At 39.0% G+C, this 72,089-nt stretch overlaps 2 protein-coding genes across 6 annotated transcripts; one reads left to right on the top strand and one right to left on the bottom strand.

Annotated features, from left to right (window-relative positions):
* Positions 1-23,362: 23,362 nt before the first annotated feature.
* On the bottom strand, positions 23,363-56,219 carry GALC (galactosylceramidase). 2 transcript variants are annotated; one of them, XM_048306350.1, is made up of 17 exons: positions 55,979-56,219; positions 55,025-55,093; positions 53,138-53,201; positions 50,989-51,102; positions 49,402-49,541; positions 47,224-47,262; positions 43,935-44,062; positions 37,761-37,916; positions 35,575-35,699; positions 34,271-34,398; positions 33,740-33,829; positions 32,363-32,452; positions 31,875-32,019; positions 31,208-31,388; positions 28,753-28,916; positions 27,028-27,104; positions 23,363-26,001 (listed from the first exon to the last, which is right to left on the bottom strand). In XM_048306350.1, the coding sequence occupies exons 1-17, from the start codon at positions 56,144-56,146 to the stop codon at positions 25,858-25,860; spliced, it is 2,022 nt and encodes a 673-aa protein (XP_048162307.1). In that variant the 5' UTR covers positions 56,147-56,219; the 3' UTR covers positions 23,363-25,857. The 2 variants fall into 2 exon arrangements, with proteins under 2 accessions (XP_048162307.1, XP_048162306.1); XM_048306349.1 differs by lacking the exon at positions 43,935-44,062 and adding an exon at positions 40,150-40,280.
* A 3,493-nt stretch (positions 56,220-59,712) lies between these two features.
* Positions 59,713-67,058, top strand: GPR65 (G protein-coupled receptor 65). Of its 4 annotated transcripts, none has more exons than XM_048306351.1 (3): positions 59,713-59,792; positions 61,494-61,589; positions 64,444-67,058. In XM_048306351.1, the coding sequence occupies exon 3, from the start codon at positions 64,564-64,566 to the stop codon at positions 65,599-65,601; it is 1,038 nt and encodes a 345-aa protein (XP_048162308.1). In that variant the 5' UTR covers positions 59,713-59,792; positions 61,494-61,589; positions 64,444-64,563; the 3' UTR covers positions 65,602-67,058. The 4 variants fall into 4 exon arrangements, with proteins under 4 accessions (XP_048162308.1, XP_048162309.1, XP_048162310.1 ...); XM_048306353.1 differs by having other exon boundaries at positions 59,738-59,792; positions 61,524-61,589; XM_048306352.1 differs by lacking the exon at positions 61,494-61,589 and having other exon boundaries at positions 59,715-59,792.
* The last annotated feature ends 5,031 nt before the right edge of the window (positions 67,059-72,089 follow it).

Raw genomic sequence — 72,089 nt, 5'->3', positions numbered from 1 at the left:
AATCTGTATCCATGCCTTTATTTCTTCCTGCTGTTGCTGCTAGAGAAAAATGATCTCAAGAGCTGTATTTCTTCAAAGCAGGATGAAATTATCGTCTTAAAAACAACAAAACAGAATAACTTTTAAGGGAAATAAATCCTGAACATAACCTCTGTGTCACCTCCTTTAGCATCTTCTGATTTCTTCCTTTGAGCTTCCCAAGGTTTGCCCTCTCTTTCCTACTCCTGCCCGAAAAATTGCTGTGTTTTTCCCACCCTTATGCATTTAGCCTCACAAGAAGGCTATGTTTATCTCTGTTTTAAAAATGGCTAGCAGGCTGGCACAAAAAAAAACACAAACAAAACAAACAAAAAACCCACCAGCATAAAGCTAGAATTTCTGAAATATCCAAGCAACACATCTTTCATAGCTAGGTTGGTCAGCAACCTCCCTCCTCAGCAAACCCATGTCCACAGGCACAAGCTCACACATGCTGCATGGCCGCTCCACTGGCTTTCTCTGAAGATCAAAAAGCTTCTGAGCCCACAGACCTGACTATCACCCCTACGTTCCTTCAGGCAGGAAGCAGAAAAGGAGGAAGGACATTATGGGTCTGTGCAGGGATGCAAAGAGCTGGGAAAAATACAGTGAGCCTGGATCCAACAGACTGCAGGAATGGCAGGACTCCTCTAAGCACAGCTACATTTGTCACACCTGCCTGCCTGCCATTGCCAGGGTACTGACACCGTCACTTCAAATCTATCCACAATACATTTCAGATCTATAAAAAAGTTATTCTGCAGCAACGCTGGCTCTTGGCTTAAGGAACAGGCTCTTGGGTGGGTTAGTCAGGTGAGAGGCATCAACACACTGTAACAGAAGATCTAGGACTCTGCTTGCAAACTACTCATCCAGCCAAGAATGTGTTTCACATTTTTTTCTATCACTCAGAAAATAAAATAACTTGCTACGAGTGAGAAACTAGAGTTGCTCCACTAGCTCAAAGTGGTAGGAATCAAGCTGTGTGTACGGTCTATGAGACAGTTACATAGCTTTTATATAAATAAGACAATATCAAACATTAACTGCTCAACAAAGGTAGTGAAAAATGAATACAATTCTTTCACACTGTTTCAGGAACCTTTCATCAGAAATTCATCTGATAAGGTTCACATTCCTGTTGGCAGGTTACCACATGACAGATGTTAAATATTCAAATCAATGTCCAGGGAAAAAAATTCTTAATTTCCAAATTTGTTTAATTGCAAAACTGAATGTGTTTCATGTTCAAGCTTCACAGTAGTGTCTTCTGTGAGGCGTGTAGCATTAGCTGCTAAAAGGCTAGGCTTTGAGAATACCTGTAGTTGACATAAATAAGGGTGACAGAAAGTTTTCTGATGAAAGAAAAAGGTCGTCAAATTGAAAGAAAAAAAAATAGTATCATAGTGTAATGACCAACTGTCCAATTCTAAGATTCAGTTCCAGAATGGGAATAAAAATTACCGGTGAAGAGTCACAAGATATTCATATGTAGGTATCTGTTTTCACATATGATTTAACAAATCTTTAAAGCAGCAGTCCCCTAGAAAAAAAAAATGCAAGTGGAAAAAGGTCTTCACTTGTAAAATAAATTTTTCACTGTGGATTGTTTCTTCAGATGAAATTTCCATTCTGAATAACTGATTTAATTCTTTCTCATTTTCTCACATTCTTTTCTTCTCCTCCTGCAAAACAAGAAAAAAGTTTTCTTCCTTTCACAAAAGAAAATATATAAAGTCAAGATTGTTTACTATCTGAGGTACCAATTTGAAAATGAAACAAAGGAATGTATTTTTAAAACAATAAATTTCCAGTATGTTTACCCCTTGCATAAACAAACAGAACTGGAGTTTGCAAGAAATATTAATGTAATTTAAATTGCAAATCTGACCTTATTAAAATGGCTTTGCAGAGAGCTATAAACAAACTGTATGTGAGCTGGTAATGTAGCCAAAATAACACATTCTCAGCTAGCATTATAATTAAAGCAAAAAATATATTGTTTTCACAGTTCTGAAAATCTCAGAAGGGGAGGAGGAGTTAGAAAAATGTTATAAGGAAATTTTAAGTTTGGGGGGGAAAAGTGTTCCAGTTGGATTTCTTTTTAAAGAATTCTTGCAGCATTTACTCTTTCAAACTCAAATTCTGATAACAGCTTGAAAATGAAATGTTATTAAGCACTTACTAATTTAATGTATTTTGAATGCTTTTCTTCTACAACTACTACATTGCTTCTTAATGTTTGAAGCACAACCATTCAGATTTACTGCATCTTCTGTGAGAATAAAAATGGAGCAATTAAGACTGTGCTTGTATCTGAAATGGATGTGGAGAGCTAATAAATTTCAGAATTAGAAGCCAACAGATAGGCTGGGCTGCTTTCTAGGTTTATGGGAAATCTATACTTGAAAGTCTATTTAAACCAGCATAATGTTAGCAAGCAAATTGTTTCCTCCTACTTACAAAAATAATACAGGTTGCAGAAGACCAGGGAAATTAGATGGAGAAGAGGTGAAACTCAACAGGGTGCTTCTACCACCCCAAAAGTCTTACATGATTATGGCTCTTTGGTACAGCTGGCATGGCTCTAGTAAGTGCAAAGGAGCACCAGCTCTCTGTGTGCAGGTGTCTTCTGATCACAAAGGTGTCTTTACTCCTGTTCATGTCAGAAGGGTTTTTTGTGCATTTATTTCACTGAAGCTGGTCTGAAGTAAATATATGAAATGCAATTAAGTTAGTTACTTATCAGTATTGCCAAGAGTACATTCTCATTTGGACTTGGTGCATCCAAACACAAAATAGCCAAGGACAATTTTACTGATAGAAAAGGAGCAAACCAAATACTAAAATGGACAGTGAACCTCTAAGGCTACTTTAGGCAGGGATGCAAGGCAGAGGTTCTCTTTATTTCAGTATCTATGGGGGAATTGTCAAGATTTTGTAAGTCTAGGTTTGATTGTCAGTTGCTTTCCAGTTTAAATGGAGGATACGGGGAGGGAAGAGCAGTGTACAGAGTCCAGGTGCTGTTTCTCATGGCTTCACAAACACCAAACCTCCTAAAGTTCTACAACAAGCAGAAACACATTTCTTCAATATCTAGAGCTGTCCCCGAAAAGCACCACTAAGTCTCTGATGAAAACCTTTCAGTCCTTCTTACTGTGGCAAAAGGATCATGGTAATTCTTTGCAGGGCTTTCTTTCCCATCAAGGTGGTGCCTAGTTGAGTATGTATGGCTACTCATGTCTGTCTCTGGGCCTTGAGGCATTTTCCACATCTTCAGGAAAGAGTTACATGAGACTTTCTCCTCTCACTGCCTTTGCTCAGTATGAAAATATCAGGATCCATTTGCAGCATGTCAATAATTTCTGCACCAGCACAGACTAATTCCAAATGCAAAACAGGAAAAGATGAATCAGAAAAAGATAACCAAACTGTTGTAAATCTTGAAAAAAGCCAGCAAAACTGGTGCAGATTTTGGATTAGGTTTGCAGCAGGTCTGTTTGGTTGCAAAGGAGTTCCCGAAATTAATATCTTTAGGTGCTGCAGGACTCTGGATGGCAGTAAACAAAGTTGTTTTTGTGGATCATTCTTTTTACAGTGTTGTTATTTTGTCTAAAAACATCCTGGCTTCAGTCATCAGGTCTATTTACCACCAAACAGAAAAATGAGCCATTTCCCTCCAAAAAAAAAAGAGGCAGGATACAGCAGGGAAGAAGTTGTGCTAGAAGCTATAGGGTTGAAAAGATATTATTGTATGTAAGTAAGGGGTTTTTTTCCACATGATCCTTCTGCATTTAAGTTTCAAATTCCCCATCAGCTATATGCAAATCCTGGAAACCTGGGTTTGTAAGTTTCTATGGATATGATGAATGCCCATCTGCTTTCTCTAGTCCCTGTATGCAGAACTCGGATCTACTCCAGCTGAGCCTGGAGCCTGATCTCTCAGTGAGAGGCTCCAGCTGAATCACAAGCTACAGAGCACTGGCCTGTAGTCAATCCCAGCCTGCAATTCCACTGGACTATTTTTCAGGACCCTTTAGCAATGCTCTCTTCTACCTCACTGATAACTGCACTATGACAAGTTGCCTAAAGGCTATGGGCAATTGGGCTGCATCAAGCTTTTGGTTACTTTCAGCATAAAACCAGCAGGAATCACAGTTTGGTGAGCTGCATAATCTATATAACAGTATAGCAAGATCAAACAAAGTTTCTGAGTGCTAACAGTGAGTTCAAAAATTTGACTGCCCACTGTGTGACAAAGGAGTTGAGATTCCTGCCTAGTTCCTTATACTTTAAAGTCTTTCTGGATATTCTTCTCCATCTCAAAAAGAGCCTTTGGTTCCTGCTGGATTCTAAACAAATACAGCCTCCTTTTTAGATCAAGAATAAAGCAAAAAGAATTAGAACAGACACCCCTCTATCCCCAATCCTTTGACTGAGAAAGGAGAAAGCATCAGACATACACCAGTGCCAGATATGCAGGAATGTGATCCATATGTGGATAGATATAGGGACTGGAATGGAGAGGAAATGTAATGTGAGCCAAACCCTCAGCCAAGGAAGTGCTACCTACATCTGTATCATTCTTATGAGGGAAATGCATCCTAAGAGAGTATTTTCCATATAGCAGATGGAATGATTGTTATGGAAGATACTGTGTTTTGGGGGAAGACATTACTAAAAGAAGCCATCACATATATTTAGTTCCCTTTCCATCATAGCTTTTGTTGCTAAAGGTTACCAGATTAATTTGAAGTAGCCCCAAGCAGGACCACTAAATACACAACCAAAATTAATTCCACCTTTTTGAGTGGAAGAAAAAGATTCAAAATTAGGATTGCAGGTATGGCAGATGTGACTACATGAATCAACAGGTAGTCTGTCACACCAAGAAGGTTCTCAAAGACTTAAACTGATATCAATATTATCCAGACAGCTCTGATTACAAATCCTGTAAACAGGATGAAGTAGACCACCATATCAGTGCAAATATCTGAATTCTAGTTCAGTTTCCCAATAAAGTTGATTTCATTCTAGACTGGGTATTTTCACATGGGAAAAAGGGAAGATAGATGTTCCTGGGCTGGTAACTTCCATTGATTGTTTCCACTTGTCAGTGTGAAAATCAGTCAAACAGCAACAAAAGATTTCCTTTTCATGGTTTTCCTGCAGCTGAAAAATTACTCCTCTTTCCAAGCAGGATGTCCAACAGATTAAAAAACAGTATAAAGTTTCCCTCAGTCAGTGATAACATTTATATTGCTAACTATCAGAGCAGAGAGCCAGGCTGCTTTCTGACCCATTGCGGACCACTGAACGGGTGTACGCACGTCATGATTTGGGTTAGGCCATATGATGGTTATCAGTGAGGTCATGAAGAGGGAAAGAGAAAGATGCTGAAGTCAGGCTCTCAGAGGTGAGAGAATCCTGAATGGTGATTTCATTTGCAGGCTCACATTTGTCCCTCTCCTGTATCAGTCTCATAACTGAGTACCAGATCCGAAGTCCTTCCTCTGCTCTGCTGTTGGGCTCCTTGCTCAACCTACACCAGATTTCTGCCCCACCTGCACTTAGATCAGAGAGATGCCCCACAGCAGCCTGTCTGAGAGTCACAGAGAGTTCATAGGTGGAATCACACTGCATAGCTGTGACTGGAGTACATTTTATGAGAACAGCAAGTACGTGAGTAATCGGTCACTTGAAAGAAATACAAGCCAATGGAGAATGCTCAGAGAGATTCAGAATTGCAGTTTAAAGCCATAATCACTTGTGCCCTGGGCATGGAAAATGAATTATTGCCTTCCTCTTGCAGCAGTCTTTTATACATATTAGAAGATCAAACAGCCACACTTTTTTTTTTCTCACAACCCATGTTTCTCTAGGCTTTTGATTATTCTCGTTGCTTTTCAATTACATTCACATATTTATTTGCAAACATAGAATTTACACTAACAATAAGCACAAGATGGGATGACCAAACATTCCAAACTGAAGAAAGAGGACAGCTCTCAAAAAAGACTAAATTTGCTACTTAGACTACAGATTTTAAGAGTGGAACTGTTTCTACATCAATAGATATAACAATACATAACAAACCTCTCTGGACTCTTTTCTTGAACTATTCCATAAAATAATTCATCTGAAGGAGAGAGAGCTGCATGAGAACTCTCTAAACAAGAAAAAACTTTGAGGTATTTTACTTAGAGCCATAAAGAGATAATAGAATAGAATAGAATAGAATAGAATAGAATATTTCATTTGGAACCTACCTACAATAATCATCTAGTCCAACTCTCTAACCAATTCAGAGCTGATGAAAAGTAAAAGTAAATTATTAAAGGTGTTGTCCAAATGCTTCTTAAATACTGTCAGGCTTAAGGCTCCAAACTCCTGAATTATGGAACCAATGGTGCCCACACTTTAGACACATGATATAAGATCTGTCTGCAAGAAGATACAACCCCCTAAAGCACTTGATGTCTTCACAGCCCTATGTGTGGGCTCACCACTCTGGAAATGAGTCCTTTGCCTGAATCCAAAGTGGCACGTGCCTGGCATACAGATGCCCCTGAAGATACATTTAAATCCTGTTTCTAACTTATAAAAGCTTACACCATCTCCACTATTCTAAACCTTTCTCCACAAGGCATTCATTGGCTCTCAGGCAAGATGAGTGAAACCAGATGTATGGTTTGCCCTGCATATTAACACTGCTTCTGAGACAAAAACACTGCAAGCACTATCAAAACAAACACCTCTGAGCACCTGTCCTGCCATGTGCTGTCTGTTCTACAAGTTTCTTTGTATTTGCAAGGATCTGGAGAAGTCAGGGAAACACAGTGTTTCCTCCCTAGTGCTTCCCTCCTCTCTTTATATTTAATAATAATAGTAATTCACTGTGAGCATGTACAAGCACATAGGTTAAAAAACTTCTGAACATTAATCTCTGCAGAGAAGTAAATTTTTTGGATGATATTATAAAGTGGACTATATTCTTTATTCCTTTACATTACAAATCTTCTACATACTCCTTTCCTACTCTCCGACTTCCTTCGTACTGCCCCTACACCAGAACGACACCAGAAGGGAAGGGGAAGAACAAAATCAAATTTCTAAAATGAATTCAGAAAGTACATTGCATTGCTGCAAAGCACATTTTGCAGAGAGTACTGAAAGCAATTTGAAGCACAGGCAAAAAAAACGCCTCCTAAATCATGGCAATGAAATGAAAATATTCCTCACTGGGAGATTATATACATGACGTGCCAAAAATGAGCTGAAAAATTACGTTCAGAGCAGCCGCACAGTAACTCTGACCTTTTCTCTATTACTGCATTAGATAATTATCAGACCAGGAAAACCATCAAGTAACACACAAAGGAGGCAATGCAATGCTCACAGCTCTTTGCTTCTTACTTCATTGGGTTGTCTGAATTCAGTCAGTTATTATTCAGCAAACAGAAGTCACCAGTTAAAGGCTAAAGGATAATTTTCTGCTAGTCTATACCCCACAACAAGCGAAAATATCAGCATAAAGGAAATATATCTTTACTTTGAAACTGATTACCAGTTCTTAATAGAACTGGGAATATATTGAAGACACAGTAGACATATCCTGTGTTGCAGTTAGCATGTCATGCAGATTGTTGTGGAAACACACTGTCATTTGTGTGGAAACTCTTAGAAAATCCAAGGGATCGCTTGCAAAATGCAACTACAGTTAAATCCTTACATCTCAATAGCTGAATTAAGTATGAATCCCCCAGGACAACCCTTTGACATCAAAGAAAGGATGCCCACCTGTAAAAGGGAGAGAGACAAAGCCCAGTAAGGAGATTTACTTTGTTTGAGGCCCCCAAGTACCAGGACAAGAAGTTCTGATACCTTGTGACTAGCAAAGCAAAATGTGACAGTTTGAGGATGCTTTGGGGTAAGAAAGGCTGGTGGAAGGCTGATGGTGATTGACTTAGACAAGTACTAAATATAAGGCAAATAGTTACTGTTTGATTAATACCACAACAGCTCAGGCCCTGAAATAAAACTGAGCTGTCACATGCTCATTTTGTGGAGAAAAACTGAGTCAATAATAGCTTCAGGGGGCTGGAGAGTTCAGTAAGGAGTAAGACACCAGGACAGACTGACCCGGAGGGCTGTCTGGCAATGAACCCACAGAGTCAGCTCAGATTTGATGGTCAGCAGGAGGGTGAGTAGGACATGATGTTTCTCTTCACAAGGAGTATGTAAAAAAAGGTTAGTACTGAGCACTGCTTTAATAGAGGGAGAGCTAACAGGTGTGGATTTGACATTTCTGAGTATAAAGCCAGGAAGAGAAGATTTCTTTGAGAGAGACAGTGGGAATTTCAGGCAGTGAGAGCTAAACATTTCACAAGCCCATCGGGCAAATATTTGAAAGAAAAATGACACAATAAATGTGGAATTTTATAGCCTCAGCTAATGAGTAGGCTTCAGTACCTACAGCTCTAACATAATTGAAAAGCAGAGCATTATTTAACCTATTTCTCACCAATGTAGGTGTTTCATCCTCAAGTTTAATCTCCTTCCCTCACTTTTTCCACTTGTGATCTGCCAAGAGTATTTCCTGCTTTGCAGGCTGCTGAATTCTGCCTTCTGTAAAAAGCAGGACTATTAAATGGAATAAATCTCTCTGGGATTTACTTCTGTTCTTTGTTTTGATGGGTAAACACCAAGTCCCACTGACTTTTCCCCCTCTCTTCTGTGGTGATATTAAACACATGTACTGCTTTTTCAGGATCTATCAAAAATAAAAAAAAAATCATACAGGTTTTGCAATAGTCCTATTTAGAATAAAAATAGATAGGTAGAAGAGACAAGCTAAAGAAGACAAAAGTGCAAGGCATCAGTCTGATGAAATATAGTTACTACAGCTTGACGAGGACTGAGGTGCTGCTTATCCCAAATCTCTTCCTCAAATCCACAAGTTGTGGATGCTCAACCTGTACATTTAATTAATCCCACAAATAGCTCCTGAATCAAATTTACCCAAGTTTTTCAAAGCTCTCAAGATTTCCCTATCACTCTGATAATACAGACCAGAACAGCAACTGCTGCTCGTTTCCTGTAAAAGAGAGGTCAAAAACACTCAGAAAACAGGAAAAGTGTCTTGATGTAGAAATCCTGAAAATGAAGAATTCTTCATTAGAGAACCAGATGTTACCTCTTCAGTTATGACTGTTCTAGAACCACTAGAGCCCTGCTCATCCCTTCCTTAGCCCTTTTCTTGAAGGAAATCTCCAGCCAAACCAGAAAACCTAATCTTAACATTCCCATCATGGACAGGGATGGAAAAAAATTTAGGGAAAACATTACTTTTTTTTTTCTTGATAAAAACCTTTCGTTTCTGCCCTCAGATAAAGGTATGAAAAAAAGGAGAAACCTGATTCTGTAGGTCACCCTTACATTCCTGACTAAATTATAGACTCAAAGGTTCTAGAGCAAGAGGATAAGAAGGATAGAGCAGGTGGACATTATTTTTCTCCCTCTGTGCTGAATCACCTGCTCTGCCAAGGAGAGCAAGTGAGATTGTTTCACTCTGAAGTGAGTAGGTTGTTTTTGTAGTTTGGAATGAAGCATCACAAAGAATTTAGTGCCTATCAAACTTGTAATCTCAGTACTCCATATGAAAGAGGCCCTGCTCACCACTGCTGGTACCCAGCCACAGCACAGAGATAACGACAAAGAAGATTCTGTACCCACCATCAAGAATCAGAGCAGGTAAACAGAGCACAGTGAACATTATTATAGGTTACAGGGCTCAGAGCCTTAGTGTTGTGAAGTTTGGCAGTGCCTAATCAAGTCCTACAATTAATGAGGACTTCTCTAATGCCAAACCTGACAGACAGTTACTGAGGGTACCTTGCATGCTAACATCTCTGTGTACCTTTGGCAGGCACATAGGCCATTGAGAGAAATCTCCCACTCAGTGGCCTGCAGCATCCTGGGCTTCCCTCAGAGGCTTCCTGTCCAAGTTCTGGCCAGCTTATGAACACTGGCGACCTGAGGGTGCCCAAGAGATTGTGCTCTAGGCATGTTCTGAGATAGTCAAAGGCACCTGCTTTCATCCTCAGATGACTCAACCAGTCACAGGAGGAACTGTGGTTGTGCTGCACTATACAAGGAAAGCCGTTCTATCACCGTCTGAGGAAAAATGGCCCTCCTGTAAATATACATTGTTATTTTGGGAGGGTGTTTTTGGTGATTAGTGTCTGAAGAACGCAGCCATTTCACTGAGCAAAGCACACTCCAGAAAGCATACTGCCCCTAAGAACCCATTCCTACAAAGGCCAAGACTAGGAGCAGGAAATACAGTCACATCTGCAGAAGTGAAGCAAAAGGAATTTACTTAAGTGTTGTGCAGAAAGTCTGGGGCCAAGAGCAGCTGCTTTGAGACCTGTCATTCCAACATCTAAGACACAAGATGCTGCTTCCTTTGCAAGCCCAGTCCTGCCAAACCTTTAGCTTGATTTTGAGCCTTTCATTTCACTTCACTTTCACTGCTGAAAGTAGTATTGATTCTCTCAGGAGGAGGAAAATATTTCTTTGCTTCTCTGAGGTGCCATGGCAATTAATATGGGTATAACTTTTTAGGAAGCTACAGAAATGGAAGGCACTTAAAAGTTCAAAGCAATATTATTATATAGCTCAGAAAATGATACAATATGCTGACAGAAATTATGCAGTATACTGCTTAATAAACTTACAGCCAGCATAGTAAAAATTCTGTCAGTAATAAAGTCCTTTCCCAGTTGACTGCAGACTTGTGTTGCCAAAAATTATCACCTCCTTGCAGGTTCTATAGCACTCCACCTTCATGCTCAGTAAAATGGTACCCCAATGACATTGGCAGCCATATTATTTATTATCTACAGTAATGAAAAATACAAATAATTGACCTTGGATTTCTTGGGCTTACTCCTAAATTGACCCATTAAAAAAGTAATAATATTTTATGCACACTTAGGTGAATGTGTTTCCATCTAAGTGAGTATGCCATCAAGATGTGGATCTGCCTGTATTTAATATCTTGGAGGTAACCTTTATTCTCCTTTACTTTTCTCTTCCTTGCTGCCCCAGATGTAACTTACACTTTGTCTTATTGCAGAATCACCTGGGGAATCTGTTCTCATGTCCCTGCCTGGCCTAAAAATAACCAACACACACCCATAAGGCTTAAAAAAAATACCAAACAGCAATAAAGCATTAGCTGATATTTGTTCTACTTTTAGCACGATGTCAGCTTTTCCTATTATTTTTAAAAGTAGCCATGAATGATGTATTTGTGTACATGGGGGATTTGGGAGAAAAAACATGCCACCACACATGCCAATGGCTAGTAATTTCCATGGGACCATTTTGAAAGGGCTTTGATTTACTTCCTGTTAGTCATAAATGATCTGGACATCGATTATCTGATCAAAAACATCATCTTGTCCACTCGACAGTCAGCACTTTCTAAATGGGGAACAACACAATCTGAGAGTAATTTGTAAATAACAGAGCAAAAGCTGTTCACATAAACAGATCGATGGACAAATGCACAAAGAGAATGGGGCCTCCTGACAGATTACTCATAAAAACAAGCTATTAGAATTCATTAAATAAGCATTACCAGTTTACCAGCTTTAACTATCACACCGCAGCAAATGACAGATTTCAGAAGACATGGCTCAGTAGTCTGAGCACAATGTATTTGAAGTACTCAAATTCCCATGAACTACTGGTTTGAATCCAGGCATAAGGCATAGCATTTTGTCCTTTTATGGATGATAGGCTGCATATTGGGTGTTTACTGAATGCAGGTAAGACTTAGAATCCACTGCTGGGATAATAACAATCACATATTAGCTTTTCATTAAAGGAAAGTAATTAGTCAACAGTGTCCATGGCCGATCTTCTCAAGCCCAGCACGAGCGTGCTATGTATGACTCGCATCTTTCTATTCTGTTCATTGCAAAGCTTTGGACAGTGGGTTTTTATTTTACACAAATCACACATTTCTGTTTCTGTGTAGTCCCTTACCTTGTCACGCTTCTCTGAAAGCTTAGTGCAGACCACAGAAGCTACAGGTTCTGATTGTCCACTACTAACATCACTAATGGAGACAGTTTGTTTGCTATTGCCATCTAAATCAAAAGATGAGCTGTAAGCCAAATTCAGCTGAATTCTAAAATATATCCCACAGTCAAAACAAGGGACACACAGAAATGATGGGGTGGAGTGGAGTGGGAAGGGGAGAGAGGAGCCCCTAGGATCCTCTGCCACCTTGGTTGGATTCTCTAGTCTTTACAAATAACTTCTAGTTCAAAGGCTGTTGATGCTATGTGATTTTCAGAGAGACTACAGCAGGGTATGACAACAGAGTGCTTATCACATCCATGGGTGGGACATCCACATTTAAGAGAAAGCTGCTGTCTGCACCATCTGATTTAAACTCAGTGGGGCAGGCAGTGCTGACCCTATCTGTAACTAGCCAAATCTGAGTGCCAGAGTATGCCTGGTCAAATTGTGTAAGTGGGGACTGCAAGTCATCACAGGCTATCAACCGTGCAGCCAGAAAGAGGCTATCACCAATGCTAGAGCCATAAATCTTTACCTGAATCCTACCAAAAGGTTTAAGCACCATCCTGATAAGATTCTTCTTTTTGCCTTTGCTATGAGAGAGCACTCATGACTTGGAACTGATTCAGAGAAAAATTATTGTGTGCAATGCACAAATTCTAAGACCAGCCTGCTTCCTTCTTGCACTAAAATTTGCTTATGAATCTTTCAAAAAAACACACCAAAAAATAAATAGAGCTGAGTAAGTAATTTGGCAACAGATATGATGAAGAGGGAAGTGCTTTTCCAAAACAGTAGTGTCTCAAGAAGAACACAGATTCATCATAGTGTGGGAAACATCTAAACTCTTTTGATATCTGTACAGTGCTGTTACCCTATGATATGTCTTCTAAGAATGTGATGACCAAATGCCACAAGACCTTCCCAGAAATGTAGCATAGACGTAATAAATACATAAATAATCCAACAGTTCTTTGACATTTATTGGCTTCCCTGGGCTCATGGAATATGAAAGACCGGAATTTTAAGCAGTGTTGCCTTGTGTAGGTGAAAGGCAAAAGATGGAACGACTTCATTTACCTATAGTCTGAGATGCAAAGAAAATATGAGAAGCTGAAAGTGGAGAAGTAGCTACTGAGCTTGTTCTGAAGCCAGAGATAACACAGGTTTATATCTCCGACACAGAGAGCAGAGAGCCCATAAGTTAAATCTCATCTGTCAGAGTAAGCTAGGGTTGGTGTTTAATATTCATAATCTGTAAAGGAAGAATTTAAGGATGAGCACAGTTCAAGATTCCTTCTCATGTCAGAGTGCCTTAGATTTCTCCCTTGTCCAGTCTATTAAGATATGGATACTGCTACAATCATTCAGTGCAGGACCAGGAAAGAGTTTTACCCTTTACTACCCCACGTTCCTCCCTGCCCCAGCCATGTCAGACAGTGGTAAAAGAGAAACATATTTTGCCATTATTCAGGTATTTAGTCTTTCTATAAGATGCTTCTCTCAATTTTGGCTTATGAAGATAGTTTAGAATGAATGAAAGGATGCACTGAGGAGGATTTTATGAAGCAAGACTAGCTTTATTGGTGATAGCTGATCCAATATTGTGCTGTTTGCTTAAAATGTATTGTTGCTGTAAGCAACACACTGAATTGCAAAACTATAACTGCAAATAGTTTATATGTCTGTGTGTGTACATATCCGCAACAGAGCAGAATGCAAAGACGTTGGAATAGCTCAAACTCTAATTCAGCTATCATGCTTGCAGAGCTTGATTTACTGTTTTTAATAGGGTGTCTTCTCTGTGCTGGAGCTGTCTTAAGCATCATTAAAATACTAAAATTTGTTGCCAGCTAAGAACATACATATGTTTTTACAACAACTCATCTCAAATACCGTAACTCATCTGACAACAATTGTAAACCAGCATAAGATGAGGCTGAGTCGTGAATAAAGCCTCATGTATCCCCCCAAAATAGCAATCAACCACTACATTAAGGAAAAACAGACTGTCAGTTTAATTGTCAGGACTAAAGCACAGAGAAGAAGGGTCCAGATCCAGACCCACCGACTCAACTGCCAGGCTGTGTGTTGCTCTGGTGTGAGCTCTTCTTTCCTCTATCTGAAAAATCCTGCTCTGCTCTGGAATGGTAATATATCCTTCTAAAATTAGCATTATGAGGGGCTGCCCATGTATACCATGAAATACACATAGGAAGTCAAGCTTGAAGTCACTTGTTTTGGTGCTTTTGGTTGAACCTAAGACAGGGAGATGTGCCAGATGCACCTAGTGTATTCAAGAAAGAATCGCACTGAAAAAGTTTCCTCTTTTTAAGTTCTTGTGCTCCTCAAGCACAAGAAAATCCAGGAAAATTATTAGACCTTTCATCTCACTTTTGCACATTTTTTTGTGAACATAATGAATCTAGTGTGGCTTCTCAATCTGAATTCTTCACCAAGTGAGTTGTAAGGACAGATTACATACATGAAGACTAAGCAGAAATCATGGAACTGATCTGCAGAAGGGCTCACTACCCTCAGCTCCTGATGAAGGTCATCCCTGTATTCTCTCTCTCTGGGAGTTAGCTCCATTCCCTCACTTCAAACATCCTACAGCCAGCTATTCCCAGGAACCCTGCCTCACTGCCTTGGCCCAGGGGCTGACACGAGCCCTATCCTTGGTGTGGTATTTTTCACATTACAGCCTCTGCTCTGCCAAGCATTGCGTACAGATCTCTGAGGCATCAGATTATAGCTCTGTTCTCTTACTAGAACTCCTCCCCCTCAACTTCACTGCTCTGTGCTCTGTATTACAGCACAGGGCAGCCCAAGCGCCCACCAGCGCCGCAGCACTGAGCCCAAACAGCTGGCTTGTCATTACTGATGGGGAAACCAGCAGCAGGAGCTCTCACTGGCAACTGGCAGGAACAGATTTACAACAGCATCTCTCCAGGCTCTTCCTCCTCTCTCAGGAGCTAAAGGCTCTGTCTTAAAAAATTCACTCACTAAATAATGCAGAAGGAGGTTTTCAAAATTACTCAAAACATTGCTAACAGGCTGCCAAGCTGCATGCCTGCACTGGTTATACAAAGCACAGTCATCCTGGTGTTATCCTGCTGGCTGAGACGGGGCCATATTACTCACCTGCTCCAAAGATACTTGCAAATAACCACTGTCCTCTACAGGCCACATGATATCTTGGGATCTCTCTTCTCATTTCCTGTATATTCTTTACTTATCCAAGCACGTTTTTGGTAAGCAATTTGCCTTCAAAGCACTGTGGATGAAAGAGAAAACTGTCAAAATTCAGTAACCACATTTCTTTCTCACTGTTGCACAACAGACTGAAGTTATAGCAAGGAAAGGCAAAACAAAACCCTGAGATGTTCCTGAAGATCACTTTCTGTCAGAGCAAACAAGGAAGACCCATGACCCAGAAGCACAGAGCACCTAAAGGCCTGTAAAAATAACCAGCAATCGGAGGAATTTCATAAAGAAAACAGACAAAAAAAATACACAGACAGTATTAAGATTATAAACCAATAATAAAATTTCTATAGTTTTTCAAAAAAGACATCACCTCTCATTAGACAAAGGGCATGACACCCCCACAGAAAACATCTTCTTCTCCCACAGAAATTCACGTGAAATACTGGTCTTAAGAGCCACATAAGACAAATAAGCACTAAGTTCCTCTCCTTGTGCATTCTCCCCACCACACAAATGATACATCCACCCTTTAAAGAAGCAAACCTCATGGATGCCTTACATAAAAGCAGGACTAAAGAGCAGCCCCCACTTCAGTTTCACACACCCTCTAGGTATTGCAATAATCTCTGTCAAAATCAGAAACATTTCTTGCTTTGCTTTCCAGAAGACAAGACGTAGTGATACTTTTTCATGTTAGGATCTTGTATCTTTGTTTTAATTTACACAAAGACCTGCTTCCCAGTCCCTACATGCATCCAGGCAGGCCCTTTTAGGATAATGCAAAAGGTACAGAAAGAAAACCAGGGAACCCATAACCAATTTCCTTGAGTAAGGCGTAGAGGCTGAGCTGAGATAGCCCGTACTGATGTGCAGAGTTGAGCTGCCTGACCGTGGGGGTCTGTCAGGGACAGGGAAAGACATCACCTCAGGAAGCCTGGGGCTTAATCCAGAGTGAAAGCAAATAGCTGGCTCTTAACCTACAGCACATAAAGCTTTTGAAAACCTGGCATGAGGGAGTGAATTGCTTTCCCGGTAATCACTGCTCATTTACCTCTCCCATATTTCTGATTATGCTGTTCTGAGACACTTGATAATGGCCAAACCCATCCTCCCTTTCTGCTTTCACACAGTTGACCTCTTTCTTTTCATAAGTTTCTCAATCACCTCAAAGTCAGCCAGTTCATTTCAGATGTGTTGTTTGTGTTCCCCCTTCACACGTTTACAGGGCTGCTGCCCTTCCTTGTCTCCAGACCCTTTTGAGCAAAGAACTGCCTTGCTCAAGCGTAAGCTGGATGACAATTCCTCTGTCAGTGCAAATATGCTGCTGCTTTCTCACAGTGTCTCCGTCCCTTGCAGCTGCCCAAACTATCAATTTCATATTTTAAAACTTAAGGAGAACACATGAGCCCCACACCTCAGAAAACCTCAAACTGCTGGGAAATAACCATCTTGCAGCTGTACACTGTAAAAAGCTCCTGCACAGCATTCTCATTTGCTCGAGTCCGGGTTTTCTCCCTGTGATCCCACCTGTGCACGGGCACAGCTCTCCCAGACAGAGTCTCAGAGCACACACAGCTGCACACAGCTCGCAGGGAGACCTTCCGATAGTGGGGCTGTGGCATGTCAAAAGCTTTTAGGATATAGGCTGTAGCACTGAAGAGCAAATTCATTGTACTCTAAAAATAATCACTGCAGATCCTTTCTTAGCTTGAACACACGAGTTAAAAATTACCAAGACTCACACAAAAGCTGTGCCACTGGCAGCAATTGGAAATTGGTTTTTTCTTCGTTTAATGGCTTTGTTCCAGACAAACCACTGTAGGTAATAGATGTTTTACAAAGAATTTGGGGGTTTATAGGTTAATCTGCTTTAAGGACATGCAAAATTATTAAAGGAGGAATTAGTATTCCTTGCAAGGGAAGCCTTGAGTTTTGCGCACAGAAGGCCGCCCGTAGTCTCATCTTATCTTTCCTCTCAAGTAAAGCTGTCTTCATTTCTTGTTTTTCATGGCACAGAGAAGCTGGCCCCAAAGCCAGCAAGACAGCTATTTTCTTAGCCATGCTTCCACTGCCATCTAGTGCCTCCGGCACAGACTGCAAGGGCCTCTTTTGCTTTACGAACGTGTCACAAAAGATAAAAAGTCCTAAGGTATTCATGTCAAACCTCAATTTTTCATTCGGAAACCAATCTTTGTGATACCACTATAGATTTTCTTTTTTTTTCTGAGAACAGATCAGACTTGCTGTAATGAGGTGGGGGTTTTTTGCAGCCTGAAGTATGAGCTACCCCTCCTGACTGTCTGGACTGAGTGGTGATTTCAAGTACCATGTCAGTCACACTCAGTGAACTGGAACAGCATTGCTGTTTTTCTGGTTTTGGTTAGGACTGAGAGACTTTTCACAGGGAATTGGGTCTACAGAGGAAAAGAAGCAGCTATAGTCACGCAATAATGTGAGCAGTGTTCATTAGCTCCAGGAAAACAACACTGAGGAAAAGTGACTGCAGATAGAAAAGTGGACTTGGCCTTGTTTTCCTCCCATACCATTCTGCTCTTTTGCTAGGTACAAATTACATCATTTTTTTCAGTGAAAAAAAAAGAGAGAGCCTGGACATGAGAGCATATTATAGACTCAGGCTTTTACAGATGCATTAACACTCCTCCTACTTTGTAAAGTCATGTTAAATACACAGGGACAAATCCAACTCTGAGAAGACACTAGGTAAGATTTACATCATTCCACTATGTGTTTCTATACCAAATAAAGCCATTTCCAACCTATCCTACTCATCTCCATTCTACTGGCTCCACTAGAAAGGCAACTCTGTGAAGCACAGATTTCCAGAAGATTTCCTTGTGGGTAGTAGGTAGCTGTTAGTGATGTTTCAGCTCACTGACCACTACTTTTGTCTTGTTTTTCTCTACTGTGAGACTATTGGACTGTGAAACCACAGGATTCCAATATACACAAATCAATGGAGTCCTTTCCAAAACTTTGTGAGTCATAGTGTGACTATCATTAGAGGTAGAGCATTATCACCGTTCTATGCAGACACGAAGAATAAAAAAGGCAGCATGTTCAGTGGCAGATTCAAGTGAAAATAAAGTCATCCCTTCCACCACCTCTAACACAGAGCTGAGGCACACCCGCAGTGGCTTGTTCTCAGGACAGTTATTTTCTCACCATTTCAACAGAAGGTGACACTGAGCTTTTAATCAGTGTTGTCCCCACTATTGCTTTTAGTCCTTGTAGGAAGGAAGTTGAAGCAGCAGCTCTGTTTCAGGTCTACTAAGCAAGAATGTTCAGAGCCATGATATCCCTGTGTTGTGTGTTTCTTCATGAGGAAACTGAGGCATGAAGTGAACCCAGGAACGTTAGGATGCACTCCTGACCTCTATCCACCACTCATTTAAAGCTCTGGTAAGTGTAGTGGATTTAAAAGTTAATAAAAAATCCAGGACTCTACACAGTGTCCCATAATCACTTAAAACCAGAAGAGTACATTTTGAAAACTCAGTACAGGTTCATATGCAAATTCATTCTATTCTGATTTCAGAGCACTGTCCCAACAGAGAGAAACCTAAACAGGGAATCTCTAGAGCATCAGAAAAATGCAGCATGCAACACACATTTCTCTCATTTGCATGGTGCTGAGATCCTTGCAGATTAAAGCAGGATGTGGCCCACTATCTTTTGAAGTGGTAGAAACAGGGAGAAAAAGACATTTCAGTTAGACAATGCAAGGCTAAAAGATCACAGGGCAGAAAATACCACCACACTTAGAATCAGCATATTACTGTAGAGGAAACTAGCTACTTTTTCAGAGAAACTGCCTTCTGAAATGACTTAATATGGATAAGTACCCCCAGCAAAAGTCTTCAAAGGCATCTGAGGATGCAGTATGTGCTCATCAGGGAGGTTGCTAACCACAGAATTACTGTAATCAGGTTTTGATGTAATAAAAGCAACCAAGAATCCTTCCTGCATCAGGCTTCTTGAGGAAAAATAAAAAATAAACCAAAGAAATATGGTTCAAAGGAAAAGAAAGAAAATCCTCCAGGCTATTATATTCCAGTTCCTGATTGTATAATAAAAGTGATCAAAAAACTTGCCTGACATCTAGGAGGTTGAGTTCTACAAAGAATGTTCACAAGAAAAACACCCACCTTCAATCCTTAATACTACCATTAATGCTACATACTGAGGATGCTACCCAAGTAGCCACCCTATATGGCACTGGAGAATGTGTGGGGGAAAGGAAAAATACAGCTGAGTTGTGGCTTGGGGGCTAAAACACCCCAAGAAATTTTAGATGACTACACCACCTCTCTGATGCCTCCTTCCAGAGCCTGGTATAGATTAATTTTATTTATTATAAAAATCAATTGAAATGACAATATTCAGATTCAGCACAAGAAAAATATAATTAGCTGCAATACAGAGCTAAAAAGATTCATCTCTTCAAAAGATGAAGATTATTGCATTTTTGTGTGGCTAAGTATTTGATTGAGAAGGGTGACAGATGTCTCTAAGTATGCACCATTTTAAAAGTGCAAACAGGAAAGGAGAGTGAAACCAAGGTATGTACCAAATGTATTTGGGGAGGCTGGAATTTTTGTTGTGGAGATCTACTACAACTAATATTTAGAAAAAAATATTTATATCTTCCTCTCTATTGTATTTGAAATGAGTCTCCCACATGGAGTAAGACCGTAAGAGAAACTCCCACTGTCTTGGGAAGTGGGTGTTCACAGTTGATGTATCTGTATGAAAGCATTCATCTAATCAAAGTCTTTTATCTCTCAAGGTAGAATCACAGGTGTTTCATGAAGGACTCATTGCATTCCACAACTAATTACCAGAGCTCAATAAATATAAGATACATTCTGCAGTATCAACCTTGCTTTTATCATGAATTGGGAAGAAAAGTTGAATGATCTCCCTACACCCCTTACACAGATCATAAATAGAAGCAATGTTGTTGTTTGTTTCAAAATCCATTGCAAAATAGCCACCTACAAATAAGAAGTGGAAGCTCTCCCCCACTTTTGTCTCAGCACTCAACTAAGGCAGGCCCTAAAAATGTACAATCTATCTAGCAAGGAGATGGGCTGAATGATCAACAGGGTATCCTCAGCCTCCTCCTTTTGGTATAGGCTTGCCCTGCTGCAATGAGCATGTTTCATAAAATGCTGGCAGAACAATTTATTTAGGATAAAGTAGCAGCTGAGCAGCAATAAAAAAACTAAGTTGAACCATTAAACAGCCATCTTAGACCAAACAGGAAATAGGCATCTTTTGCCAGAGACATTGTGCATCCCAGTGAAGCTTTATAGATCTCTGCACCAAGACGTTTGTGTGCACCTCTGTTCAGCACAGAGCCTGCCTGATCTCCTGCCAGTGAACACTACCATTTATTGCTACCACTACAAGAGCAATCACATCAGAAGGGAATATGGACATCCTTAACAGGATTTGCTGTTAGCCATTGCCAGCTGCTCCTTCAAATGACTCTGTTAACACTATATAATAAAGCTAAGAGGCTACAGTCACTCCTGCATGATCTCAGATTGGCCAGTGTACATGAAGCTTCCCAAAACCTTGGAAGGGGGGTGGCAGTAGCAGAGAAATATTTGCCCTTTTCATACAGCTCTGCTGCTATGCCCACAGGGAAGGAATCTTCTGCAACCAGGAGCAGGACTGATTCACACATCACAGACATACCTTTCACCTGCATAACCTGTTCTCGTGGTTTCTTACCTTTTCTGATTCTCGTGTTCTTGGGAAATACCAGTGTCTGTAATTAGCTAAACATTTGCTTTTCAGCAACAACAAAGTCTTGTACTCTCTGTAGGCATTGTAACTGAATCACTGTTTATGGAGCACATTAAAGAGGACAGCTGTATTTTCCAGGAGAAACTGAACAAAGGAAGCCAAGCTAAACCCAGACTGTTCTTTGCTTTTCCCAGTACTATTTGGTAATATGTGTGCAGTTTGGAGGTTTTTTGTTGGTGTTGTTTTTTTGGTTTTTTAATAGCCATTTTGGTGTTACCTTCTCTGTCTTAGACCATGAAGGATCCCCAGACAATGGCTGCATAACATTTTACTAATACTACACACTAGGTTCAGTTTCCTCTTACATAGCCTCAAGTTAATTCTGTACTGAGCCACACACTACGACAGTACTGTCTTTGAAATGCATCTGTGAGCACGGTAAAACCAAAAATTACTGTTTTCCTGCCCTAAGTGAAGTTTAAACTCAGTCAGGTACACTTGATACCAACAGAAAAGGCACTAAAAAAAATTTAAGTCAACACACCAGCAAATACTTTCAGGATACCTCTGGAAAGCAGATGAAAGTATGTCTAGGTTTAGCCTGGGGTATACAAAAGTAGGAGTCAGCTTTAATGCACTCATTGCAAAGTTGCTGGGAGCCCCTGACAAAACTGGTGTTGGATTCTCTGTCTGTTTCTAACCTTATCCAAACATAATTCCATGAGAGGAAAAACACCGTTTCACAGTTGTTTGTCTTAGCCACTATGAAAACCGCAGAGAAGTATCTTGGCACACAGTAAAAGCTTGGCAACACTGCTGCAGCACACATTTTCCTCTGCTCTATTACTAGTGGGTGTTTTGGGGTTTTTTTAGAACACAAGTTCTAGAAACACAACCCTTATTGTTTCAGCGACACTTGGGCATAAATGGAAGGAACACAGCAAGAGGAACTTGCTCATGCTGACTTTTCCATGCACACTACTCTCAGAATTCTAAAAAAGCTACTTGATGATTCCACTACCAGACTAGGGAGTGTTCAAAATTAGAGGGTTTTTACAACCTGCCTGTCTGCCACTCCCAGCATGTGCTAGACACGTATGAATGTAGTACTTACGAAGGGTTTAAAAACAAACCCAAAATACAAACAAAAACCTCCCCCACAAACAAAAAAAAAAAAATCAAAAAGACCAAAACATCAAAGAGAGGATAATAAAGTCCCCAAGCATTATCCCTCTTTGGCCATACTACCAAAATCATCAAAGACAGCTGTAATTATGATGGTTGGTTTCATAACACCCACACCCCTCCAGAAAATGGACTCTGGATAGAAACTCCAAGTAAAACAATGAAAATTTATTAAGTGAAAACAACAGACCTGCTGCTACAATGCAGTAAAACTGATTCTATAAGGAAAAAGCAAACCACTACCACTCCAAATCAAATCTGAAAGTAGAAATTTATTTTTGATACAGAGATACAAGCAAGCAGCTGCAAAAGGAACCATCATGGGAAGCCTAAAGAGTCTCCTGCCATTTTAAAGCAAAGGAGTCCCTGTGTTTTGCAGGAGTTTGAAATCCCCAAGAACTGCTCGTGTCTAACCTCAAAGGTGGAGTGGGCAGAGAAGGGACAGAATTGATTTTGATGCAGTGTTTTGTGCAGGTGGTAGCACATAGCTGGTTACTGGAAGGCAGTAATTCCAGGGTAAGTTGGATCTACTGGCATGATGGACTGGGAAATAGAACTAGCTCTATGGAATTTCTCCCTTCCTTGTAAAATCAAATCCTAAAGTTTAGCTTAAAGAAAAAAAAACTAGTGTGTTTGAAGCTAGATTCAAAAGGATATTCAAAATAAAAAAGCCTTTAAACTTTAAAAGTACATCCTTACAAAACTGTCTGCCTCCACATCTAGAAACTTACCTTCAGCTAAATCTCACAAGACCTTAGTACTCAGCAGTTTTGCATCACTGGTCCTCAAATACAATTTCATTCCCTTCACTAAATTAAAAAAAAAAAATCCAAACCAAAAAAAACCAGAAAAAAGCGAAATGTGTATTGAGTGCTATAAGGAAATCATTTTATCAATAGCACAAGTCCTACTGCATATGGATTTTGAGATATTTTTAATAAGGACTGGTTGGCTATACTCTTCCAATCCAATTAAGTTAATGCCAAGCATATTTATCAGAAATCACAATGGAAGAATTGTCAGCTTTCTTACTGGAGAAAACCAAGGCCCATTTACAGAAGCATTCTGCACAAATAAAGCGTTTTTAAGTGTTTTATTTGTCCATTTGGAATGATTAGCATTTATAATCAACAACATAAATCCACCCCTCAGTGAAAAACCCGACAGCTGGTTATTGCCAAACATACTACAGTCTACTGAAGGGTGAAGAATTACAGACATATAAAGATGAATAACATTATGTCACCATTAAATCACTTACTCTGTTCATAACACTTTAATCCTCAAACATTGTAAATTAAGATTAGAAAAAAAAAAAAAAATCAACATTTCCAGTGATAAAATACATTGTGTTTAGTACACAATATAACAGTACAGTTTATTACACTAGTGCATTAAAAGTTTAAAAAAATGGACAGCTCCTTTGGAATAACTCCATCACTGCTGATCTCTCTCTTACACAAACACTGCTTGCAGCCACAGAAGCTACCAGGAAGTCTCCAAGAAGCATCCAACTACAAAAATTTATCACAGCTAAAATAAATTTATTCTGAGATTATCATACTCATATTACGTGAATATGAGGACCCAAAATCAGATTCCTTCGCATGGGGAGTGACCAGGGACATTCCTGAGGAAATCAAGCAAGTAATGAACAGATCTGCATCCATACCTGAAAATTATGTGGAAAAAATGCCTTTCATTTTCCACCCACTTAAGTAAACATTTACTTAACATTTGGAAGCCTTCTACTAGAGTTTTAAAGTTTAGTGGTTTAAACCATTTTTCAAGGTTACTGGCATGTATGAAATTTCCAAGTATGAATAAGTAGTATCAATATAATAGCTAAAAGACACAACATTTTTACTTACTAGAGATGGAATTTTAAACACTCTTTTCCAAAAAGGAAAGTGGAAGATCAGCTTTATAAAAATTTTCCAGGAATGATTTGTATTACACTAACTTTATATTTGATGACAACTTCAAAGACTGAAGTTAACAATTACTGGAATCAGACTTCAAAATAAAGGGGATCAGAAGAACAATCTCTGTAAATCAAAGTACACTGCAAATCTTTTTCTCCAGATGTTGCCTGCTACAAATGGCCTCATATAGCTGCTATAGCCTTATCAAGTATGAGAAACGACCTGCTTGTCAATTAAACAGCATGTGAATGTGAAAAGTAGATGGACACAGGAAGCACATTTCATTAGAGGAATAGACATCACCTTCATTCACACTGACCAACAACAAACAAGAAAAGTTCTGGAGCCAATTGAACTGCAAACGTCTGTGAGGAAAAACCCATTCTGTACCTCGTATTCTCAATTATTTGGTTTTTTATAACACAGTAACTTGGGGGAAAAAAAATGAAGCAACAGCAAAACAGAATCCCTCCATTCCCAAAGTTCTGAATTAACCTCTGAACTTCACGATAGCTAGGAAAAGTTTAAAAACATACACTGTAGTGTCATTAGCACTGCTCAGCACACTAAACAATTCCTTCCGTGTCCACCTACTGTCACTTACCTTATGATCACATTGCAAACTCTTATGGGCAAAGACTGATTTTTTTTTTTTTAATTTCTTTTGTATCAGGAAGTGATACTATGCATATCTCCTCTGTGCCACAGTAATATAATAAAATAAATATCATTGTTATGCTTTAATTATTTTCTATTCAAAGCTCTAAATCCATCAAAAGAGAGAGGTGTTTGCCCAAGTTTCTAGGAACAAAAGGTCAGTTTCCACATGTGACCTGACATGAAAATATCCATGATGCAATGTATTACTCTTTGCACTACGCAAAAAAACCCCACAATATTATCATCAACAAACTGTAAGTTATGGTATCTTTTCATCCATTTCAACCCCTTCATTGGAAAGAGGAGGTAGATTAAAAGTAAGCCACATCCTGCACTCCCTGCTAAGTCATAAGGCACATTTCCATTCCACTGAAAATGGGATATATTTTAGGGCTGGCAGTGAAAGTTGGAAGTAATCAAATGCACTTGGGGTACTGTAATGTCTAGTCACAGACTGCAGCAAAACACAGACAAAACATCTTTTTTTACTCTAGGAAATCTAGGTACTTTATCCAAATGAAATTTGAGAATGATAGACCTACAAAAGTATGGGGCCCACTGGCTCGTAAGGCTTACTGGCATTTAATTCTTTCTTTCACAGTGAAAGCAATGGACATAATAGTGGAAGTGTTAAAAAATGCAGCTTAAGATGCATCTGTCTGCTGTTAACTTCTAAAGTTATCTCAGAAGTGAGCTGGTAAGTTAAGATGTTGTTATTAACAATATTTAAATCCATGAATTTGTTTTCATCATTACCTTGAACTAAAATTTACCCCCAAAAACTGAAGGGCAAAAATCCCATAGCAGGGGATAAAGGTACTGTCATGTTGATACCTACTCAAATAAACTTTTAACAAATAATAAGGGCCAAATACAGACTCTTTGCCAACAGATCAATCACAGTTTAGCACTCAGCTCTCCTCCAAGTTTGACTTGGCTCTTATTCAAAGTAACATGAGAACCAGGTTCTCCAAATGCCAAAGCCACCTCAGGAAGCTTCAACATGAAAATTGTCAAACTGTGCAAACTCAAACGAGCGAGTTCCGAGAGCAGCCCAGCCGTTCTTCGGTTTCAAAATGGTGACATTCTCCCAGAGTGGATAACCATTTAACAGTCCTGAGGCAGAATTGCCCTGTCAGAAAAAGAAAAATGTTAGCTTTGTAAAATCCACGGTCTGTGTAGACACTGAGCCTACTCACATGGGAGACAAGACAAAGCAGAAAGATGTCAAGTCAACTTTCAACCACATTTCACACATTTTTCATGCAGAGATGCATCTAAATAGTGCATAGAATCTTCTGGTGCCTATCAGCTCTGTGAAACAGATCTAATGCCTTTACAGTGAATATATAAAAGGCTCCTCTTCCCTAACTCACAGCTTTGCTAACTCAGTGTAGAACCTGAAAGGTAAACTAGCATTCAAGCTTCCCTACCTTTCAGGCCAATTGCAGTTGCAAAGGTTATGTTAGACAAAGGGATTAGGCATTCAGAAGAGGAACTTAAAGCTTTTTAGATACTTGCACCAATATCACACCCGTTGAAGTGCACAGGGATATTTAAAGTACAGTTTGGGGCTACCTTCCTCACCAAGTCACTATGGTCAAAAAGGGTGGAGTTGGAGGGAAGGAAAAAAATGTGGACAGGCTTCTCACTAACTGCAGCCCCTTTATACAGTAACACAATGCCCGCGCTCTTCCACCACAGTAGAGAAGGAACTCAGCTTATCTGAGTTCCCCAGTCCTTTACTAGCTCCACATACAAGGCTTTAGCCTGCAAAGGGAACTGGTGTGACACAGATTTTTAACACAGGCTACTTTAGTAGTTTACTGACTGTTTTAAGAATAGGAAGTCACATCATCATCTTTCTGTCAGATTAAACAAGAGACTTGCCTCTCTGACCCTTCTACCTCCAGCTTTCAATTCAGCTTTCCAATCATTTTCTGTACCTTCTACAGTTTCTCAAGATCTCTCTAAAACTACAGGCAGCAGAACTCGGTATGGTATTTTAATGTTGGTTTAAAATAACAGACATTATTTATGTTTTAAATAGGGTAAACTAATGCAAGTACACCACCAATAGCATAGCACAGTTTTGCCCAAGCCATTTAGGACTGAAAGTTTCATAACTGGTTTTCTAGCTATTTGTCCATGTCCTTACCTGAATGTTGAGAGTAAGTGTGTGCCATGCATTATCCCGGACACCGGAAAGTCCTTTCATTAATATTTCTTCTCCAGCTGCAAAACATACTTAAGTTAGTGAAGTGTTACTTCAGCCCTTTGCTGAAACTGATAAATACCAAGCCAGCAAAAAGATAAGAATATCTATTTTTCAGAAGTGTTTAGGATTGACATTTCATCAATTTCAGTTGCAGCATGGAAGGCTTAATATGCAAACCTGGACGCTGCATTATCAGCGCACTCTCCTGTTTTCCCAGAACTGTTTTCTCACTGTAATCTCCAATGCTCTTGGCAATTTGGCATGAGATGAGGATTCACTCTATGGAGAGTATGGGTTCACAAAGAGTGACAGCAGCTATCGCTCTGCTTGCTCTATAGATCTTCTTGTTTCTGTATTGTGTGTAACTACTTTAAATCACAGGGTTTGAGTTGTCACACTATCATGTTGCTTAGTTCTACTCAAAATTTAAGCTAAGAAAAAATGGGGTGTGAATGACACCTGGAGGGAAGATGAAGATCTGAAAAAAATTAAGTGCTACAAGTCTTCAATTATTCAGTAGACAGTTTTTGCTGCAAGATAATTTAACATTCAGGCTCCCTTCTAGAAAAATATAAAGATGACTGAAAATAGCTGTACAGAAAAAATTATCATATTGTGTAACAAGAGTCTCAGCCTGAAATAATTGGGTGGTTAATCAAAATCCACTCATTTCATCTAGGAAAAATCATTTCTGGCAGCCTGAGAAACTAATCAGGTAATGTTGCTAGTTCTTATTACAAATGAAAAATGGAGTCGATCCTAAACACAAGTATGCATTTCCATACAGCTGAAACTTAAGTTTATATTGAGTTAGACATTGCAAGGTCTGTCTTGCAATGTCTAACTTCCTCTGCAAGGGAGCACTGGTCTGTTAAGGGAAGCTATGTAAAACCTTCTTTATGCTACCCGTCCATGGTAAAAGTGGAAAGGAATACAGACACCCAAACACAAAAAATATATCTTATCAGATATACTGTAGGTCTAGAAGCTACATTTGACTCATCAGAAACTATTGAAAATTTTAATTTATACTCATGAAGTGATAGGAAATGCATTTAAACAACTAAATATGCCACTATTTCAAAGCAAATTGAAAATAACTTTTAGCTATTGATGAAGTGTTACCATACACTCTTCCATGTGCCTGTCAAGCGCTCTACAGATGAACACACATGAATGTTAGCATCACAAGTAGAACACGTGCTCACTCCATTGAGCTACATAAACAGGAGAATGCACAATTTGAGGAAACAGGAGGCCACTTATCATCATCACTTAAGCCATATGTAAGTACAGTGACTTGAACCGCTCTCTAAGAAAAGCCCACTTCATGTCAATCAGGATTTTTTAAATGTGTAGTTTAGAACACAGATCAAATCTTTCTGTAATTAATATTGTATCAGAGTATTTATGATAAGCAAAATAACGTAAAACAGGTTTTGTCAGTGGAAAAACAAAAACTCCAGAAAGCTGAGCCTGAGAAATGGGCCAGCCAGTAGCCTTCAAATGCTTTCTCCACATATGAAAAGTGGCCATCATTAGAACACAACAGGTTAAATTCGTAGTGATGATGAACTATAAAATCTGAATATTACCCATTTTTATCAAAGTTATCAAAATGACATGTCCATATGTCAGCACCCACTTTTGCAAAGAGCTGCCTACCTAGGTCACCAGTGACTCTGTAGGTGCCATCTGCAAAAACCCAGAAGAAAACTCCTTTGGTACGTCGCACATATATCCCACCATTGTCAACTCTTCCTGCAATAAACACGCCCCCATCACGTGGTTTTTCTATGTAGATGTCACAAGTGACTGTCAGGTTTACCCTGTAAGAGAAGTTTAGTGTTTCAACAAGAAAGGAATCCATTTTTTTGAGCAGGCAGTATGTAGAAATTATTTGATTTTCCTGAGATGACACCCCAGCTCAACAGTAAAGCACTGTGTTATGCACGCAATGAGAGCTGTAAAGGCAAATAAAGCAAAGTAATACCAGAACCATCAAATAGCACCTAGAAAATTAACACAACTTCCTCATAGGCGAACTTGCACTACAAGGTTCTTAACCATAAAAAAATAAAAGCATTCTTTACTTCTATTAGTGGATATTCAAACTAAAAATCTACATTCCATGTCTGAAAGCACTTGTAATACAGATACATCCAAAAGTTCACATACTTAAGAAGTAAAAATTATCCATAATTATTTACAGAATGTGAAAAGACTCTGACAGCTGCTCAGCTGATAACTGATTCAGAGAATATCTATTCTAGCAACTTTTCTGCTAATTTCTAACGTAATGGTAAGAATTACCTGAGTTTTCATTCTAATGTAATGCTATTAGACGTACCAGATTCTTGAATATATAGTCATTACACAAACAAGATTACTTTCTTGCCTCCCCATGTATTAAAAAAGAGACCCCCCACATATTCCTTAAGCCATTATAAAGAGACTCAAAGCAATACAGAATTAATTACACAGTAATACCTTCAGAATATACCTAGATTCAATAAAAACATCAGAGAAAAACACTAACAAATTCAGGATAAGAGAACAAAAAGCTTTCACATGTACAAGTTTAAAATCCAAACTACAACCAACTAAACAATCCTGAATTTGAATCATGATAAATTGCCATTGATGACTGAAGTAAAGTATCATCCCACAGAGAAATTTAATGCAAGATTGATTCAGAATTTCAATAGCAGGCTCTCATTGTTGAAAATATCTGCTAGGGACAAGTTGAGTCTTAAACTGAGGATGAAGCAAACAAACTTGAGGGCCTGAAATTGAGAACTAGCATTATGAAAAGTTACAGACCAGTAAAACTTGAATAATAAACTGAATATTCAGGAAGCAACCTTGGTTCTGAAAACAAGATGAAGACTCAGAAAGAAATTGAACCAAAATAAAGTAATAGAAAGGTTTTAGGAATCTCAGTACAGTAATTTAAGAATACATCCTGCGTAGCTGTTATAGGAATCACTGAATATGATTTACTCAATGAGGGAAAGTTGATTATAGGGGGAATATGAGATTTTTCTTAACAGAGGGCTGCAAAAAAAAACATCAGATAACTGAAGAACAACCTCCAAGTACAAGAGGGTCATATTCTTTCAGGCTTTGGACCAAACTGATTCAATCACACCTCCACGCCTGAAAATAGAAGTGTGAAGCATGCTCTGAAAAACCATTTGTGAGATCAATGATCTAATCAAAGTGAAAAAAACCTGACAGAATGGCTATTTTAAAGAATGCATCAAAAGAGTTTAGGCTAGACTTCTAAGCAGAAGAGAAAGTTTTAAGCACGAAGTTTATGATTACTATTAAAAGCATAATTAGTTAACAGGCTCTTTCCCAAATGCTTATTAATTTTAAACAAACATTATTCTAAAATATGCCACTTAATTCTGAATTACCATCATTGTAGCTCCTAGCAAATTTATAGCTCCTAGAAAGAATTGCAATTGTAACCATACTTTTGTCAAAGCAGTAAACCTCAGTTACTTTCACCCAGCAATAAAAGTGGTTTAAGCAGCATTGGCATCAAATCCACACAATTCTAGGAACTGCTCAGAAGATGGCAGACTGCAACAAATACAATCAAATTATCAATTAAATAGTCTGAGAGTTATGAAACTGATCCAAATTGCTAACAAATAAGACAGACAACTCAAAATTACGTAGTTTAAAATTAATCCTTTTTTTGGTCCAATTTAAGAAATATTGAAACTGAGGGCACACGTTGGTCTTTCTAGTATGCCAACTCAGATCCATGATTCTAAAAAAGTAGCTTGAACAAATACGCCCAACAGGACATAAACAAAAAAAGACATTCTAAGATAATGCAGCGGTGGGCTAAACAACCAAGAAATGTGGTGGACTCCCCATCCTTTAAGAGTCATTTAGACAGATACAGTTGATCTTTGGCCCTAAGCAGGGCTCAATGACTTTCAGAAGTCTCTGAATCATCATTCCTACATGTCTACAGTGAATCTGAAGGCAAAAGCAAAAGCCCTCTAAGAGAAATGAGGCTTGAGACAGATTAACTGATCGTAACTCACACTGGTGAAGAGGACATTTCCCCAAATGCCACTACAAAATAGTATTTACATACCACTTAAAATTTCCTATGACACTGATGGTCTGGTCTGCATCAGAAACCCAAGTGATGGGCCGCTGAACCACCACCTGGCGGAGTGTGAACACATGATCTCCTGGGTCAGAAGCATTTACAAAGTACTCAAATACACCTGTCTGATCTGCAAAATTTGGGGCTTCACTGAAAGGTGGATTACCTGTTCAGAAAATAAAATACACATCAACTCTAAAACATTGTTTTTCTTCTGTGTACTTGTTTTCAGAAATTTCCCCTGAAAATTTTTCTCCACATTTTTGACTTGCTATATCAAAGCAATCCCCAAAATTGAAGTTTTTAAGCAGACAGCAGTTTTGCAAACACATGAGCAAAGTAAATTATTTTCTTCCCAATCTGCCTTCCAAAAACTAGTTCACTATAGTTATGAGCTATACCAACTGAATCAAGAATTGGTGCTAGTGACTACCAGTTAAGACATAAAATTAAATACATCTCATTGCAGGCGTAAGGTGTACACTCATACAGGTGTAAGTTGTCAGAAAAACACATATAAATAAACAAAAACAAAACAGATCTTCAAGCTACCTCATGCAGACAATTCAAATAACATAACTTACTGCCTTCCTACATCACAAATTGTATCTGCATGTGAATTAAGTTTTTGGATAAGAGAATTCTGGCTTACGTATATTGAAATCATCTTTGTAACTTGAAGGAAAGGGCTGAGGAGGAGGCGGCTCTGGGTAATCGCATTTCCGTCCTGTCTTGAGTGTGGTTAAAGTGTAGACTTCATCCACATTTAGATCTAAAGAAAATCTTCCCCTCCATACCTGGAATTGAAGAAAGCTCAAGCTGCAAAAATTAACAACTAAATGACAAAATACCCAAATTCCAGAGGTAAAGAAGATCCTCTGAAGTCCTGATTTAAGGCAAAAATCCCATCTTCTTGCCTCAGCATTTAAGTATCTCTGGGCTGCTTTGAAAACTCCTTTTCCCCACATTCTTTATTACCTCCAGTTAAGCTTATATATAGCCAGTGAAACTGCAGTCAAACAGCCTTAATAAAACATGCCCTAAATATGCAGCTTAAGCATGACAGTCAAGGAGTTTCAGCAAAAGGGAAAGACACACCTGAAACTGCAGAGGGACTGTAATTAGAACTGATCAACTTACCTTTACAGGAAGGAGCTGCTGGAAAAGACTGGACTTTCCAGATTCAAAATCAAGTCTAGAATGCCACACTTGAAGGGTTTCCACCATATACTACAACAGAAAACACCGTACAATTTAAAACACAACAACAGCAAAATAAACAACCTGGAATATTCAACTTGAGAAATACCAGTACTCTATTGATGTCTAATTTTTGTTATTTTAAAGCTGTTGATCACATTAGAGGCCACAATTCTATTCAGCTAGCCATTACATATGCCTTACGTTTCTATAGATTATACATCAATAAGACATTGTCCTAACATGCACTAATGTTGCTTATAAAGACAGAAAGCACTGCAAACACAATCTTTAGCTTCTCTATCACCAACATTGGTGATAGATACAAGCTTGGATACAAGCTCTCTTCCTAGAAGTAACTAGACTGAAATAATATCCTGCTGGTTTCACTTTTGTGAGACCTTCAGTCTAGTTGCTAGTTCTTTGATAATAATTTTTGAGCAAAGTATTTTGTTTACATGTCTCCAGAATTCTACAGCATATCAACTATATTAGTTACCAGATTTTAATCACACCTAACCCCTATAATTTCTTTTCAGTTACCAACAACAAAGCAAGCGACCTAGAGCTTGGTTTGGATAAGCCACCTAATACTTCCCCAAAAGGGAGCTGTGTATCCAAACTGACACTCAACTACTTTTCCTAAGTGAACCATTTTATTGCCAAAACTATCGTACAAATTCTCTCCTCCTAAAGAAAACTAATGCTGCCAAAAAAAATCAAAATCCAATTCCAAATAAGTGACTGTCAACTTCTGAGAAGGAATCATCCAAATCAACTAACAATGACTCCCTCCAGTTTACACTGTGAAAGTATTGTTCACATTTCAGAGGGAAATTTACTTTAGCGAGATTAAAAAAGAGAATAAACAAATCAACAACTGGGAGATTCTCAGAATATCTCTTCACAGGATGCAACAACAAAACCTACAGTATAAAATCAACTAGAGCTATTCCCCTGGAAATTAACTGATAACTAGAAAGGCCATGGCCATGCTGGCACGACAAACTGTGTCATCATGTCAGAGTACCCAGCCTTGGGATAAATTCTAAAGAAAAATTTAGCTGCATTTCCCTTCTGTGACATTTCTTCTCCAATATAGAGATGATTAGACTGGGAGGTAGCAATTCTACACTTGCAGTTATGACATTGCATCTCATGGTAAAACAGAAGTAGAATGCTTTGCCGGGGTGTAACAGCCTCCTATACTGGAGACTGTTAATTTCTTGTTAACCTGTGATACTGATTTGCATGTATTTGAATACGAATGGCAATTCATTTTACAAGGCTGATCAAATGTATTCAAGATCTACTTACAAATGACCCTCTGAGGTAGAAAGTTGCTCTCTGAGGTAGGACACTGAAATTTGGCAATGGAGGCCTGATACATTTAGAGTGATTATGACTCTGAAGGAAAAAAATAAATGTAACACAAGAAACACACATTACTGGAATGGAAACATTCATTAAAAACATACAGCATAGAATTGAAATTTAAAAAGCAATAGTTTATTTCACTGTTATCTTAATAGCTGCAATTACACTCGTTTAATAATTTTATTTTGAATACAGATTTTAAGAAAGCACATGATGTAACTTCCTCCCAGTGTGTCATCCAATTAAATGTGTAATAAAAAGATAAAGATGGCATATATATTGGCCTCCAGTAAGTCTCAACTAGGTATTTAAAGTTCAGATAGAAAAAACAGCCTCTAGTGAAGTCACTAATAAAGCTACAAGTATCAAAGAACATTCACAGACACTGAACTATGTAAATCAAGACAGGTTCTTCATAACAAAACATTTCCTTTAACTTTTCTAGTCCACTGGAATTGCTGATGCACATACCATAGTTTCAATGATGATGGTAAGGTTCCCTAGGCCATCTGTCAGAGCTACAAAACTGCCACCTCCTTCTAAGTGTCCATCCACTTGCAAGTATGACCACCCTGGCTGAGTAAATTGTGTGGTGTGTGCTGAGACAAAAATCAGAATATAATCATTAAGACTTAATAAAAAATGGTACCATTTGTAGGCTTAATTAAGTCTCTCTCTCATACATGCTGACAAAACAGAAACCTGATTTGGGGAAGAAAGTAATAGAACTTCCAAAACAAATTTTACCTATGTCAGACAAAAGATTAAAGAATTATACTACAGCAAAATTTAAAATATCAACTCTGTGGCAGACAAAACAGTTAAAATGATAGCGATTATTTAGACATGAAGTACAAACTATACAAGGTAATCATGCCCATTCAATCTGAATATTCATCACAGTTTAGATTTTCCCGAATCTCTTTCTTTTTCTTTAAATAAAGTAAACATTTGAGCCAGAGAAAGCACAGATGGGCAACTCCATGAGGAATAACTAAGTAGGGTTTTCAGCAAGTAAGTGAAACTATCAAAGAAGAATATGACGCAGATCATGAAAATCCTGAGCAACATGGACACAGGAACAACTGCTCAGCTGTTCTTCATGCGACACTATGGCCATTTTTCCTTTAATGCTTTTCCATATATAGATAACTAGCAGAAGAACAGAAATTAAAGCATTTGTCTTGTTCCTCCTTCATGGCACTGCATAGTTGCTCTACAGAACTGTGGCAAAGACAGTAAAATATTACAGAAGGACTACAGACTAGCCAGTGAATCCGTGTCCACAATCACAACATGAACATGCTTTCCTTTCCCCAAGCTCAAGGAAATGCTGATTTACACAAGCCAAGAATGTCCAGCAGGACAAGAAGTTCTTTGTTCCATTTATCTTAAATTGAGAACTACCAAATGGAATTGATTGATACTCAAGGATTAAAAATAGAAAAAGGAAAGGAAACAGGAAAGCACATTAACCTTTATAGGCACTTCAGATCAAAATATTTTAATAGTAACAGCTATAAAGGCAGTACCTCATTCATTTCTGATACAGCTAAAGATCAAGTACAAATATTATATTTTATTATATTTTTCTGCTTTCTATTGAAATGAGATTGTATTCTTCTTTCTTAATGTATTCACAAAACTTTCCACAAATCTACCTTAATTTGGTGCAAAAAAATAATACACATAAAAACACTAAATAAATAAAGGCCTCAGAAAATACAGTGATGCTTGATGTCAGATCACCAAACTTTCAGCTGCAAAATTTTCACCTGTAATCCAGATAGGAGATTCAACTTTATAGTGGCCGCTCCATGGCTCCTGTGCTGTCATTAATCCACATCGACCAAAGGGCAACTGCTCATAATAACTAGCCACCAGGTTCCATGCAATTGTTCTGGAAGAAAAACAGGTGTTTGCTCTATTCATATGGATGGTATTAGATTTAACAGTACAAGAATCCACTCCTTCTTTTTCTCCAGCATATAATGAAAACAATTTGAGGGGTGGTTGTGGAAGGAATATCTTTCCAGCTAAAAGGAAAAAAAACCCTACAGGAGAGAAAAATCAAGCAAATCAGCTTCCACTGTGGAGTACTTCTTCCAAAACTGGTGATAAATTCTCTGGTTATAGCACCATAAGAAGTTGTACATTAAAGGAAATATGTATTGAGGGTAAAGACTCCATCTGTTTGGGGCTTTTTTCCATTCTGAAGGGAAAAAATTTTGTTAGCAAAGTCTACAGCTTGTTGCCGGATGTTGTTTAGTTGAGGTTTTTTTGATTGCTTGGTTATTGCTGTGCATGGTGGTAGTTGTTTTGGATGGAGTTTTTTAGGGGAGCAGTTAAGTACCACCAAAAAAAAAGATCTTATCTTTATCTATATAAGTAACAAACAGCAAACAACTTTAACCAGTCATCCTCCAGGAGCTGTTGCTCTTTCAAGACGTTGTCAGGATACTGAGAAGGATAATCACTTCATGCCCTTTGATTTGCGCTTCACTGAAAATGTTTTGCAAGGGCTTTAAACTTAAGACCTCTGGGCCTTAAATATGGAAATACAGCTTAACAGAGCAGTTACGCAGAAGGCAAAAGCTGTCAATCTGTTTTGGTGTTGAATACAGGTGAGTACAAAGGCCTCATTCTAAAGTCACTGCCACAGACTTATCACACTATAAATACATACAGAAGAGATCCCGGAATTCTACAAAAACGCGATCATAAAATAAACAACTCTTGAATTGTAAATTCAGCTTGCTCACATCAAACTCGTTCTGCTGATTTCAAACTTAGAAAAAAAGGTAGGAAACTCAACTTCAAAGGAAACAAGCTTAGCAGAAAGATAAGCTGCCTTTAGTCAGAAAGATTCTGTTTTCAGCATAAAAGCCAAGATAACTTCAGTGCTGGACATCTGGACTTGGAACTATTCTACAATAATTTATAAATACAACACATATGCCTGGCTGTTAGGCTGTGAAAAAAAATGGGGCATACATAATTCGAAAGGGCTTGTAAAAATAGAAAAACAATGGGAAAAGGAAGACCCCAAATTAAGATATTAAAACATATGAGGATTAAGAAGCAAGCAGAATGATGAGGAATTCATGCAGGAAATATTCATCTGGTTGAAAATTTCAGCTTGCAGAGAAAACAAAAGATTTTTAGAAACCAGGTGATTCAAGAAACTTCCCTTTACAAGTAGCAGTGATTTTTCCTGCACTCCACTTGAAGCAACAGACAAGAATATTTCTCTTTATTTTCCAAAATGAAGTTAAATAGAATCTAAAAGCTTTTAACAATTTTGCTTACATCTTGATGCCTACATTTTCTTTAATCAAACTTCTGTCTTTCTTTCAGATTAGCAGTTGTTGCACCAGAAACATCAAATTATATTTTCTATTCTTTTCTAAAACTGAGTTATGTATTATCCCATTAAAGAGAACATTTTTATTACAGTTTTCAGTTTGGAAAGAAAATGTGCAGAGAACAGTAAATGTATCAAAAGACTACAGCATGTTTAAGAATGGATTCTGAGGAAGAAGTTGTATGGAAAAACTAGATAATTATATCTGTAATTGAAGATAAACAATCTGATAAAGACCTTAAGAAAAACACGATAAACTAGTTTTATTGTTATTTTCCTACAATATTTTTTATTGTTAGCTCTTCTTAAGAACATTCTCTTTTTAATAATTATCATCAGTCTCAAAGGCATCTGAAATTAACTGCATAAACCACTGGGTGCTGGGGAACAAGAATACATTGAAACTTGTGGTACTTCTACCCCAGAAAGAGGTAAGAACAGCAGACTTCATATCCTACTATGTTTGAATTCAGACTACATTGGGGTGACTTTCAGTCTACCTGTTTTCTCACCATAGCAGATGGACGTGTTACACAGTACTTTAAATAATTCTTACACCCCAAGTTGTGAAAGCGAGCAACAGTGCCCAACACTTACGCGGTCATGTTTCCGTTCACGTAGTTTTGGTTCAGGATCCGAGCCCAGCAGCCTGCACCAACATCATTATTGAAAGTACTGTAATCTTCTGAAGACCACAGTTTCTTCCCAGTTAATATGGCATTTTGCACTGTTTTTGTCCCAGGATAGTGAGCCCTACACAGTATTTTAAAAAGAAAGAGGACTTAGTACAAAGAGAAAATCAAAGTTTGGAAGTACATACAGCAGCAATGATTCACCTCCTTCAAACTGATAATGAAAAATAAAATTTCTTTGGAATACTACAAGTGGAATAGAAGAAAATTGAACAAGGGGGAGCTGTAACATTACAGAGCTTATTGTATTTGTATCAGTAGATTATTTGTTCTGCTACATGACAGCATATAGATAAACTTGGATTTAAAAATACCATGCAACTTCCACAGCTTGCTAAAGCAAGCTGAAATTGAGTTTGAAGATGTTCATTACTGCAATGTGCTGAATAGAGAAAATACATACTAACTCATACTATTTTAAACAAAACCATAAATAATGTAAAACCAACAATAAGATACAGCACTAGGCATTATGCTGAGAACTTAGCTGCATGAATGTCTTAGAACTAAGCATAAACTTCACTGATTTTGTACATCTTTTTTAATAAACTCAGGTTTCAAAAAAGCATACTAGCTGGACTACAGAAGGTACAGAGGTATAAACTGCTAACAGTTGAAACATATAGCGATAGCTCATTTTCTTTTCAAGATCTTCCTTAGTATGAGGAGAGATCCTTTCTCCCAATGGAGACTGATTATATTCAATCACAGCACTAATCCACCATGCAAGGTTTGTCTGACTGAAATAAAACCACTTGCAGAAAACAGGGTTGTGATTTTCCTCACTTAGCACATTCACTGAACACACTAAACATGTACACTAAAATGAAACTATCAGCACTGGAAAGGTAAGCATAAATATTTCCTTTACTGTTAGTCTGCAACTTGACAAATCGATACATCTGTGGCAGGAATACAAGAAACACCAGTTTTTCTATGCTGACTGTTGGGGTTTTTTCATTATTTTCCCTCTACTGGACAATGAGCCATTTCCCAGTGTTGTAGTCCTTCATACGTAGCTTCACTAATGGTAATGTATCAGATAGTGGGGATTTTAGCTACATTCTTCTCTGCCATACAGATTACTGTGTATTTCCCCTTTGGCTTGGGAACGTAAGTATTGCCTTAGTACCAAGCAAAAGGGTTTTGTAACGGCATAAAGTGCATAGCTTGCAAAAACAAAGCAGAAAAGGAATAATTTGTCTTTCCACACTCTGGAAAAGGTGTTTCTTAAGTATCAATATCCCTGCCAAATAAAAGCTAAAATACACAAGAGTATTTAATCTCCCTGTTAAGACTGAATCAGAGCAGGGATGTAAACTTACACTTGTAAAGAGTTAAGCAAATACAGCTTACTTAGACAGTGTAAAAACTGCTGAACTTCATCCAGACATGATCCAAAACTCCACCTAAGAAAAACTGCCAGGATACTGTTCATGTTCAGAATGGGGAGAGGGACTGATTGGAAGGGCAGATGACACTGACTGCCTATCTGTATTTGGAGAAAAAAAGCCTTCATTTCTACACCTCCTATGGTTCAGATATATAAACATGAATGGAAAAGACTCAAGTTGAAGCAAGGAACGGCCACATTTGAAGCATGTGATTGGGTCAGGGAAGTTAATGGCACCTAGTAAGTAAAGTTTAGAGCTACTGTAAAAAGAGAAGTTAATGAACATTTCATACACACATTTCCATTCAGCCATCAAGTCAGTAATCAATCCCAAATTTAGTCTACTATTACAATGACTAAACCCAGAACCAGTAAAACAACTCAGCCGGTTGCATGTTTTCCAAATACAACTTTGCCATCAAAACAAAATGGGAATTAAGAATCAAGCCACTGTAACTCAAAGAAGAATCACAGCCCAAATTCATTTCTGGATCACAAACATTTCAGTAACAAACCACTAACAAAGCAACAAAGTTAGTAACACAAGGCTGTGTACAAAGTTGTAAAGCTAAAGCACCTTTTGCAAACCAATTGGAGTAACCAAAACAACGCTCAGAATAAACAGTGCTGTCCAAAAAACCTTCAATCCATCAGAAGTGCAACCTCGCCCAACAGGAATCTTCAACATGATATAAGACTCCTGATTCAATTAAAAGTTGAGGCTGTTACTGGGACAAGAGCTGTGTGATTTGATGTGGGTTAGTAAGAAAGTTTTATAGTATCAATCCTTTCCTTGCAGGTAAGAGTACAGAAAGGTAAAGCTTTGGCTGTGTTAGTTACAAATAAGATGAAGACAAACTATAACCAAACCACCAAGAAAGAAGAACAGAGAACCCCCTACCCAATCACATCGACCACTCCGTGGAGCTCAGAGTCAATCAGCATGACAAAGGCAATGGGCTCCCACAGTCTATCGCTGGCTATGATCCTCACCTGCTCCAGACCATGCTTATCCAATGTGTACCTCAACAGCTTGGAAAAAAAAGGAGAGCAAAGAACAGAGAGAAAGGACAAATAAAAAAAATGTTTTTCAAATTGTCAAAATTTTATATTGAGAAAGGCAGCATCTTCTTCAGCACTAGCTGCAAAAACTACTATGCTTCAATTCATGTTTTTGTGACTTGGACAACTGTTACAACAAACAAAACAAGACTGTCAAGCACAAAGTGACTTCAAATGACACCTTCTTTCTCTACCATACTGAATCCCAAAATACATTATAAAAGGAAAAATTAAAAATGTTTTGTTCTTCTTGCAAACACAAAGTATCAATAAAGACATAGCATATCACATTTCATGCAAAATACTCTATTTGCAGATCAGCCACATAGATGTTACAGCGCTGATGGTTAAACTACCACATAAAAGGACCACATACAGGGCAAGGACAATTGAACTATAATTTATAAACCTTGCAAAAGCACAGTAAACATTTCATTAAAAAGAGGAGCTGATTCCCCCTACTCTCTCTGCTAATCAACTATTACAATTTAACAGTGAAGGAACCACAAATTAGATGAGCTCTTCCTAAACACAAGTAACAAAACAAACAAGAAAAACACCAGACACATATACACTTTATTACCCAACTGTGTTTATTTCAATCTTTAAAATTGCAACTAATGTACACTTCCCTAGAGATTTTTGAGGCCTTGAAAGTCAATGAAACAAATCTAGAATGTCACATAACATCAAGTCTAACAATGCAGTTTCTTGAAGTCCAGAGGTCCTGTAACAGTAATTGCTGTACTTGTAAATTCGTGTAACATCAAACACCTAACTATCTTCAAATCATTCTGTATATTTCTACCAGATATAATCTTCTCTAACAGGCCACACTATCTGCAAAAAACAGTACTGCACGATTTTTCTTCCACAGACTGGAATCTGAACTAGGTTATGTACAGTCAGACATCAGCCTGAAACATAAAGATTTTCTCCCCTCAAGTTTTAAGGACTTCAGCTGAACACGTTGGTACTACTAACATTACTAACAGTATACTTCTGTGTTTTACTTTCCCATTACATCTTGCATTAGAAAAAGCATTTGGCTTGCAGACTCATACATAAAGGTTAATGTATTTAGCAATTAGGGGAGGTTCCTGCTGACTAGAGAAGTTTTAATGTTCGTCTTCAAGAAGGAGGACCTGTAAAACTACAGAGCTATCAATCTAGCCACAGTCCCCAGGAAGGTTACAGAGCAAGTCTTCCTGGAAGCCATGTCAAAGCACTAGAAGGATAGGAGGATAACTGGGAACAGCAGCATGAATTTAACAAGGGCAAATCATGCTTACAAACATGACTGCTTTCTACATGGTGATTATCTGTACAGGCAGAGTGAAATCAGTAGATGTCATATACCTTGACTTCAGCAAAGTCTTCCACCGAGGTGGATAGAGAACTGCTGTCAGGGAGCAGATTGCTAGCAATGCCCGCATAGGCTGATATTAGGACCAATATTGTTTATGTCTTTAGTAAAACTCTGGAAATTTACATTGTGCTTTGCTTGCAGATACAGCTTTTACTTTCTCTGTTAAGCTGTCTAACTTAATCCATGAGTTTTCTCACTTCCACCTTTCTGATTCTTCCCACATCCCATTTACCTTTAATCTACCACAGATATCCTTCAGATTACAAATGGCATTTTAGGCAGGGATAAAGTTCCATGGAGAGCAATGGTATCAAGGTAAAAATTACCTGATGCCAAAAAGAAAAAAAAGGAAAACAGAAAATTAATTGAAACACAAAGAAAGGGAAAGGGCAGTTATTTTTTGTGTATGGATGCCAAAGCAATAATTTCAACTATTTTGAAAATTTCTAAATAAAACAATATAAATTTAATCCCACGTTTCCATTCCACACTAAAAGAACTAAAAAAAGTCACAGAGAGGGTTATACCTGAAAAGACATTACAAAAGAATATGCTGAAAAGGATTTCTGAGGAAAGAATTAAAGACTATTTAGGAAAACAGACTAGTAGATTTTGCAAACAACTAGACACATTTATCTAAGAGACATAAAGATAAGTATACTTTCAGCAACTTTCTGAACCTGAAGGACAGACACGTAAATACTATTATCTTTCACTAGGTCAGCAAGAATTCTCTTTAGTAGTTAGCACCCTTAAGTCAGCATTGGTTGAGAAACATGGTGTTCTCATTGTGTACTAGCCCTAATTTCTTGAGAGATAACAAAAACACTGCACAGGAAGACATAACTCTTCATTTTTTGTGATCAGTGGTGGTGGGAGAGTTGGGGAAAATCTGTACGACATTCAAGAAAAATCTCTGACAAAAAGAACCTTCATTTTAAAGAACAAATAAAACATGTCTGTGTTCTAAAGGCACAAACAAAAACAACTACTCCTACCCTTGATTCTGTTAAACTCCTAAAGAAACAAGAGCCATACACAGTCAGTGCATTCATTCTTCAAGCTGTATTGTCATGGAAACCATTACTAAAACATTTCCTCAGGCTCCGTAACTTGCTGAGCTGCAAGTTCTTGCCTAACCTAAGAAAGTTTAAGTTTTTTTCAAACCAAATGGGTTACTCAATGCTGACACTACAATAGGTATTTCTCAGGCAGCCACCTTCAGGCGATTGGTGTTTACAAGCTCAACACATATGAAATCAGTTTCTTTGTAAAATCCCTGCTTAACTGACTTGTGCTATAACCCTTGAACCATCCATTAATTTAAACTATGATGAGCATATCATACTCTCTTACATTACAGGATAAATGGTACATGAGTGACCACAAGAATGTTCTTATCACAGTAAGGTTAACAACAGATAAACAAGTTACCAAATGTAACACACGTGAGCAATTCATATCTGAATAGGTAATTTCCACTGGGAACATGTAATTCTTTAAAAAACTAAGTGTAATTTAGAGAAAACAGAGATAACAAAGAAAGCAAGAACAGCAGAATAAGTACCAAGCCAGTTGCCAGAAGCGAGCTAGTAAGAAAGTGTATTATGGAACAAGAGTGAAGGCAAACAACTGAGCTGACATTTGCTGAAACTCCAACAGAAGGCATTCCCAGCTGCCGAAATTGAGAAAGGCTGTATTAGTTTACAAACTTTGGGTGTTTGTTTCTACTTCTATGTTACTGTCAGTGCATGCATTTCTAATACTATCTGTTATCAGATATAAGCAAGAAATAGAAACTTCTAGCTCTAGGATATGACCAGAAAAATCTCAGCTGCAGCCACAGAAAGTCCCAGGATGTTAAGTTCCACTGTGAAAGTTCAAGTTCACCTGAAATTAAAACCAGTTGCAGACCAAGAAATCAGTCCTAAGGTTTTTCTGACTTGGAAGATGCACATGCAGATTAGTTAGAAGTTTCCTGTCATTTGCTAGTGCTAAGAAGCCTAAAACACAGCTCTAAACTGGACACTTGAAAGAAATGATGGAAGAGTGATAAGGTCAGCTTACACGTACTAAACTGAAAGAAGAGAGAAAGACAAGAAAGAATAATCCATCACCACTGTACACAATGATGAAAAAAATGGAAACAGCTAGGAAGTATAAAAAAGAATATATGACTCTTGAAAATGGAGATGAAGACTTACAGAAAGGAAGCAATAGCAATGTTTAAAATGCCTCCCTTCTCCCACACTTACCCAACTACCTCAATAGCATCATTAAGATAGGGATCAACTATCATCTCTTTTGAGACGTTCCAATCTCCATCCGCGGCGATGATGCCAATGTTCCATAGACCCAGTCTGTCCAAAGAATGTCGAAGCACCTTAGTAACAGATAACACCACTTAAAGTACAGCCTTCATCAATGAGGCAACATGAAAATTTAAGACTGAAAACAAGAACTGTAAAAAGAGTCAGTGGAAGCCTATTTTCAGACCAGGATGGATAAGGAAAGTTCTCACTTCTCAAACAAAAGCTATAGTGGCAACTAAGACAAAGTTAATGGTAAGTATTTTTAAAACTGAAGGATTATCATTGACACTGAGACAGTCATTACACAAAAATGGGCTTCTCATCACTTGAATAACTTTTGACACCACATGTGCATACATATACTCCACTTGGACACTGTCAACATACTGACTCCATTGCATGCATGTAATTCATTAAACAAAACTAATGGATTTATCATAAAGTCAGTCATGTTAAGCTGATCTAAAAATGCAGCTGGCTGAAATGTGGAAGTGGACATACCTCCCCAAGTGATCAGAAGTGAAAGTTAACCTGATCCAAAAAAAAACTGTATTGAAAAAACAGGGATTGAAGTTTTAAAACAGAAAAGACCTTCTATCCACGCAGCTCTCTAAGAAAACAAATCTTTGCCAAACACCTGTCCTGTTGAAGTGAAGAGCACCTAAACATTCTTTTCACTGCCCATTTTACTGAACAAAAAAACCTTTATGTTTTAAGTGTTTAAGTTTAAACACTTCTTGGTTCTCATGTTTCACTAACTTTCATGGAAAGTAATGAATAAAACTAGAATTACATATTTACAACAAAACTGAGGGCAACCAACTTTTAATTCAAACACACCAGCAGAAAAGAACTCCTGTCTTTCCAGCTTCTCCTTACTATTTCACTGTTAAAGATGATAAACAGCTCACATTTGTCTGTGGAATTTCTTAGGTAAAAATACACCCATGCAAAATATACCCAGCCTTAAGAGTTAAGAATGAACCATACTTAGAGAGGGCTGGTATTATCTGAAAACTCAAATCAGAAATTAAAAAAAAAATTTAAAAACGTATTTTCTGCAGCTTGCACATACAGCTGCATCTGAAAAACATCCACATCACTCCACAGTCTAAAATGCTTTTTTCAATCTCAGCTATAAAGAAATTACGCACTGTGTGCTGTGTGCATGCATGAGAGAGATTTTGCTACTTGATTCTAAGATCAGTAGGCATGAATCCTTAAATAATTTCTTGTAATAGCCCTCTAGCAATGTGAAGAAGAATATGGAACATTTCTATTTTTCATGTAGTCAAATAAGGACAGAAATCAAAGTCTAAGGGTTGATGACAATCAAAGCCTAAATCTAAAACTATTTAAGACATAAAACTTATTAAGAAGAAGAAAAGCAGAAATGGAAGTTCAGTTCAGCTGTTTTAAACCTCTAAAACACAAAGTATACCAGAAGAAAAATTCATAATACTAGAAAGTCCTTGCAATTTAAAGCTTTCTAGCTACCTAGACATTCAGAAAAATTGCCTAACCACAGAGACAGATCAGAATAACAAAACGAACGGTTGCAGAATTTCCATGCTGAAAGAGAAGTACCAAGACACAGAACTGCATGCACCCAAAATGTACTCCACAATAACATATGCAGAACAGTTCTCCCACACCTAGTCTACATATAACTGAAAGAACAGGGTCTTCTTGAACAAGAATTTATAAGCATTAGAATCCCCATGTCTTTTTTCTTTTTTCTACTTAATAAGAAACATAACTAGTGCCTTAGTGGATGAAGTATCTAGAATAATGTCTTACAAGTAAAAATTTAGCCAGATAACTAAGAGCTTATCTGTGATGTATTTAATAGGAGTTACAGAAAATGTTTGGTGAGCAGCAGCACACTTCAGTAAATTGACCTCTTGTGAAATGGCCGACTGCAAATAGAACTGTCGTGCTGATAAGAGAAGAGGTGCCAAGCGACACTGTAAGAGAATGAATGGTAAAACAGGTGTTCAGTAAAAAACCTCTCATCAGTTAACATACAGTAGAAGGAAGGTCAAAATTCTTCAGTAAGTATTTGGGTGATTTGAAGGTAAAATTTTAAACTGAATGTTCAGCTCTAGAAGCCAAAAGCTCAGTCTCAATTCAACAGCATTCGAAAAGCTATAAAGTAGAATGTTGCACCTAGACTCAATAGTTTATTCTCCATATTCTTTCTCCCCATATGAGGAAGCCAAGACAAAGAGATGAGAAAGTCTCCAGGCAACATGACATAGATTAGGGATCGTTCAGCCTGGAGAAGAGGTTCTGGGGGACCTAGCTGCTGCCTTCCAGTACCTAAAAGGAGCCTACAAGAAAAGATGGAGAGGGACTTTTTACAATAGCATGCAGTGATAGGACAAGGAGAAATGGATGGGAATGCCCCATCCCTGGAAGTGTTCAGGGCCAGGCTGGATGAGGTTTTGAGCAACATGGTCTAGAGGAAGGTGTCCCTGCCCATGGCAGGGGGAATGGAACTGGATGATCTTTAAAGTCCCTTCCAACATAAGCCATTCTATGATTCTCTAAGTCTTACTTGCTTTTAAGAAAAGGTAATGCTATTGTGTTTTAGCCTCAAAGCAACAACAAGGAAAGGAACAAAGCAGGAGCTTGTGCTTAAGATTCCACTTCAAGACTATGTAACAAACTGAACAGAGTTTTCAAAGCAGGGCAGGGTGGGGCTGCAGGAGCATTCAGCAGCGAGAAGTATCAGAGCTCTCTCAAGGTTGGTTATGTGAAATACTGTACTCCTCCAGCTTTTTAGAACAAAAGGTACTGAATTTTGCAAAGTTAAAAACAGAGCTTTTACTGTGGTTTTATATCAATATTTAAGGGTACTATAATCACAGAACCTAGCTATTTAAGCAATTCTAGATCTTGGACTTCTAGCTATATCCAAGCTGGTATAAAGATGATACAAGTTTCTATGATAGCAGCATCAACTGAAGCTTCCATTAAAATTTACAAATCCTAACATTTAGCATACACTGACATGCTTAAAGTTCAAAATAACAGTTTCAGACACACAAAATAAACAATCTAGATATCTGACCATGTTATCTCTCCATGCATGCAACTACAAGCAACAGAGTAAGCAATATAGTTGCAAAATTAAAGTCCCTTTCCTATGCAGAAATTCAGAAAAGCTAATATTTGCATATGGTAAGACAAGCATCTCACTTCACAGAAATAAGAAAAGAATACATACCTTAATGTATTTGCTACTAAATGCCCTTTCATTCCATATCTATAAAGGAAAAGTAAAATCCATTTAGAAAAATCAGGATACGTCAATGCAGAATTAAAGATTTTATTTATATATATGTAAGATTATAGAATCCATTAATCAACTCCATGGTTTCCGTGTGCTAGAGGAAAGTGCAGGTTGGTTTTGTTATCGGCTTTTCTGGGGAAAATTCTGTATGAAAGTTCATAGTACCCGCTTTTTTATCTTTCTCTAAGGTCCCCTGATTGCCTTCTCACTGACAAGAATGCTAGAGCTGCTTGAGCTCTACAATGGCAGCAGTGTTACATTACCAATGGCTCTACAGTTTGCTAGGAATTATTGAAAAACACATTGTGGCTTTAAGGTGTGGTCTAATGAATGAGCCCCTGTTGCAATACACAGACGTAAGAGAGAGAGAATAACCCACATGTTGAAGAAATCAATGAAGCTTACCATTCTTTCTATTTTACACAAGACTACATCCAAGCTTGAACACAAAAGAGGTCCAGCAGATTTTAAGTAAACAGATATAAAATGTGCTAATTTGTAAAACTCCATCTTTCATGGAAGGAGCTCAAAATTCAAAAGCAGGAACACTGGTCTTCCTTTCTACCAAACCCCCTGGCCCATAAAACACATAGGCAAGAAACCTTGTTTCTTTCTTTTTTTTCTAACCACAATATGAACACTGTGACTCGCCTCTAAAGGTATAGATTACCCAATGATGTACAAGCAGACACTTTCCTGCAGATGGGGTAAGTACAATTGATTTTGATATTTCTACATTTTTCTATAAATGTTAACATGTCACTTCAGAAATGAGCCAATCTAAACATTACTTACTGAAAAGCTCATCTATCATAAAGCAAATAGTGATACAGAACATGTACTTACAGCAAAAGGAGTGGTAAAGGCTAGCCATGTACTATTATAACACCATTAACATTGTTTTGACAGTTTCTGAGCCTTCACAAACCTCTCACTGATTTCCTGTATTTCACATTATACCCACAAAGAAATCACACAATATGCAATATCACCACACTGCCTGGAGAAGCAGAAATTCCCTTTTCTTAGGAGAGTATTTAGAAGGCCAGTCACTGTGAAGTAACAACACAGAAGTGAACATCACTCAAACACATGAAGTGCAGAATTTACCTTCTACTCCAAGGGCATAGGGCAGAGAAAAATGTAACAGCAATTGTTCTCCCTGTCCCCACAACTGAATTGCTGAAGTATCACTATGTTACCCACAGTGCAAGACTGACCCAAATGAAGTAAGCCAGCAACATCAAGCAGGATGCATTCCAGAGGAGATACAGGTGAGATACACCTTCCCACATTACAGAAGAAAGGTCAGACTTCTGAGGGATGGGAACCACAGTTCTAGAAGCTTTGTTCTGGACTGCTGAAGTGATTTTCAGCTTTTCTGCAGTTAAACTTCTCGTATCAAAACACTCAAGAGTCCAAAATAAGTGTCCAGTAAGTATAGGATTGGTTTTAGAGGAATCCTTGACAAACTTTCTTGATCAAATAATTAACTTGAAGGTTTTTTTCAGACTGTCTGCTTCTCTCTCTCATCTCCAAATTATGACATTTTATCACAGACATTCATTCACTACTTTCATATATTGCACAATAGCACAATACAGTAGTTGTACTGTAAAACATGCACCTTTATCTACTATAAATAATGCAGGAAAAAATGGAAGAAGTTGTAGAGGATTACTCCTCTGCAAAATAATAACCATATTTTATGCTTAGTCATGTTAGCTGACTCTCACAAACTGTGTTAACTGATGCTTTTTGTTATCTGGTAACTGCTGAAACGCAAGCAGAACAAACAAGGCAGAAAAGGAAAGTATTTTAGAACTCTCAAATTTTTTGGTAGCTTTTTCCTAGAATTGGGAAGGTAGAAACCATTTGACACTGGTTCTACTTTAACAGCCATCATTTCAGGAAGACTGTAAAGTAACACAACCACTGCCTTTCCCCTGGCAACAGCACCAGCCAAAACTGCAATTACAAAAAAATATAAATTTGTCTTGACACCCTCCTCTTCTTCCTCCAGTCACCAACAAAGAGAGGCAAGACCAAGATCTTAGGAGTGAAGATAGATAAAATATACTTAAAATATACAGGAGATTTTGCTTTACTGACCCCAATATAATCAATGTCCAAATCATGATACTGTTTTGCTCCTAATATCCAAGAAACAATATAGTAAGCAGTGATATCTGGATAGTCATAGGGCCAGTTTTCACCCTTCCCTATCCATCCTGGAAATGCCCAAGGTAATCCTGGAAAGAGAGAAGAAAAACAAATTAATAAGTTAAGTGGCTGGCCTACATTATTCAGTAAGTTCTGGACTGCTGAAGTGATTTTCAGCCTTTCTGAAAATTCTGAAATTTAGCAAGCTGTAATTTGCTCTACCTAAAATGAAGGAGCAGCTATGCACTTCAAACTTGCTTGGTTTCGGTGAAGACAATGAAACATAATTTATCTAACTGCAGAGTATGCTCTAATACAAATTATGATCAAGCAATTAATATCTGCTTTTTTTTTTTATGAGCTAGGAAGCATTCATTACTAGAGAAAAACTGACTACATACAATCTGTCAATTTTATGGTACTAGCTCTAATAGGTTTAAAAATCCAAAGATTTTAGGATAAAAATTTACAAAGCTGAAGACAAAGGGTCATATATACAATATAAATACAGAACATAAAAAATTGTTTATCGCCTGAATATGAATTTCAGAAGACACGATGATCTGATTATAACAGAAGAAGGAAGACTAGGATCATGAAAAAGCATTTCCAAGTCTCAGCTGTTCACTCGATCTTGCAGTAAATGAGAAAAATTAATCTAACCAGATGCTGCTACGTTTCCAGCCATCTTGTATAAGATACCATAGGCTAATTTAAAAGTAAACCCTCCTTCCTTTGTTGAGAGCTTGATCTGAGGGAAGAGAGATATTATTAATAATCGTAATTAGTCATAAATAATAGGCTTAACAGAATCTGACTGGCAAATCCTGCACCAAGCCTTGCTTTGTGGCTGGATATGGTAAAGCCCCCTGGAAGATGGGGGAATTAGACACCTTTTAACCAACAGATTTCTTACCTTGTTTCATGTGAAATACATTTTGTATTTCCAAAATACAAAAATACAACCTAGGGTTCCACATTCTTTTTGCCACAGCACACACACAACTCACGATCCAAACAGGAAGACAGGAAACTCCTCTTACAACTCAACTACACATGTAGGACAAATCAGAAGACATGAACCACTACAGTGGAGAAGGGGTGGGTGACTGGTTTTTAATAAGAACATATAATCAAAAGAACTGTGTATAAGATTTACATATTTATATTTGCAGTAACTTTATCCCTCCTGATTTTTTTACTCAATTATTCAGAAATTCATCTCTCACGATAAATCATTCGTTCATTGTTGCGATACACTAAAAGCACTACAGTTACTTAATATAAGCAAATTATTAGAGATTTTTTTATCCTGTGCTTCTTGTTACAGTAGCACAAGATCAGGATGTTGTGCTACTGTAACAAGGTAAAAAATGGTAAGCATCAAGACAAGCTTAACAAATATTGGAGATTCTACTTTGTCTACTGCAACATCAAAACAGCTCCCCTTTAAAATGTTAATTAAGGGTCAGATAGGAAATAAAAACTCAGGGAAATAAAAAGGCATTTAAATCTAAAAGCTTTAAAGCACTTTACCAATCAGTTTAATTTTGGGGTTCCTCTTTTTAGCTTCTTTCATCAGCCACCATTCATAGCCCCGGAAGTAGTTCTCATCATTTTCATAGTGCATATGGGAGGGTTCAGTACCATCTAGGAAGGAAAGAGACAGGTAGCTCACAATTATCTTGTGTGTCATAAGCTGTTACACACCATAAGGTTTGCTGTATTGTTCATTGCCATAGTATGCAAGCACATATCTCCAACGTGGTTCACAAGTTCTTTGGTATGTATTTCAAAGCAAAAGGAATAGTGAGAGGCAAATGCAAGATTTGCCACCCTTCATTCTTAGCATATTAATTTAGCATGACTTTCATATTTTTATTTTGAAGGGTCTTTGCCTACTTTTAACATCAGATGTGGTTAACTATTAGGCATTTTTTATCCCTAATAATGATAACACTAAATCTATATTCACTATTGTCTCATCTCTTGATCTTAACAACCACTAGGAAAGTTACAGCATTAAGATTAAGAGGAAAAAAAATAATTATACAAGCAAGTTATCTCTAAACCACAAAACAAACAAAAGAAGGTTATAGTTTGTTTCTTTTGTGCAAGGCAAGTCCAGGGAGAGAAAAGAAAGGAACCACCACGATTTTTTTCAATTACAGGAAAGAGGTTGGGTTGGTTTGTTTTTTTTACAGTAAAATATCTACTTTATAACTTTCATGGTGTTCTGTGACTGCAAGAAAAGGTTTTGGAATTGAATGCTATGTATTGAATCTCCTCAGGCAAAGGTAAACAAACTAAAAAGGTGCAAAAGAATCAGTGTTGCATGGGAAGTCATTACACACAAAAGTCAAGTAATAACTTGCGTACATGACTTCAACAATTACGCAACTTACGTTAAATTATATGCGGAGACCTCTTCTAATGAGACTTTGTTTTAAATGAAGCCTGCTGAAACAGCATATTTCATCACAGAAAACAGGATTGATTTTTCTACCTTACTAACACACGCCTATATGTAAGTTTGTCAGGGACATAGAACAATAGGATTCCGTATTTAGGCTTCACATTACATTTCAGATTAATTCCTGATCACACCACTGAGGCCAGAAGAAGAGCTGCAGTCTAGTGCATTGAGATACATGCACCTTATTGTTCTCCTTTCAAAACCTGGAAAGCCATCACACAAGTATGTGACATTCCCCTTAGCCAGGAGTAAGAGTGTCTGAGGAGGAGGTCTGTGCATGCCTAAAGATGACTCCATTCCCCCTCAACCAGCAATTCATTACCAAGCTCTTAAACCCAGTGTAATACTTTTCAGCATGTTAACTTTTGTGAAGTAAACCCAAGAATGAAAAACAATATTTAATGATAAAAAACACAGACATTACGAGATAAAAATGCATATATACAAATATATATATACATACAAGCATATATACACAAACATATATACATACAAACATATACACATATATACATGTATAAGGCCAAAACACCAGATTCTATGCTCTTTATTTATTAACTGTGACTGGTTTTAAGTCTATTCCTGATGTAGCCAGATCTGAGAATAATACAAAAAAAACAAAAAAAAACCAAAAAAAAAAAAAAAAAAAAAAAAACCTACCATACCACCTGTAGTCTCTGCTTCTCAGCTTTTGGTCACACACAGTTACTAAATAGTTGCTCCTGTATGTAAATGTAGTAGTAGGTCGGCTAGGCAAGTTACATCAAGACATTTTCATTTGCAACTCTTCCCAGGAAGAAAAAAAATACTGCCTACTGCCAGCCAATGGCACTCCAGTGAAATGTTGCAGCTAATTAAACCAAAGAAATGTAACTGCTTCTGATCAGATGTTCTCGCATTTCGTGCTTTTAAGAAATAAACTACCTAGTATTGCAAAACTGGTGTTGGGGGAAATGCTCTACAATTCAGAAACCTTCGACAGGGGGAAAAAAAAGAACTCATTTGCTCTAGAATGCAACCTATTAACCATATGATATGAGAGCTGCTTCCAGAATGTTGGTGTAAATCTCTCTTGTACAAGTTAGCAGCCATTATGCTTTTTTGCAATTTCAGTACAACTATCTCCATGCCTCAGCTCCCTGTGCAGCACATGTTATTTACAGCATCACTGAAACAAGAAATTAAATGCTGTTCATGCAAAATCCATACCTGTTGACTGTGCATCACCTCCAATCTCTACCTTGAGAATATGTAAAGAAGCACCAAAATTTGGCTAGGGGAAAAAAAAGAGACAAAAAACAGACAGAGTCCTGCTGTTAATAAGAAGAATGAGGTAAGTGTACAATTCTGAGCATGCTGAAAATGCAATATTCTTACTTTTTTAAACACCCATACAGATGTAATGAGAGATTATATACATTTTCAAGAAAATCCAGCAGGATAAATAGCACACTGATCTTTAAACAGTTTCATTGACTCTTGCACCATTGACAACCCTTCTCCACAACAGTGCAGATTTTAAATAGGTTATGCTCAAAAAATACTAAAGCACTATTAAAGTAGAACACAGAATATATGAGGAACACAGCAGTATTTTAATGTTATTAGAAGTCAAATTTGTTTTCTTTTAAAATCAAATTATTTAAGTTGGTATTTTTGTAAATAATTTATTATTTGTTGTAAAGGGTTACCCTGTTCATGTGAAAGAGGTCATAAATAATCCGTTAACTACAGGCAGACAGGCAAGAACCCACCACACTGGAAAACAATTGTCTAGTCCACTATCCCCCTCCCCTGGCATATGACTGGTGGAGCCAAATATAAAACTCAAGTTCATACAGGTGATTCTACTTCTTCCAGCCATTAGTGGCTTAAGAGTTACTCAAGCCAGAAGTTACAATTAATCATTATTTTAATAACCACTAATAAGCTGCCCTCCTCCATGGAATTACCCTAGCATAATATTGGTATCTAAAAAAATGTTTTAAGACATAAGAACACAATTTGATTTTTAAAAAATGCTGCATAGATGACATGTCTTTTGGCTTACAAGTTTGGGATTTTTGTTTGCTTTTAACAGCAAAGTAAATATGTCCAATTTACCATTTCTCTTTTTGACATTTTTTAAACTTCTAACACATTTGTTCTCCCATTCCCATCATGAAAGTTGACTGACACTAAAAGATAAGGAGAATGAGGCAAGGTATACCACTCCCAGATATGACAGTTTAAGAGGTTTTGGTAAAAGAACACATCAAAAACTCTTTGAAAATCATGATCTCTCAGCTAGATTTTCTTTTACCACATGCCTATTCAGAACACTCAGTAACACACAGCTGTAGTCTCAAAAAAACCATCAGGTTTGATTCCCCAGGCACACATTATGCCTTACTCTACCTTGAAAATTAATTCTTTAAACTGCATGGTAAATTATTCCCCTCCAGCCATCTGGATTACATTACTTGAAAGTGACATGACATCCTCTTCCAGCAGAGTAATTTACAGTGCCAAAAGCAAAACAAGCTATTAATGTCCAGTGCAATAATCTTACCATATATTAAGTTGGGTAACTCCACGGGTTACACCTGCTAACTAACACAGCTTACAAACCAATGACATTCCTACACCTTCTAGAGTCACTGCAGTTGTACTTGAAACTAGTTTGGAATAGATATGCTGTTACAAACGTGCAGTCTGCACATTTTTATGCTATGTTAGACCCCCTTACTTCAATCACTATGAACAGCTAAACCCTCCACTTTAGCCACAGAAACAACTTCTCATTTAGCCCACATGAATGATCAAATACATGGTTAAACACATTCTCAAAAACATATTTTCAAAACATATTGTGACAACATGAAAGGAATTTTCTTAACAATATGAAGGGACAGCCCTGAACAAAATCCTGGTTGTCAAAAACAACACCTAAAATTTAAGGTTCTGATAACAATCAACATTAAAGTCGATGCTTTAGAAGATGAGAGTTTTGTCTACTTTCAAGTAGCACTGAATATACTACAGGAGTTCCAACATTACACACTAAGAAATTCTGCATGAAATTAAACATTATTGTAGCAGTGAAACCAACCTTACCTTGAACAGGTAATCTAAAATCTGGGAGCGATAAGGTTCTTGGTAGTTCACCAGGAGTCTAGATGTGGCCTAAAATGGACAGAAAACATGACAATATGAAAACACAACTTTCAAAGATTTAACTACATCCCAGCTTTTCAGGCTAGGCCTTTCACAGAGCTAATAATTTTCACAAAAATAATTATAGCACCTGGAACTCAGCTACGCCTCTGCATAAACTCGTTTCTAAGCCTTCAGCTGTGCATTTCTGGTTTCACAGGTTGCAACTGCCTTGTACTCCAGTTACCTGGAATTTACTGCAAACAGAGTCCAGAGAACAGAGAAAGAGATCACACGGCCTTAGGACAAGCAAAAGGCAGCTCCGACCCAGCACTATTTCTCACTCAACTCTCCCTGCTTTGGCTCACCATACACCAAAAGCAAGGGGAGCTCGCGGGCACAGAGGAAGGAGGCCAAAGCAAGCATCTCAGCAGGTCGAAGAGTGGTTAAAAGCTCCGGGAATCTCACGGCTCTGCTGCCTGGACCACAGGAAAGACAACGAGCGGCTGTGGCTCGTCCAGCATTTCAAAACGCAGGGACTATTAAGACCCTCTACATAAAAACCCACCCTGGCTTAGCTCTCCTCCACCGGCACCCAGGACATGGCACCCCGAAAAGCCACTGCACAGGCGGCCGGAGGGCTGGCGCAAAGCGGAGCCCGGCTCCATCACCCCCGCAGCCGAACCACTGGCCGCACCGCTCCCCTCAGCGCCTCCAGGCCTCGCTCGCCGAGCCCCGCTCACATCGTGTGGGTGTCCCCACTCCCCGTCAGTCCTCAGGGCTCCGCTCCGCGACACCCCCGGCCCAGGCTCCGCCGAAGCTACCACAGGCTCCCACTGACGGGACGCCCAGCCCAGGCGTCCCTTGCCGCGCCGAGGAGGATACCAGCATCGCAGCGCTGGAGGAGCCGCTCACCCCGCCGCCGCTGACAGCCCCGATCCCGTCGAACTCCCTGCCCAGCCCGTCGGCATCGTCCAGCACGTAGGTGGCCGCCAAGAGCGGAGCGGCACCGACCCTGGGGGGCCCCGGGCCGCAGCTACAGCCAAGCAGGATCGTGCCCCAGAGCAGAGCCGCGCAGCCCATCCCGGTCCAGCTCCGCGCCCGCCGCGTCCGGCGGCCGCCCTGACCCTGCCGCGCCTCCGCACTGCCCGGCAACGCGCGGCACGTGAGCGCGCCGCCTGCCCGCCCCGGGGCGGGGCGGTGCGCCCGGCGCCGCCATCTTGCTCAAGGGAAAGGAGGGGTCCGGAAGGCTCTCAGCCTTTACGGGCAGCCCCGCCCGGCTGAAGGCAGCAGTTGCCATTTTGAGAAAGGGCAAGGCAGGCCGCTGCGGCGTGTGCCGCCATGCCGGAGTTGGGCACTGAGCAGCGACCGAAGCTATGGCGGGGCCAGCCTGGGTGTGGGAAAGCTGCATGGCTGTGAGGCGAGGAGGGGTTTGTGTGGGAGCGCGACAGGAATGGCGTTCAGTGTAGCGTGAGCAGCCGCGCGTAGGGGCTGAGTCAAGCTGACCCTCTTTTTCGGGGCCTCTGCCTCTCCTTTTTGGGGCCTCTGATACTTGTCCCGGGCGAGGAACGGCGTTTCCTAGTGCGTCATTCCCAGGCCCTCCCTGCACCTCGCAGCCAGTGTCCTGGGTTTGCGCCGCTCTCAGGCTGCCTCCAAATCCCCTGACGAGTCGGCACAAAGCGGCGCTTTGAAGGAGCACATTCCAGCGCCCCGTGAGAAGGACCTTTGATCGCCGCAGGGGCAGAGGCTGGGAGCGGCCCCGGGCCCCGCGCCAGGCCCGCAGAGGCCCTGCCCCGCAGAGGTTGCTGGCAGCCCCGCTCCCTTCCTGGGGAATCCCAGTGGTCGCCAGTTAGATCCGCAGCTGCGTCAGCAGGTCACCAGAGAGGGATGCTGAAAACGGGGTTTAAGTTATGATTGGCGGAACGAGCCTGTTCACGCCTTCAGGGGTACGCTGTAGGGCAGCCGCATCAAAATGTGAGCAGCTGAGCCGCACGCCAAAAATTTCCGTGAGGTTTGCCGGGGTATTCCCTCAGACTCCGCCTCATGCAAGCATTCGGCTCGGAGGAAAAGTAACCTGGAGATCGGCGATCAGCTTGATTATCCTATAAAAATTCATAATGGGGAACTGTCTTTTCTATTGACCTCAGTATTTCATAGAGGAGATGCTTCATGTGCCTAAAGGTGGAATGAAGCATGAGGCGATGCAGTGGCTGATGTCCTGCGTCGAGTAAGAGCTGTGAAAAAGCTCAGGTTTTGCACGTTTCTAAACATGAAGAATGCTGTTATTCGAGCCTCGGCACTCTTGTCATTGATCTAATGTCTCAGTGATGACATTACCTGACTGACGTTTCCTGTTTATTTCTTTTTAAATAGCAATACCAAGCACTCACAAAACATTTTGCACTTTACAGCAATATCAAGCATTAACTAATGAACCTGCTCACACCCAAATGAGCTATATGATACCATTATGACATGCAGAAGGACAGAGTGACTTCCTCAGGGCTACAGTGAGTCAGTGCCAGAGGTAGAATTATGCTCCTGGTCCTATTTCACATTCATTCCAGCAGACTGTACGGTTTTGCACACCTGGAAGGTTTGCAAAACAATCATGAATTATTAATTTATTCATTTTTATAGTTTCATTGATTAATGCATCAATTTATTCCATGTAAAAGGCTTCAGCTGTGAAATTCAGTCTCTTATTCACTGATAAGATCCTAAAATTGTCAGTTTTCAAAACCCATATTTGCAATCCTGTGATGTGCTGAGTGCCCACCCTTTTCAGTTGGTACAGAAAAACATTCTCACAATCTGTTTTGGTGGAAGGAAAAGGATATTTTACTGTGACTCTGTGAACTTTTATTCTGCAATAAGAATCTTGACCTTGTGTTGAACCTTTTTTTCTTTACACTTTTATTCATGACCCCTTTGTATGCCCGAATTTAGCCAATAAACTTACTAAGGACTTACTCTGCTTCTTTTCTAGATAAGATTGTTTTCCACTGTTAATACTTTTCTATTTGAGGTCTTTTTTTTTTAATTTTTTTATTGATAGTTGATTAATCACAGCGAACACTAAGAACACCTGTTCCAAGATGACTGATCTGAGATACTGTGTATGTCCAGATCTCAAAAAACCTGTGGAAAATTGTGCTGCTTACATGAGAAATTAAATTGTTGCATGTGGGCACAGTTAAGAATTTATTTTTACATACAGCTTTTCTTCGAGAATGCATGAGAGGCATTGTCTCCTCTCTTGCTTCCGTTGATCTTCAGTCCTTGTATTGTCACAGCAAAGAACTGTAGAAATGTTTCAATAATGTTTCTCTGTTTCTAATAATGATAACTGTTTTTTCTTCAGCAAATTGTAGGAATGCTCAACAAAATAGCAGCAGAACCAGCAAACGTGACACTGTTCTTATTTGGTATTTTTGTTAGGAATAGGCATGTGGAAAGTGATGAAACAAGTCTTTGTCTAATGAATTTTGTCTCAATAAAAATGAGAGAGAGTGTGACTGAAATTTATTTTAGAGATTTGTGTAAGCAAGTGGTCTTCCATTTACCAAACTGGAAGGGGCTCTTATAACAGTTTGAGAATGGCCACAAGTAGTTGATAATTTAGGCTTCATGTAACAGTCAGATCAGTAAAAAACTGTGGATGAAAAAGTCATGCTCTGACTGAAAAAAAAGGAACCAAATCTGTGCATCCAGTGGTTAAATATTACAGAGCTGCCTGGTATTCTCAAGAAAGTCAGTATGACCCTATTTTAGAACTTTTGAATTTTTTTTGTTTCATTTCTCCTCAGCATCTGAATCGTCAAAATGGACAGTTTTGGTGTTACCCAACAAATGGGCGTTTCAAGTGAAATTGTACCCACTTTCTTAAAGCAGAATTATATTGTTTCAAACAATTTAGAAGAAAATACACGCAAAAAATTATTTTGATCACGGGGGGAGAGGAGAACTGTGCTCACCTGTCTAATTGAAAGAATTGTCTGTTAAAAGAATCACTCCTATGAAAACAACATCCAACCTCAGATTCAGTTTATATAAAAATACATTAATATGTAACCTGTCACAGTGCATAACATACTGTTATCCTTTGTTAACTAGAACTATTCACAAACTTCTCATAAATTCTGAAAATACTTAATTGTTTTTCTACAAACTACTAAAGTCGTGATACATTTTTGTGCTCTTCTTAGGTGGATTCTTTTTGATTCTGTGATAAACTTGTAGGGAAAAGCAAGTGAGGTCCTTCAGTCAACAAAAAACATACATGTTTTGAACTTACACAGTTAAACACAAATAAAACAGCATTTTATTTCTCTGGGTGGTTTCTCTGCAGAATGTAATGTCTCCTAGATAAGGGGTGTAAATATACTACACTCATATAATTAGGCAATATTTTAAATTAAACTTCTATAAAGTCTCTAAAGTATTCCTATACCTACCGAGGTTGCTTCCATCCTTTTTTCATTATCTTTGTAATTATATTATCTTTTTTCTCATGGACAAGCTTAGATAAACAAGGAATTGGGGAAAGAAGAAAAAAAAAAAGGAAGCAAAACCAAGAGATGTGTGAACTGCTGCCTGTTTATCTAAGAGCAGCTTCCTGTTTCTGTATCTGATCAAGTAGAAGCAGACACTTTTCTTAGAAGCAGACACGGGTTACACTGCAAATGGCATAACAGGAACCGCTGCACAGGGACACGTGGCTGCCAAGGTAAGTGCTCAGGATCCAAGGAGCCAGGGACACAGCTACATTCTGGGACAGGTTTCAACCTAGCTGTCCCTAATGGGATGCTGACATCAGACAATAGAAAGAAGGGACACAAAAGGGGCTGGAAAAGATTGCTTTGGGAGAAGGATTATTTCAGTCCCAGCACAACCAAAACGTGAGACTAAGGCAAAAGACATCAAAAGATCGAATTAGGAAAGACATACCTAGGATTGGCAAAGAAAGCTTGATTCATTGTTTGCTCTAATGGCATTGCCACAATCAAAATACTGTTGATTATGAAAGGGGGGAAGATGGAGAAGAACTGTATTTGGGGGTGAATTTTCAACATTCTGAGCTGTCTCATCACTGCAAAAAGTGCCTCAGGCCTCCCCAAAGGTTCCAGTAACTCTTCTATTAGTGTTCTTCAGTATTTTCCGACACTAACAAGATACCCAGTGCTATTTATATGAATATGCAGAATGCTTAAAACTTAGCAGAAAAATAAGCTCTGGTAAAAGTAGCTTCTTGGAATGCCAGGTATCATGTATATGAAAATATTTTGTACATCTTTCTGTATGCATAGAGGAAAACATGATGCACATAATGATATAGCAAAGTAATACTTGCCTGCATGGCCTACATCCTAAAAAACATGTTGGAGTTTTTTTTGTATTTGCTCATATTAACTCAATGTTTATGCTCAATGAAGCAGTCCAAGTTAAAAAGGCTGAGCTCTTTTAGACCTGTTTGAGTCTCTGCTCATGGAGACCTGTGGGTAAACTTTAATGTTGCATGAGGAAAAATGCTGTTAATTTTAAGCAAAAAAGGCCACGTTTCTGAAAGGTGTATTTCAACTCTCCTAAACTGTGAAGTTTTTCAGAATTAAGTTTTGAGATCTGCTCATTAGATAAAAAGAATTGGCTATGGAATGTCCCTTGTACTCGAAGGAATCATCTTGGCAATGGAACTTATTTTGAGAACACAAAGCAATCTACTTTGTTGAAATTCCTTGAAGACAAAAAGGAAAACCATCTGTCTTTCCATCTTACGATTGATATACAGTACCACCAGTACAGCAGCTACTGCACTAGCTCACACAGCATTGTTCCTTTCTCACCTTACAAAGTTGTTTACAGATAAGAGTATGGAATATCCTTTTTTATTTATGCTTATGAAAGTTTTAACTTTACACTTTGTGAATTTCAAAATGTCATAGATGGAAAGACCACATGAAGCTCTCTCTGAACCTGAAGAAGATGCTGTAGAAATGCATTGATACAAATAAAGTATATAATGACTACTTTTCCCTAGAAACTCTCACAAGGTTCTTTTACAGGTTTGTTTGCATAAACTACTTGAAGCATAACATTTGCTAGTTCATTTGTCTAAATTTTATGTCTTACTGACTCTTCAGAATTCTTGTACAGTGGGTTTTCTGTAGCAAAATGACAGAGGCAGGAACTATGATAATAATTGAATAATGTGTCTAAAAGAAAAAATTAATGTTAATAATTTTAATTTTTTTATTTGAAACATCTGATACCAAAACAATTCTATAAAATAAATCACAGGTATATGGAATTAGTCACAGTAGGTTTGGACCATGAAAGTCAAACCATTAGACTGTATCATTAAACTGAAATTCCTTGATAGTTGAAAAAAAAATAACAATCATTGGGGAAAATGATCAAATATTGTTTTTAGGATAGCTGTAAGGCAATACCATCCTCCTAGGCAAAACCAGCAAGTGTGCTCAGTATTGGAGAGAAAACCTGGGAATGCTTCAGATCATGCACTCAGGTAAGAAAAATCATCCTGCATTACAAAGTCCTAATTATCAGAAAACTCAGCAAGAAGGTGTGATATGGACTACCTGCTCTGAATTAAGGCCCTGCGCAATCTGAGTGAAATGTGTTGTAAGCAGGGCAAAGTAGTGCTTTCTGCTTTTATATTTCTGTGCAAGAAACTGCAGCATGCATTGTGGTAAGCTTCCTTTGCTGGCTCTTTGACACACTTTAGTATAGGTCATCAATACGTGCCAGAAAGACACACTTCTCATTATTACCATCACTGAAAGCATGTCCTCATGTAAGTACCATCCATGTGTCATCAAAGTTCGGACATGGATTACTTGGGGAGTGCTACACAGCCTCCAGGGCTGTGTTCATAGGAACTAATGAACATACTGGTTAAGAAGAAATGTGGTACAGTGACCTGTGAATATGAAGGGCAGAACAAATGTTCTGAGGTGACAAATTTCATGTGGTCTCAGCTCACGTCTTTGAATTTCATGTTTAGTGTCCCAGCTTGCCATTAGCCAATTATACCTTCAGATATTAGTTCCTTAAGGCAGATGGCAGAAGGGCAAAGTCTTGCCCCAAAGAACGTGGTTTATTCAGACAACAGCAATATAAGGACAAGTGTTTTACCTTATGATCAGTGAGATCAACACCGCAAAACTCTTAGAAACAATGAGCTAAAATGAGAAAGCTGAAGAAAAACAGGTGTCATGAGGAAATTGACATGTTGGTCTGTGAGTGGATACAAAAGAAGCTGTTGAGAGTAACACGAGAGAAGCTGGGAGCTTATAAGGATGGTGAGTCTGTAATACAAGTTAACAAACAAAAGAGAAAGAGTTTATGGGGGAGGGAGAAGGAATTCCAGTTTCTCCGTCATGAGACTAGCAAACACTGCCTCATACACTTGCTGCATTTAATACATGCTTCTGAAAGGGCATATTTCACTTGTAGACAGGAAGAGACCTGTCATAAAGAGATGCTAAAGTGTGATTAGGAGAAGAGGTAGGTATTTTATCTTTGATTCATCTGGTCTGTCTGCACACATTTGATTTCTTTTTGGTGAGAAGTGGGTCACAAAACCCTGGGATCTAATTTCCAGAGCTAGATATTTATTTTGTGATACTTATCTATACTGGTAAGCTTGCCATGCCCTATTTACTGTGTGGTTTTATGAAACCAAGCTGAAATGCGGACATCTTATGTTTGTGTTAAATATAGACGCTGCATTTTTTTAAAATTAGTCATCATGTTGGTGAAGTTCCTCAATGGACCAAACCACCAAGTCCTCAAGAATTTTCCATGACTTTCAAGCTTGTGAATGAGTTTAGCTCTAGCTGGTAAGTTAGGAAACTTGATCAAATAAAGCAGTGGCAGGTAAAATTGAATATTTGCTTTCTGGCTAGTTTTGTCATTGTTCCCTTTTTTTATGAATAATCATGAAAGGGGCGTTTTTATGGACAAGAGATCCATATAATAACCTCTCAGCACAGGCAATAATCCTGTTTGGGTTTTCTGATAAACCCAGAAACACATCAAACCCATAAAAGGCTAAATTTTTCTTACCACATGGAAAAGTTTCTGCACAGGAGTTGTATTCCATTGAAGTTCTTTCCCATGTGGGGACAGTTATAGATGTGCTATCATGCAGCCTACGCTTTCTTCAGCCTCTTTACCTGCTCTGCTGGCAGTCCAGGCTCAAAGCACAGACAAGTTATCACAGAAGTCTTTCAAGCAGTTAGTATATTTGGCAGTATAACTGGACTGCAACCAGTATTTTCCATTCTCGTATTTCCTGAATGCAACAATTGGGTCTTTAGAGAAGGGAGTCGCTGAGTGTCAGAGCGGTGATACAGTCAGTGAGTACCATCTGTCTCACAACTACAGTTGTACACCCTTTCTTACTGGAAGGTCAGCTCTTCTATGTGCTTCTAAGGCTCATGCATGCAACTCCTCCAGTCTCACTGCTTAAGTCAGGGCTGCCATTTTACTGATATTTTCATGTTGAAGCTGTTGATAACCACAGTCCTGGAAGTGACTAAGAAAAGTTTAATTGCTAATGACTTTATAAGCTCATGCATCGCAGCCACAATTTTTAGAGGGAAGAAGTGTAAATGAAAAATTGTACTCAGAGTCTCCACCTCATACATTCAAAGGGACACCCAGCAGATTGTCATGTGCGTGCAGGAACCCAATAGACTGCCAGGTTTCACATGAGGGTTTCTGGTACATGCAGTAAGTGTTGCTGGGACAGCTCGGTTGATGGCAAGTTCTTGTGGGATCACATACAAAGGAGGAGAGAAGAAGCAGGGATATGTGAGGATGCAAAGAAGCCAAGAGTGATTTGCAATAGTGAAACATACCAGACACAGATTTTCCTCTTCTGAGGAGATCCCAACATCCAGCAGTACCTGAACCCTTTATTTCTATCCTTGTCTCTCCATTGCCTTAGAGGGGAGGAGGTTATTTGTGATAAGAAATCTACCATATTCATATTCCCAAAACCATGCTAACCAGAATAATAGAAAGTGCACATCTATTATTTTATTTGTGGTCCACTTTCTGATCTCCTTTAACTTCCCACAAGAGAGACCCAGGATTGCAGGACACCCCCCCCCCCCCCCCAGAAGAAGTGTCTTAACTATTCATCCTGCTTCTGCTGTAAAGCTTCCATCTAACTGGCCTTGACCACGTTAGATTTTGGGTTCCTCTTCCTATGCATTCCTAACTCCAGGAGTGTTTACATCCTCTGATGTCCTACAGTTTCTTTCTTCTAAAAAAAAAAAAAGACACACACCAAGAATCCCATACAAACAAACAGAAATGTTATAGCTGACATTTTTCCTTTTTGGTAACAGAAGGCTGGAATCTTGTCAACCACGTCCTGAAGAACTAACAGATGACAACCCATCAGACTACACAGGGGATTTTATTGCACCCAGGCTGGAATTATCTCAAGGATACTACTGGGGGGGACAATGAACAACAACACTGAGTGCCATGATGATCACACCCTGGATAAATATTTGTTTCCCTTTGTGTACAGCATTGTGATGATGATCAGTATTCCCATCAACTGCATATCCCTCTATGCATCTTGCATTCAGGTGAGGAAAAAGAATGAGTTAGCAGTCTACATCTTTAGCCTGTCCCTGGCTGACCTTTTGTACTCTTTGATCCTGCCTCTGTGGATTGATTATGCCTGGCATGGAGATGACTGGAGGCTCTCTGCCTTGCTTTGTCAGATTTTTGCCTTCCTTATGTATATGAATTTCTACACCAGCACCGCATTCCTTGCTTGCATCTCTATTGACAGGTACCTGGCATTAGTTCACCCCTTGAAGTTCCAGTACTTGCGCACAAGAAGATTTTCATTGATTGTCAGCATAATTGTTTGGCTTCTGGAAAGCATCTTTAATTCAGTCATATTGGTGAACAAAGAAGTATTCAATGATCCTTGCAATTTCACTAATCATACGTTATGCTATGATAATTACCCCCTGGAAAGGTGGCAGGCAAACATAAATTTATTCCGGATATGCTCAGGGTATTTGGTCCCTTTGATAATCATCATATTTTGCTACCACAGAATTTACCAAGTAGTGAGGTATAACCAAGCCACAGTAGATGAAGAAAAGAAAAAAGTGAGGAAACTTATTTTGAACATCACAGTTAGTTTCATTGTTTGCTTCACTCCTTATCATGTTGTATTGCTTATTCGCAGCATCAAAGAACCTTCCATGTCTGACCCACACCTTTTGCTGTTGATGTATAAGGTTTACAGATTCACACAGGCCTTAACAAGTTTGAATTGCATTGCGGATCCCATTCTGTACTGCTTTGTGAGTGAAACTGCACGAACAGAGATAGTGAATTTGCTCAGGTATTGCTTGTGCCTGCGAAAACGTGAGGAAGACCAAGTGAAAGAACATGCTCTATGTAGTTCTGCTACAAAAAGCACTGCACTGATCACCTACAGAACTTCCAGTGTAACACAGACTGTCAAAAATTCCTGAATGAGCACATGCAAAGGAAAATTGGATAACCTAAAAGAAAAAGAAAGAAAAATTCTTCTCCAGTCTGTACCTAGGAAATGCCCCAAAAGTCAGACATACCAATCTAAGTGAAACCAGTAGCTGGAGCCATATAGGGTCAATGTAATCAATGGAGCATCAACACATATCTTTCAATCAGGTATGGTATATAAATCAATGACAACAACGAAACACATAGTCAAGAAGGATGGCTGTGACATGCTGACGGAATTACTGAGGATCCCCCACAGAACTGTCTCCTGTTGCAGCTTGCTAGCCAGCCTGCTGCAATATACTTAGCTGGAAGAAGGCTGAAGTCCTCTTTGTCCTGATTGGCAAAGGAGCAGACAGAGGGAGTGTGGTAAATTTCTCTATAATTTTGTGGTGTAATTTATGCTGCTATGATGGTTCCTGTGTTTCATTAAAGGCTCAAATTCTTCTTCAGCATACACCTGAGATCAGCCACTTCTTAAAATTGTTTACTTTTTGTGTACAGGTACTTACCTGCCCTTAAGCTTTTGTTTTCTTTGAAAAATGTATGTTCTAATGTATAACTGCATGTCATGCATTTTCATTACAGTACCAGTAGTGGGTTTCAGACAGTTGAAGATTCATTACTTCAAGTGCCTATAGAGAAGAAAATTCCAGCTACCAGTGATTTAACTTGGATGAAACTTTTCATTATACATGCAGGGGTGGAAGAGAGGGATAGAAAGGTGAGGTTTCACATCTCCACAGCATAAAGGGCCAGCCTTTAGAGTTGCTTATATGACTGAAATCTGGAGTGTGGTTCCATTTTCAGACTCAACAGAGCAAGGTTTGCATCCATTTACTTAACTGCACATGGAGGCCTCATCTAGAGGTTCCAGGGCTCTCAATCTGCCAGTTTTAAAAAATTAAACAACAAGCCAGGCAGAAATACTGACAAACCAGGTGTTTGAACATGAATGCACCAAAAAACAGTAAGAATAGAAGCAAAAGTACCCACATTTTGAGAGTTGATGTTAGCACAGATCAGAAGTGCAGCTGTTAATCCAGGGACCTGTTCATATGCAGGCCCCAGAAACAGCTGCCTGGCTCCCTAGTTCCCTGTCCCACCCAGACACCTGGCCCTCTGAAAAGAGTTAAAACATGGAAAGTCTCTTTTTTCTCCTCTCACAACCTTTTTTACTTTTGCTCAATTCCCAGGAAAAATATTTGGTTATGGTGGTTTTTTAATTGCATGGGGAAAGAATTTTTCTTTCCATCAAAAAAAAAAAAAAAAAAATCTCCCTCCAGCAAATTTGTGTTGTGGAAAGATTTTGACCAGCACTTTTCAGCACCTTTTTAGGTCTGACATTATATATGGAGGATGTGCATAAAGTGGTCACAAGTAATAAGATATTTCTTATGAGAATATTCCTCTGTGTGTAAATTAAAAATTTCTCCATTGCAAAGAACGTTTTAACTGTTTTCATGAGTTGCTGTGTGTGTCTGTACTTTCTGTTAATTTCACTTTCTGAAATGGGAACTTGCCAGGCTGTGGAAGCTGGGCTTGTTCAGCCTCGAGAAGAGAAGACTTTGGGGGACCTAATGGCAGCTTTGCAATCCTGCAAAGAGAGTATTGAGAAGATGGAGCCAAGCTGTTGACAAGAGCTCATAGCAGGAGTGGTGTGGTTTAAGCCTGGCTGGAAATTAAGCACCATGCAGCCACTTGCTCAACCTCCTTCTGTCCCTGCACAGACAGGTGAAATGGAGAGGAGAATCAAAGTAAAACTTGTAGGTTGAAATAAGAACAGGTTTATAATCAAAAATAAATTTAAAATGTAGTAATAATGGTAAATTATAATAATAATGATAATGATAATAATAAGGGAAAAATCCACGTGACGCACAACACACTTGCTCACCACCCACTGACCAATGCCCACTTCCTAAACCCAGATCAGCCACCCTTCTGGGTAACTTCCCCTAGATTATATACTGGGCATGACATTCTATTGTGTGGAATATCACATTGGCCAGTTCAGGTCACCTGTCCCAGATATGCCCCCTCCCGTTTCTTTTGCAAACATCCTCACTGGCAGAGCATGAGACAAGAAAAAAGTCCTTTACTTAGGATAAACATGCCTTAACAAAACCAAAACACATCAGTGTGTTATCAACACCATTCTCACTCTGAATTCAAAACACAGCAACGTAACAGCTACTGAAAGGAAATTAACTCTACCTGAGCTGAAACCGGGACAAGGAGGGACAAGAAATCATGTGTATAACTTGAAGCAAGAAGGGTCAGGGCTGACTTACGGAAGAAGTTCTGAGCTATGAAGAACTGACAAGCAGCGGAGCAGGTTGCACCAAGATATTCTGTGTGCTCCATCCTCAGTGGTTTTTAAAACCCAACTCAACAAAGCTTGAGCAACATCTGGCCTTGTAGCTGACCATCCCTTTAGCAGAAGGTTGGACTTGAGATTTCCTGAGGTCCCTTCAAACCCCAATTGTCCTGTGATCCTCTGGGTAGTCACTATTCTGGCTGTTGCCATCCTCTCTAGAAAATTACATTCCCTTCTCTTTTTTGTTTTCATTTACTGGATTTTGTTTTGATGTGGCTTTGTGTTTCTGATTTTTTTTTCTGTAGTTCCTTCTTATATATTATGAAGGAAGAATTATGCAAGCAGCAGTGCAAGTTACTTCACCATGAATTTTTTCCAGTGCTGACCTATGCATTTTGCAATAGAATGTGAAATTTCACAGCAGCATTGAAATAAAAGCAGAACCAAACTTCACTGTAACTTCATGGAAAAAAGAACTCAGTGGCTCATTTTTAAATCTTTCACACACCATAAAGGTTGGAAAGTTAATTCTATTTCAGCTTTTAATTTAAAGAATTTAAGAATTAATTTAAAGAATAATGAAAACTGAAGGTAAGCAACAAAACTGAGTCAAATTTAACCTCTGTGTCAGGGAGTAGTGAGAGCCGGCAGCTCTGCAAGGGGCAGTGAGCGAGGAGCTGAGGGTGACAGCCAGGCAGCCTGGGCAGCATCGTCACTGAAAAGCCACAGTCCCATGGCATCTCAGCAAGGCACAAGAGCAGGTCTGGCCAACTGTTCCAATGCAAATCCACAGGAATTCTTCCCAAAGCAATGACATTCCTTACACAAATGAGTTTATGACATTCACACGTCTATTTAATGGCAAGTAGAATGGCATGTATTCAAATTCCATTTTCCTCACAGGCAATGCCTACAGACATTAGAATATGGTCTCAGTGAGTCACCATAGTTCCTATCTCACTTCAAATCAATATAACAAGAATATGGATAATTAAAAGGGCTGTGATGGTAATTTAATTAGGATCCACAGGGTATGAAATGTCAGTGCCAAAGAATACTGCTGTCAGCTTAATAGCAGCAGGAGTGAATTTGTCTATCAATAGTTCTCTTAAAACAGAATCTGTCTGCCAAAAGTCCAGCAAATATATAGCCCAGCTTCCTAAGTTGAGGGATTTTCAGTGAACTGTGGTGACCCAGCTGGTGGAATTCCAGACATCATTTAATCTGTTTCTTTTCAGAATCTTAGAATCATTAAGGTTGGAAAATAGCATTAAGATCATCTACTCTAACTATCAGCCACAATCTGCATCCCTGCAGATCATTATTCTGTTCTGATGTAGCTACAGATAAGCTTCACTTTATTAACGTCAGTGTGGCCAGACCTGACTCACAAGGTTATAGGCTGACAGAGACACCTTCCTAGCCTGTAGTTTTTTGGTTTTGGGGTTTTTTTTGGTGTTTAACACATCTAACTGCAGAACCACTGAAAATGACAAAGTATGAATTTGAGTTATTAAGTTAATATATTCCATGTCCTGTTTCCATTCACACAGAATGACGCCACTGAAATCATTCTGATAAATCTAGTGACAAGTCTCCACTCTTGATTAAATGCCAGTAGAGAAGGAAGCAGTGGGCCATAGTTTAGTCATGTGCCAATTCCCATAGTAACTACCAGTTTCATCAGTGTAATCATCAAGTCTAGTTCTCTACTTTCTAAGGTGGGAAAAAACCAAACTATTCATTTGGTCCCACCTCCATACAGCAGAGAGATAGAGAACATGAGTGAGAGTATGAGTGCTTGGGACTAGCAGGACCACAGCAACAAAAAATCAGCTTGCCCAGAACAAGGCTGCAGGGAAGGAAAGCGAAGCATGGCTCTGAGTTCAGAGGAGGCAGGGGCAGCTGCTGCACCCAAAGGCCACTGCTGCCAGTTGCCAGGGCTCTCCTTCTGCCTCAGACAGCAGCTCCTGCTGGTCCCCAAGCCCTGCTAGATGGCAGCTTGACCCTGCCCAAGGCCACCAACTCCTCTGTACCTGCAGGGTCCCTGACGGGGCTGATCCAAGGCAGCATCTGGTAAGTGATGCTCTAGCTCTGATAAGAGGAAAGAGCAAAACACATTGTGCATGTGTTTTTCATAAAGGTTTTTCCTTTACTGCTGCACCACAATGGCTGTGTTACTAACAAATTGCTAGCCTAAGCTGACACAGGGACATTTTGGCTGTTCAGCTATGAGTTAAAGGTAACCAAGCTATTTCACCTAAATCCTTTAATATCCTAGAAAGTCATAAAGTATGTTCTGGACTGGGACTTCAGAAAAGAGAAACAAACCCAAACAATAAAAAAGAAGAAAAAACCCCAACAACAACAACAAAAACCAAACAGAAAACATTAAGGAAGAGACTGCATCAAATGATATGCAAAAAGTCTGATCCAGGTGAATTACAAAGATGCTGGACAAGACAGAGTCAGATTCTCGTATCTGCCAACTCAGAGGCATTGTCAGCAGTTTATCACCTACAGCCTGCATCCAGCCCCTGTACAGCAGAGTGTGTGTCCTATAGCATCTCTCACTGAATATCAGAGTGCACACATCATCACTAATGTGGCATGGAAATGCTTAAACAGTGGGAGGTGCAAAAAACCATGGGAAAATAGGTCAATCCCTTTTTTGTTCCGTTTTCAAAATTAACTTTTAATATTTTGGTGATGGAAGCACTGACTCAGAGCTTCTTTTAACAGGGTGTGAGAGAAATTGAAAAAATAAAAGATGATGTCTCCAGAGCAAAGGTAGCTGTTACTATAAATTTAGCATTTTGAGAAATGTTATTTCTATAGCAACTGCTGCAGGTTCAATACGGGGATAAAATATTCTTTTCTTTTGTTTTATTTTCTTGGTAAAGTCAAGATCTGTTGCTGGATGAAAAACAGAGTTGATGACAGATTGGGTAAAAGCACACCCAGACAGTGTACTAGTGTCCAAACCCATATAACCTTCATGGGGCTGCCAGTGGATGAGAGGCTGGACGTGACCCTGCAGTGTGCACTTACAGCCCAGAAGGCCAATCCTATCCTGCTTCCAAAACAGTGTGGGCAGCAGGGTGAGGGAGGGGATCCTGCCCCTCTGGTCTACTCTGATGAGACCCCACCTGCAGTGCTGCATCCAGCTCTGGAGTCCCCAGCACAGGAAGGACATGGACCTGTTGGAGTGAGTCCAGAGGAGGGTCTTCAAGATGATCAGAGGGATGGAGAAGATCTCCTATGAAGCAAGGCTGAGAGATTTGGCTATGTTCAGCCTGGCAAAGAAAAGGCTTAAGGCCAACCTAATTGTGGCCTTCCAGTACGTGAAGGGAGCCTGTGAGAAAAATGGAGAGGGACTTTCTACAAGAGATGTAGAGATAGGACGAGGGGGAAAGGCTTGAAACAGAGAGAGAGTAGGTTTAGATTAGATATTGGGAAGAAACTCTTTGCCATGAGGGTGGTGAGGCACTGGCACAGGTTGTCCAAAGAAGTGGTGGATGCCCCATCCCTGGAGGTGTTCAAGGCCAGGTTGGATGGCCTTGGAGCAACCTGGTCTGGTGAAAACTGTCCCTGCCCATGGCAGGGGGTTTGGAACTAGATGATCTTTGAGGTCCCTTCCAGGCAAGCCATTCTATGATTCTATGATGATTCTTCAGAGCATTTTGTTGTGGCACATTGCCTTTCAAATGACTTACTGAAGTTCATTTAACATAAACAATGACTTGCACAAGCTTTTTGCAAGAGATGGTCCTAATATCCCTAAATTTGTGCTATATTTCATACCAGCTGCAGTTCTGTTTTGATTTCTTGTAGAATCTTGGCCTTGCCTGTCATTTCTCCCTGTTTAAAAATCTTCCTCCCTTTTAACAACAGGGGAAGAAAGTAATGGCTGTTTTTCTGACCACACATGAAGAACTACACCCAGGAACAGTCTTATTTCCAATTTCTAGCATTTTAGCATGGAGGTTTTTGCATCTCAATCCTAGTCATATCTCAGGGATATATTGAACTATTGAAGAAATTTTCACCTCAGTTTCCTTCATCTGATAGCTGCTACCTTACCAGATGTCCCAACAAGTACTAATTCCAGAAAGCTACAGTCTAAAGGAGAGATCCATACACGTGTTCTGTTTCACA

This window comes from Corvus hawaiiensis, chromosome 6, assembly GCF_020740725.1.
Source record: "Corvus hawaiiensis isolate bCorHaw1 chromosome 6, bCorHaw1.pri.cur, whole genome shotgun sequence".
NCBI lineage: Eukaryota > Metazoa > Chordata > Aves > Passeriformes > Corvidae > Corvus > Corvus hawaiiensis.
This window is presented reverse-complemented; position numbering and strand designations above follow the sequence as displayed.

Bases quoted from the DNA above. Each gene is read 5' to 3' on its own strand.
- GPR65 (XM_048306351.1), top strand. From the start codon at position 64,564: ATGAACAACAACACTGAGTGCCATGATGATCACACCCTGGATAAATAT.
- GALC (XM_048306349.1), bottom strand. From the start codon at position 56,146: ATGGGCTGCGCGGCTCTGCTCTGGGGCACGATCCTGCTTGGCTGTAGC. The intron at 33,830-34,270 runs GTATGTGCATCA...TTTTTCCTTCAG, and splicing joins CCATCATCATTGAAACTATG to AGTCATAATCACTCTAAATG. The intron at 27,105-28,752 runs GTAGGCAGCTCT...TATGTTTTGCAG, and splicing joins CAGAGTCACTGGTGACCTAG to CTGGAGAAGAAATATTAATG.